This window comes from Ananas comosus, linkage group 7 (genome assembly GCF_001540865.1).
Source record: "Ananas comosus cultivar F153 linkage group 7, ASM154086v1, whole genome shotgun sequence".
Taxonomy (NCBI): domain Eukaryota; kingdom Viridiplantae; phylum Streptophyta; class Magnoliopsida; order Poales; family Bromeliaceae; genus Ananas; species Ananas comosus.
The window spans coordinates 4,762,739-4,834,827 of NC_033627.1; the positions used below are offsets into that span (position 1 = coordinate 4,762,739).

General features: G+C 34.6%; 4 protein-coding genes across 12 annotated transcripts in view; all 4 read right to left on the reverse strand.

Annotated features, from left to right (window-relative positions):
• LOC109712674 (major facilitator superfamily domain-containing protein 12-like) overlaps positions 1-6,418 on the reverse strand; it is an 8,495-nt gene extending 2,077 nt beyond the window's left edge. For 2 of the 7 annotated variants that reach the window (XM_020236387.1, XM_020236390.1), the window contains exons 1-12: positions 6,024-6,418; positions 4,920-4,962; positions 4,565-4,780; positions 3,628-3,697; positions 2,962-3,158; positions 2,803-2,878; positions 2,629-2,712; positions 2,470-2,549; positions 2,246-2,372; positions 1,015-1,074; positions 433-483; positions 189-347 (exon numbers count right to left, since the gene is read on the reverse strand). In XM_020236387.1, coding sequence (XP_020091976.1) covers positions 189-347; positions 433-483; positions 1,015-1,074; positions 2,246-2,372; positions 2,470-2,549; positions 2,629-2,712; positions 2,803-2,878; positions 2,962-3,158; positions 3,628-3,697; positions 4,565-4,780; positions 4,920-4,948 — 1,149 coding nt within the window. In that variant the 5' untranslated portion in view covers positions 4,949-4,962; positions 6,024-6,418. Of the gene's footprint in view, positions 1-188; positions 348-432; positions 484-1,014; positions 1,075-2,245; positions 2,373-2,469; positions 2,550-2,628; positions 2,713-2,802; positions 2,879-2,961; positions 3,159-3,627; positions 4,781-4,919; positions 4,963-6,023 lie in introns of those variants that run through there. The other 5 variants (XM_020236388.1, XM_020236393.1, XM_020236389.1 and 2 more) reach the window with 5 other exon arrangements.
• On the reverse strand, positions 25,748-34,177 carry LOC109713312 (succinate--CoA ligase [ADP-forming] subunit alpha, mitochondrial-like). Of its 2 annotated transcripts, XR_002217075.1 has the most exons (8): positions 33,828-34,177; positions 32,765-32,974; positions 31,274-31,444; positions 31,066-31,189; positions 28,656-28,717; positions 27,607-27,688; positions 26,354-26,580; positions 25,748-26,080 (listed from the first exon to the last, which is right to left on the reverse strand). XR_002217075.1 is itself a non-coding variant. In XM_020237317.1 (7 exons), exons 1-7 carry the CDS (start codon positions 34,074-34,076, stop codon positions 26,441-26,443), a joined length of 1,038 nt encoding a protein of 345 aa, XP_020092906.1. In that variant the 5' UTR covers positions 34,077-34,177; the 3' UTR covers positions 26,144-26,440. The 2 variants fall into 2 exon arrangements, 1 of the variants encoding a protein (XP_020092906.1); XM_020237317.1 differs by lacking the exon at positions 25,748-26,080 and having other exon boundaries at positions 26,144-26,580.
• On the reverse strand, positions 36,051-36,813 carry LOC109712792 (zinc transporter 10-like). The gene is made up of 2 exons (XM_020236548.1): positions 36,459-36,813; positions 36,051-36,400 (listed from the first exon to the last, which is right to left on the reverse strand). Exons 1-2 carry the CDS (start codon positions 36,811-36,813, stop codon positions 36,051-36,053), a joined length of 705 nt encoding a protein of 234 aa, XP_020092137.1.
• Positions 53,805-57,316, reverse strand: LOC109713472 (lipid phosphate phosphatase delta). 2 transcript variants are annotated; one of them, XM_020237573.1, is made up of 9 exons: positions 57,147-57,316; positions 56,557-56,972; positions 56,367-56,462; positions 56,193-56,267; positions 55,972-56,102; positions 55,771-55,874; positions 55,447-55,575; positions 55,175-55,290; positions 53,805-54,404 (listed from the first exon to the last, which is right to left on the reverse strand). In XM_020237573.1, exons 2-9 carry the CDS (start codon positions 56,719-56,721, stop codon positions 53,994-53,996), a joined length of 1,227 nt encoding a protein of 408 aa, XP_020093162.1. In that variant the 5' UTR covers positions 56,722-56,972; positions 57,147-57,316; the 3' UTR covers positions 53,805-53,993. The 2 variants fall into 2 exon arrangements, with proteins under 2 accessions (XP_020093162.1, XP_020093161.1); XM_020237572.1 differs by having other exon boundaries at positions 56,557-57,316.

The window sequence follows — 72,089 nt, forward strand, 5'->3', positions numbered from 1 at the left end:
TTTTTACATCTAGCCAACAAAAGGTAAACACAGCAAAAACTATGAAGAAAATAATAGGAGGTTTTCAGCTCAATATCATATGTGATGTAAAATTTAGCAGGTTAGACTACTCTTATTGAAATAACAATCATGAAAGACGATATTTTTTTGAAATTCCAGTAAAAAAGACCATGATAGATTGAACATACCGTCATTAGTGCATTAGCAACACCGATAATAATAGACAAAACATACATAATATCGTGCAACTTGCTCGGAAGAACAAAAATTCCAGCGCCAGAGACTACCCACAGAATCGCCCCAGCTGTAAAGAAGGTTTTAAGGCGCAAGCTTGTCCATCGTGTCTCCTGCACAGATTATTATCATTTATTTTTAAAGAAAACCGAACCATACAAGAAAAGCAGGTTAAAATCTAAGATCAGTAAAACTTACCTGCAGAATGATAGATACTATAAAGCTTGAAATATAGATAATGGCAGGCACCTGAAAAAGAAATTTATGAATGGATAATGACAGATCCATGCAGGACTTGAAAATTCTATCAGCTAGAATAGTAATTCTATTATAGCAATATCCGTTTTAATAACATCAACTTTAAATAAGGTATACCATTCAATGTGATCTAAGCACTAAGGTACCCAAGAACCAAAGAAGATATCTATTGGATGTCTCTCGCTTCATCAATGTGGAAAAAAGTAGATGAACAAAGTACATTATGTGGCATGATGTTTGGATTCTCAGACTACTGATATTGATTTATTTATTGAAACTCAACAAAACAAAATGCAGCAACACTTTCCGATAAGTATAACTTACTAGCTGTATATTACAGTAAAAATTTGTCCTACTTCCAAACTGCATTTTCTCTCTCTCGCGCGCATCCGTGCATCAAATTCTCCCAATAATTAACATAGTTAACTCAAAACTGTTTATCATGCTTTTCACTTTGATAATTTATGAAGCAAGCAATCGTGGACAATTAAATGTAATTAGCAGCAGAGTTCACATGCTCACCACAGCCTTCGAAGAACGGTTCATTTCCAAATCATTAATGACATAGAAGGCAAGAAGCGCCTGGCCAAGATTAAAAACATTGTGAGAACCAGCTTTATAGTTGGGTATAAGTTTCACTATGTAATTTCTGTCAGGCATATTTGTCTAAAACTTTATAAAAATTTCCAATGCTTAAGAATGATAGAAAGAAGTATCATGGTAATAAAGAAGATAAAACATTAGACCCAGGAGAACAAATAATAAGTGACAAACAATAAAATACTAACAGAAAGCAATGTAACATGAGAACAAGACCTTAAATTCGCACAGAAGTGCACAATTGGCTACTGAAGGTCAGTATCATACACAGAGATGTTGGAGACCAAAGGTTAATAGTGCATCTAATTGAGGAACATTCCATTTTGGATCAGTGCAACAAAGTGACTAAAAGTTGTGAACCAATAGAGAGTATGACAATCTATCTTTGAGCTCGGTTGGCCTTATCAGTTGCAAATTATTAAAAATGAATTTACCAGAAACCACCAACTTTTCTGACAATTTCAGAAATTCCAAAGTATTATCTAACTATCGGATCAACCCTTCATAGTTTGGTAAGTTTCAAGACATTAGGAATTGTTACAAAAGGGTAATTAAGGAACAAAATAATGGCTAATCATAGTGAATCTTCCTTGGTTCTCTATATATGAACTTCAAGCTAGATCAAAGAGTTCTACACAATCCTGACTGTCTTGATGTTTCTTATGCCACATTCAACTAACTTCAGTCACTACTCACTAGACGGATGTACGACAACATATCATGATCTTCACCTCTCATGATATTATAGACCCTCGGTGCTAAAATTTCATGATACTTCACATTCTCCTAGCTGACATATTGAGTGTCCAAAAATTTCCCAAAGGAGCCAAATTATGAGCTTAGTTTAGCTTAGTCTAATGTGCTGAGTATTACGTATTGAGAATCTACAGCTAACTAGCTAGCAAATAAGTGCAAAAATCCTTACTAGTGTGGAAGCATGATAGACTGAAAATTCAGTTTGGATTCCTCTACACTTAAAAACAGTGTAAACTTTTCTGTGATATTTCTGATAAATTGTCCAAGTTTGAGAAGCCGAACTAGCTATCTCCAGTGAAACAATAAAAAAGAAATTAAAATTTGCACATTTTACTTTTAGGAACACTATTACTGATCACCAGTAATGTGCGTTTGGAAGTAGAGACAAAGAGAATACCTGTGAAACATTAGTCACCAACCTTGTAAGCATGTAGACCACAGCTACTTGATAATACAGAACTTTCTTGAACCAATGGGCCCAAGATATTCTCGAAAGATTCTTACACTGAATTTGTTTCTTTAGCCTGTAGGACGTAGAAGGAAAAAAGTAGATTACAACAAATTTATGATGAAACAAAACGCAAAGCTATATTGACAAGAAACATAGAAATATCAGCTTACTCTGGTTCTTTTGTTCCAAGCAGGAAGACGCAGACGAAACAGCAACCAATGAAAATTGACAAGTAAGCAATCCAACGGTACTGATAAAGTTTTAACAAGATGTAAGTTGAAAAGGCAACTAACAGTACAAATTATGAGATACTATATTTATGAAGATACCTGGATTACTATGCTGATGGATTGCATGGTATTATATGCACTGAACACGGCTAAAGCAATTGCATACAAACTCAGATTGGCGATCTACAATAACCATCAGACTGAAAAATGAGATACCATTTATTGGATATGCAAATTACATAAAGACAAATGAGCACAACGAGAAATTCTGACCATTGTAAAGGCATTGCGACAGCTGGCAAGTGCAACTCTGCTAGTTGGATTCAATGTGATGCAATTTACCATTGACCTTCAAAAGAAAATCACCAAGCAGATCAGCAATGAAACTAACAGAAGAAAAAAAAAAAGAAGCTTCACAGAGAGGAGGATTACATATGCGAAACTTGGGTAACTGCCCAACCCACATTGAAAATGGCAGCAAATGTGCTGTAACCAACGGTTTCCAGAACAGAAGAATCAGTCCTCAAAACTTTACAGGGTACGCATCCACCAAAAACAGACGAAAAGGAAATCGCAACCAAAATAGACCCCCCAGCATGCCATAGTTTGAAATGCCCAAAACGGTCTATCTGATAAGAAAGCAAATATCAGCAAAACAAACCCTATTAATTCACAACAAACATGAAGAACAAGAAGAAGAAAGGAACAAAAGCAGAAAACATGGTATTTTGAGTAACCGTAATTACCGCTCGCTCCATAAGGATATTCAAAATAGCACAATAGCCTCATAGCATATGCAGTTGCAGCCTCTCAAAATATCCAGACTAATGTAGCTCATATGCAACCCATCCACATATATTGACTTTGAAATTTGCATCATCAAATAAAAGTAGAACTTCAAATTCAAGTTCTACTTCTGAACTGTTCTGAAAGTACATTTAACAGTACTCAGATTTTTCGCTATGGTACTTCTTAAGCTATGATATTTCAAGACAATCAACGCACAATGCTATTTTCTGCTCCCTCAAGAATCAGCAGTTTTGTTGCTTAAAATGTACTCTCAATTCAGAATAGAAAAACCAAAATTTTGAATCGTACCAGCTCTCCAGCAAAAATTGTTGTAAATGCATCTGCAGTTTGACCAGAAAGCATAACAACAGCTGCATCCCTGCAAAGAATCCATAACCCACGTAACAAATCTATGGCAGTCAATAAACACAAACCACCAATTAAAGATGCAGCAGCAGTGAAAGGACCTCACAATATTATATAGTCGGAGTGAATCCAACAACAGTCACACAATCACATTTCCCTCACACTAGAGAAGGCTAATGAGACATAAATATGATGACTTTATGAACACAAAATGGCGAAATAATAGTCAACCAAGTACATAGGAAATCTAGTAAATATCACAATGCAAAAGACAACAGGTGAGCTTTCCTAGCAAGGAGATAGCAGAAAATGGGATTTTTATTTAAAAGCTTATTGAGACGAAAAGGTTTAGAAGCAAAAAGTACCTCTTAAACACAGAAGCATTTGACCAAGCTTCTAAAAAAACTCTCAGGCACAGAAGAAGAAGATCCAGTCTAAAGCTTCTGCTTCTACTGCGAATAGGACTTACTAACGGATTTGATGAAAACACTGTTAGTGGCTGCTCAAACAACACTGTACTTCTACAGAAATCGCTCAACTCACAAACCACTTCCACATTAGCTCCAACAAGCCCAAACAAGCGATAAATATACAGGGATGCTTTTGTTGTTTCAAGCAAGTTAGAGAGCCTCAATTTTCATTCGCTGAAGTTGATTACAATGAAAAACTCAAATGTTTCCTTTTTGTTCTTCGACAGTTTATAATCGCTCTACAGTTATTGTTGGGCAAAGGGATGTCTCTAGTCATTTTAGTTAACTAGCCTGAATAATTCTCATGCAACCGTTATGCTCTAAGTATTACATTATTGTGAATAGAAAAGAAAAACAGGAGAAATACATGTAACAGCAATCAATACCAAGCAACTGTGAATGAAATATACCTTGGACTAAGCCCTATGTCAGTCAAGAACAGTAATAAATAAGTAAACCAACAAGCCGATGTTATGTCATTTAGCATGTGACCGGAGCCATAAGAAAGAATTGATAGCCTTCCCAACGGCTTAGCATGTTCTGCTTCAGATGATGACTCGTCGCCAGTAGTATTAACCATAATGGAAACAAAATTTGTCGAAATACGTCCGCTATTCCTTCGTTGCCTGCATAACCACAAAAATTAATAACAAAAAAATGTCAAATGCTCAACAAAGTAAACATGAAAAGCATCTTTCTAGTCGTACAGTAATTTTTTTTAACACTAATTGATGAATACTCATTATACGATTTGTCGTTCCTCACCGATCAATGAATTTCCTCACATCAAACATTGTAATCTTGACACCTAGAATGTTTGAAGCAGAAGGCCAATATTGAGAAAATTGAGACATGTTATCTGTGTAGGAAAGTAAACATCCAATTTTCATGAAACAACACACCAGTATGAAGTTCCTGACAATCTAAAATCTTCTTTAGGGGACAGGTTCTATAAATAGAATGGTTAAATAGCAAGCATTCCATATATGCTGAAAACCAAAAAAGGACAGTAATCTCAACATTTATTGAAGATAATCTGCAAAATATTTGCTACAAATATCAAATTTAAGTAATATTAATGCAACATCAGGATGAAGCAAGAACTAAAGATTCTTCCTTTGTGTCCTCACTGTTATTCCTATTATAGGCCACTTTGATATTGTACCCTCAAATTTCATTTTTTTCCCCCTTTATTGTCACCTTCTTAATTTTTATTTTTTTAAATTAAAAGATTTGGTCAAATAAATTACACAGTTTATTAAATTTATCAACTTAGTAAGCTAACATAAAAAGAAAAGTAAGGTTGAGGGGAGCTAATTTCGAAATGGGCTATAGTGGAGGGGGTGTCCATACATTTTTTTTTGCCTTCCTAAAGTACTCCGAAAGCGTAAAAAACACTTCTTTTCTCAACAATTTTGTACTTTCCTTTTCTCTTATTTCCTCTTTTATTCTCTCAACACAAACAACGCATCAAGGATTACAAGGAAAGCATCACAAGGAATTATATTAAATTTTATAATAATATTACACTCAAAACAATCACACTAATCGAGCAATAAACGTACATAACCCTAGAAAAAAAAGGCCCCAAAATTTACCATAAACTAGACGCAAAGAAAAATCCTCAAAAATCACTAAAAATAGGAATAAAAACAAGTGCAAATAAAACTATTTACCACCCAGCAAAAAATCCAAAACCAGGAAACAAGGGCGCATTAACAACTAAATGATAAATTTTAACCCAAACACAAAACAAAACCCAATTCACAAAACCTAGAAACGAAATCTAGCATAACTCACATAAATGAGTACCAAAAATCTCTAAATTTAACAGACCTAGCAAATCGCAAATTTTCAGGAAATTTTTACCTTGGAATGTCCCAAATTCAACGAGGAATCAACAAAAAGATGACCCCGACTACACCAATCGATCGCGTACGCTCCCAAAAAGAGAATGGATCAAAAATGTTAGGAAGAAGAAGAAGATGCGTAACAACGCACGCGATCGATATCGAGTGTAGCGGTGGTGAGGGGAGCTCCTCGCATGTAGCAGACCCAAAAAGGAGCGACTTTTCACTCAATTCCTTTTTTATACACTCTTAGTGGGGGCGAAATGTAACGTTAGCCCCTCTGCTATCCTCTTATTACAATATGGTTGCTCAACTTTTTTAAAGCAATTCTACATGTAATAAGTAGGAATAATTTCATAGATGCCCTTCTAGAAACTATTAATTTCATCAATACCCTTCTAAAATTGATAATATTAATAACCTCACTTACTTTATCAATTTTTTTATATTACTAAAAATTATAAAAAAAAAATTCAACTATTATAAAGCATGCGTATAGTATATTTTTCAACTTTTTTCTCTTTTCGATACATAATTTTTCTTTTTTGTAATTCAGATTAAAAATAGTTTAAACAAAAAGGACAGGGACCAAATCGTGATAATGTATTTGGATAGGCACTATGCATACATTTTACTCTTGTAAGGATTTCGATTGGGCGAGCAAAAGCGGCATGAGGTTAGGGAGGCATGGGAGACAGCGGCGGTGGGTCCCATCTTGCCAATGTCCATTTCGGAATTTGTAGATATTATCGTCTGCACTGGATGTACAAGTATATTTTATACATTACACCGTTAAAAAAAAAAAAATATTATATAGGAATCTTAAAATTAAAATCTAATACTGGCCGTCTCTGGCGCAAATGACAAAAAATTTGATTGCTGAAATCTAAGTTTTGGAATTCGAAGCCTAATCACTTTTGTAAGCTGGGAATGCTCTTGAGAAACTTTTCGTCCGGTAGATTCGTACGCGGAGGTTCAACTTTTTGTTCGGTGGATCCGTATGCGGAGGTTCTCAATCAGTTATCTCAACGATTCGAATATTTCACGGAGTAACTAAACCAATTACATAAGTAGCTCAGATCTTTCAGAAAGTAACTAGAATGCATGTTCTTAGAAAAGCTTTTGTCCTGGAGGATCTATAAGCGGAGGTTCTCAGCTAGCTTTCTAAGCATTTTGAATTTTCTTTAGCCCGATTGGTTATATTTTTCTCTCTTTATTTTTTTTTTGTTGCTACGACAAGAGAAGGGCATATTTTAGAACTCTTTAGAGTTTTGGTGAGAGAATCTATTTTTTGTAGATTATTTCTTTAATGTTTTTTGGTTGAAATAAGAAAAAGGTGTATTCTGTTATTTTTTTGGTTATTTTTTGAGAGCTTTTTTATTACAAGAGAGAGGGTTTCACCATAATATATGTTTATCCAATATTTTCATAGAATTGTAGAATTTATGTAGCAATATAACCTTTACAATTTATAAATATAATACCGACCGTCCCTAGAGCAAGTGACAAAGAGCTTGGCGGTTGGTACCCGAAACTCAAATTCGAATCCTAGTTGATTCATATTTCTAACTAAGTTTATTTCTAAATGAAATAAACGAAATGGGTAGCGTGCTACCTATCCCTTAAAAAAAAATTTACTGTACTATTAGAAGTACAACAGCTCTCGTACGCTATAAGTTTTTAACCATTTCATCAAAATTGAGAAAAAAAATCAAAAGAAAGAAAAAAAAATGAGACATCCATTTTTTTTTTTCAAATTTTTTTATCTCTTATCCTAATCATCTATTAAAATTGATGTATGTTAGAAACTTAAGAGTTCGTGCATGCAGGCTGCTGTACGCCTAATAGCACAATAAGTCGGCTCATAATAGTCTTTCCAGTATTTATTTATTAATAAAAATTAAGTGTCGTGCGTCAAATTTAATGAATATATACACACGATGCAGGCAAAGATTTCTACGGAATGTTGGAACTCATCGATCTTCTTCGCCGTATCAAGCCCGTAATAATAATAATAATAATAATAATAAGAGTAAAAGATTCAACTGAATCCGGAAGTGTGAATGAAATCGGGCGGTGGTTGTACGGCTCGGATTCCAAGACTGTGATGCCATTTGCTGACTGACATTATTATGCTCACACGCGTCCCCCAGTACTGTTGTCGTTAGTTCTGGTGTACCTGTGGTATATAAAATTTTTAAAATAATTATTTATATATTTCTCGCATGTTTTTCTATTATTCCAAATTTTTTATTTATTATTCGCTTAAGTTATTTCAGATTAAACGTGAATTAAATATCTGTGAGGATTTAAAAAATTAAAATATTTTTTTTTTGCGTGTAACTTAAGGATAAATAAGAAAAGTTGGTCATGGCAGAATGGTATCTTTAGAAGGACAAAATAGTAATTTTACGGAGATAACAGCTATTGCTAATAGTTAATTTAACTTCAGAAGTATATTTAAAATAATTCGGAACGTAAAAAAGATATTTTTAATATTATTTTTCTACGAGGAATAAATTAAAAAGTTAAAAACTTTTCAGATGTATATAAGCAATTACTTCTAAATTTTTTATATTTATTCTCATATTTTCTGGTATGATATTATTTAAATATTATATATTTTTTCGTTTTAGATTTCGATGTAAAATCTACCTCGCACTTCTGAATGCTAAACCGCCTCTGATATCAAATTATAATCATCCAGTACTAAAACTAATAACTTGTTGAGTTCAAATCACCAATGAATAATATTCAAGGCCAATTATTGATTCTGATTGATTGCGTATCTATTTCAAATTATGTTATTTAGAAAAGATAAGTTTGGCTGACAAGTTGTGTTGGGACAGATAAGTTAAATTGGTTGGCAGATTGGCATAAATTTGTATTTCTATAATCATCCTCTCGGATGGGAGGTGATGTGACTTTTGCTAAATAATTATTATGGTAATAATAAAGTTGGCATTATATAATTATGAAAAAACTTCAAAAAAATTCCCTATATGCTTTCGTAGTTTCTCACTTTGCTCTCCCGTGGTTTAAAATGTCTCAATATGCCCCCTTGTGGTTTCTTTTTTCTCTTTTTCATATCAATTTCATTATTTTTTTTTTTCTTAAATCAGTGATAAAGTTAAAATTAAAGAGTACTAAAGTAAATATTTGATAAATTTAGATGGGTATCTGAAGTTTTTTGTATATAATTTAGTGAAATATTAACGAAAAAGCTATCGAAAAGATAAAAACAAAACAACAGGGGGGCAATTTGATACATGTTAAACCACAGGGGATGAAGTGAGAAACTATGAAATTATAGGGAGGGTTTTTGAAGTTTTCCCTATAATTATTGCACACTTTTGATCATTTAGTATATTATTATACATATGATAAGAGTATCCGAAGAAGAAGTCTATGCATTCATAGGATTATAGGATTAGATAATAACAAAAGCTCAAATCTCTCCTCTCCAAGCATATATGAATACATTCACATAAATAATTTAATAAATAAGTGAACACACCGACTAATATGTCATATATAGAGTGTGGTTATGGGGCTTACAGAATGATTTGGAGGGATTTTTTTAAGTATAAAAATATATAAATATAGTTCTCTAACGACTCAAGCTTTTAAAATACAACGATTATTTCACATGATATCAGAACAGGAGTTTCTGAATTTGAGCCACCTCAAACTCTTAACATTATTAATTTTCTTCTTATTAATTTTCTTTTTTTTAATTTAAGTCTACTCATGAATCTTGTAAAATTAAAGTCTTGAAAACGATTGTTTCACATTTTTCTCTTTTGGAGCAATGCTTGTTTTTCAATCCAAAATGGATTGTAATTCTAAAACTCAAGTCAAATTTTTTTCTACGAGTCATATCTCTTTTTTTGTATTTATGAAAAAATAAAAAAGAAATTGAAACATTCTTCGTTGGGTGGGTGGATTAAATATCTGAGTAAATATTTTTTATTTTTATGTGTTGAATATAAATATTAAATACACTGTACCTTAATGGTGTGTTTTGTTTCTTAGAAAAGCATTAAAAAATATTTTTTGAAATTTTGATTTCATGAAAAACATTTTTTTTATAGTTTTTTACTTTATGAATAAAAAAGTTCAAAAAACCAAAAAGGCTATTTTTCTTAAAATATGAAAAAAAAATAAGAAAAAATATTTTCTCTAGAAACCAAACGGACAAAAATACTTTTCTAGAAAAAAAAAAAAAAAAAAAAAAAACTGTTCTCTACAATATTTTTTGAAAAATCAAACACCCTCTAAAAAGGTACATGTTTGGTTCTGTAGAAAATATTCAGAAAACATTTTTTCTGCCTAAAAGATATTTCCATCCATTTAGTTCCTAGAAAAAATAGTTTTTTCTTAAAAAAATTATTTAGAATTTATGAAAGAATAGTATTTTTGCTTTTCAAATTTTCTATATGGAAAACGAAAACTGTAGAAAAGGATCTTTGTCATTGAAAACTTTTTCTGAAAAATATTTTTTCACACTTTTCTTAAAAGCCAAACACTCTCTAAGCTAGCTATTGGAGAATAATGATTATTTCACATATTTCAACTCCTCCATTTCAACTTTAAAAAATTGTAGGCACCCGGTTTATTAAAATATAACATCCACTAAACATATTTTAATTATTAAAATTTTAAACCTAAAATCTAATTTAATTGATGTAATCTGCACTATGAAAAAAGCCAATATACAAATTATTATAGACTTCAGATTTCAATAAAAGAGAATTATCATGTCTTATATATATATATATATATATATAGAGAGAGAGAGAGAGAGCAGGGCTGCTGTGCTCTTAGGAGAATAGAGGCCTCCGCGCTCCTGAGCCGTTTTCGATGATGGAGTTTTCGAATCGACGATCGGCTCCGTTAGATTTGATCTAGCGCATTTGAAGTTTCTAGAAAATAATTTTTGTGATTTTTTTATATCATTTACTTAGTGATCGAAAGGATTCAAAATTCATAATTTTTAATGGTTGATATCTGCCGTTTTCAAGTTTAACAGTGTAGAAGTATTCAAATCAGATGAAATTTTGATACAAAACTCTTTATAATATTCACAACAAGATCAATATTTCTGATCGAAAATTTTAGTGCTATATCACCACTTTTTATAGGAATTTTATTTTCAGCCGTTAAAAATTATTGATTTTGAATCCTTTCGATTGTTAGATAAATGATATCGAAAAATCGCAAAAATTATTTTCTAGAAACTTCAAATACGCTAGATCAAGTTTAACGGAGTCGATCATCGATTCGGAAACTCCATCATCGAAAACGGCTCAGGAGCACAGAGGCCTCTATGCTCCTGAGAGCACAGCAGCCCTGCTCTAAATGATATCGAAAAATCGCAAAAATTATTTTCTAGAAACTTCAAATACGCTAGATCATGTTTAACGGAGTCGATCATCGATTCGGAAACTTCATCATCGAAAACGGCTCAGGAGCACGGAGGCCTCTGTGCTCCTGAGAGCACAGCAGCCCTACTCTATATATATATATAGTATATTATATATATATATATATTATATATATATTATTATATATATATATATATATATGAGTCCGCGTACTATGCTATTAATAGACGAAGCACTTGGTGCTACCAAGTTTTCCGCCGTTAAATCTATCCTTTTGATCATTTTCACCCGTTAGATCAACTATTCAACCAACCACTCACTCAACCCTTAGGGGGCCCACATCATCCTAACCACACATCTCTTAATTCAATGGCCAAAAACTTGTAGCACCAATGACTTTGTGCTATTAATAGCATAGTAGCCTAATTCTATATATATATATATATATATATATATTATATATATATAATTGAGCCTATACTTTTAAAAGTATAAAGTTGTTGGTGCTTGTAGATTTTTAGCCATTGGATTAAGAGATATGCGGTTAGGATGTATAATCGAATAGTTGAAAATGATCCGAGGAGTAGATTCTAACGATAAAAAACTTACAACCACTAAGTGCTTGATGCTTTTACAAGCACCACAGCTGGACTATATATATATATATATATATATAGTGAGGGCTACTATACTATCGGAAGCACAGAGCCTTCCGTGCTTCCAGTTCGTTTTTCGATGTTGCGACTTTCGAATCATCGATCAGCCCATTAAACTTGATGTAGAGTATTTGAAGTATCTAGAAAATAAATTTATGATTTTACGATATCATTTTGCCTAGTGAATGAAGAGGCTCAAAATCAACGCTGAAAATAAAAATCTTACCAAAAATATAATAATATGACATTTAAATTTTAAATCAAAAATATGATTTGTTTTATATAGTATAAAAAATTTTCTATTAAAATTTCACGTGATTTGAATATTTCTGCACCGTTAAACTTGCAAACGGCTCACTACGGCCATTGAAATTTGTTGATTTTTGAGCTCATTCGATCACTAGGCAAAATGATATCGAAAAATAATAAAATTTATTTTCTAGGTACTCCAAATACTCTAGATTAAGTTTAACGGAGCCGATTGACGATTCGAAAGTCGCAACATTGAAAACGAGCTGGAAGCACGGGAAGCTCCGTGCTTTCGATAGCATAGTAGCCTCACTCTATATTATATATATATATAGAGTTGAGCTATGATACTTTTACAAGTATCACATCATGGTGCTATTAGGTTTTAACCATTGGATTACTTTTTTGATTATTAATATCCCTGGATTAACACTATTCCACCTACCACCACCTACCACCACCTACCACCATCATCTCAACCTCACATCTCTCCATCCAAGGGCTAAAAACACACAAGTATCACCCCCATGATACTTTTACAAGTATTCTAGCCCTACTATATATATATATATATATATATATATATATAAGATTGAGATAATTTTTCCTCCCAAACCACTCCTCACCAATAAAAACATGCACCAAGTCTATAAATATTACATACAACTACCAAAATTTTTAACAATTAATATAATAAAATTACAATCTAATTAACTAGATGTGATCTACATTATATAGAAAACATATGTATAAAAAATATTAGGATTTAAATATTTATATTGCGGGTTTTAAAAATGAAGTGGACAAGACTTTCTTGTACACTGATGTGGTAAAAATATATTGATACCCTTAAATATAATTTTTTTGGCTTCAGACCCACTCAAATTTTAATTTCTTTTTTATTTCAATTTTAATGACCAAAGATAATTAAAATTATAAAATTTGGTGAAATAATTAATGAATTTGATAAAATTTATAAAGTTTTTGAGTAAAATAACTGAAGTCCAAAAACCAAAATTTAGGATATCTCCATACATTTTTACCTGAAATCATTTTGGTAAAAAATGTGTGAAGACCCCCTCAAACTAGCTTTTAACTAATATTTACAATTATTTTTTATGATTAATTTTAGTAATCAAATCAAAATGTATATTAAATTTTATAAAAAAAATGACCAAATTGAACAATTATAATTTTTTAGGAAAAAATTAAATTACTAATAACTAACAGTTAATACACTTATTAAATCTACTAAATTTTTAATTTACATATTTTTTAACTATTTTAATATTTATTCCTAATTTTTTCACATATGCCCTTATAAAATAATTTAATTACTAATAAGCTCTTACAAAATTTTATGTTGTGAATATACCAATTTAATTTATTTTTATTTAAATTAATTAAATTATAAAATTATTTATGTTTAAATTTATTTAATTAATAATTAGGATAATAAATTAATATAAGAACATAGAAATATTAATTAAAATGTATTAATAAATAGCTTCTTCCAACAGCTGAGATGATTAGAGTGGCTTTAGGGGTTCTACAATAAGTATTTTTATTAACTTGTATTTAATACATCTATTAAATTTACTATATTTTTCATTTATATATAATATTTAATAATTTTTTTTCACAGATGCTTTTATAAAATAATTTAGTTGCTAATAAGTTCTTAGAAAAGTTACGTGGCAAATAAATCAATTTACACTATTTTTATTTAAATTACTTTTTAAATTTATTTAATTAATAATTAAGAGAATAAAATAATATAAATATTCTAATTAAATATTATTATTAAAATATCTTATATCCACAGCATCGCGCGGCTAATTCACTAATTTAACATAATGTGATAGTGAGCTAATAAGTATCCAAAGTTGAGAAATCATTTTAGCCATTTTAATATCTAACAAAGCAAGGCAATTCAGTCCACAAATTTTTTTTTTAAAGCAAACTAGTATATACCCACACAGCAAATGATTAGTTGAGGGCCATTTGGTTCGATAATTACATACAACTTATTTGGTTCGATGTAATAAAAAGTATTAACTTATTTGGTTCGATGTAATAAAAAGTATTGTAGTTATAAATATTTTATTGTTTTATATAGTTGAGAGTTTATAAGTATTTTATTGTTTTATATAGTTGAGAGTTACATTTATTATTTTATATTATCTACAGTAGTGCTTGGTGTTATTAGATTTTCGGCTCTTGAATAAAAAGATGTTCGGTTAGGAAGATAGCAATCTCCGGTTAGAATGATAATAGCTTCCTAGAGTTGAGTGGGTGGTTAGTTGAATAGTATGATCTAACGGGTGAAAATGGTCAAAGTGGTAGATCTAATGGCGGAAACTCTATAGTATCAAGCGCTTGATACTATCGATAGTATAGTAGCTGTACTATATATATATTAATTCGAGCTTTTCAAGCCTAATTCNTTAAACCATAACATATTATTTAAAACCGGTAGCCTAGAGAAGGCTACCTATTATTATTATTAAATTTATAGATAGTATAATCCCTGCTTTATATATATATATATATATATATATATATATATATATATATCTTGATCCGATTATATGATAATTATCGTAGTTCAGTAACCACGATGGTTCAAAAACCGGTAACCTAATTCTCTACACGCCAATCCTACTACACCCGGGGGTTTCCAACTCTCTCTCTCTCTCTCTCGTCCCGACGACACGAGGACTCGGCAAAAGCTACTACCTTAAAGGCTTAGCTGCTAGTCGAGGTGATCTGAACTAGATTGCATAAACTTCAAAGATCTTTTATTAAAAACGCTAAAAAGCTATAGTAAATGGAACGTTAGCTTTCCTAAGTTTTGGTTATTAAAAATTGCCGACTTTTATTTTTAAGATATTTTTCACCACTATATCGTGATTTTAAAAGCTAGTCTTTATAACTAGAACAACATCTATCATATTTCTTAAAACATAGTTTTAAAGTAGACTAAACTTATGAAGATGTGGGAATTTAAACTTTTGCCGTCTATAGTTGGTAATTTTTAATACTTAAAACTTAGGAAAGCTAGTGATTCATTTACTATAGTTTTTTAAAGTTTTTAATAAAAGATTTTTGAAGATTACGCGATCTAGTTCAAATTGCCTCGGCTAGCAGCTAAGCTTTTAAGGTAGTAACTTTTGCCGAGTCCTCGTATCTCTGCAGGCACGAGGACTCTCGTGTCGTCGGGACGAGATATATATATATATATATATATATATATCTCCTGTTTACTTTCTCCCGAAATTCTAGATAAAATTTGGTTTGTGTTCTTTTTATTATTATTATGGGTCTTATTGACTACAAATGTTTTCGTAAAATGAAAGGATGAAACGTAAACAATTGTGGTTTAGGTCTTTGGTCGAAAGTCAACTCAACTGCTTTGGGTACTTAAAACGTGTAAAACCACGGGGAGTAAAGTAATTTAATAATCTTTAATGCAATGTATAAAGCCATTTATCAATCTAGTTTAGTAGAGATTTTCAAACTACAGTGGTGAGCTTAAACGCCGCTCATTCCACCTTCTGACCGGCGCGGTCGTTTGCGTCCTGTGTTTTACGTACCGTAGCAGCTGAAGCGCCGGTATCTATCCTAGAAGTGACAACTTAAACATGCTATTCTGGCCGTAACCCTTGCGAAATACCATGTGTTTTTGGATTATCTTTTACATACTCTTCGTCTTGATTCAATAAAAACATAATGGGTCTACTTCAATTGAACCATTAAAAAACTGTTCAAACAACTTATCTGCTATTTTCTTTTTAACCATAGATTGTCGAATTCGAATCTAATCCTCCTGGTCTAAAGCTTAAGGTGGTTCACTAGATACTTGTGTGATAAATATTACGTTTCGAGAACGGTAATTTAGTTTGAGAGCTCAAATATTCTCCTTTCACAACTTCTAACTTTGTATATTCTGTTACATTTGATTGCCGAATTCAACGTATGGAGTAAACAAAGACTCGGACAACGTTACATAGGTAAGCTTTAGCTGTTCGGTTGTTTTAAGACATTGGTTTTCCCGTTTTTTTTACTCTTTACCCGTTTTTTTCTTTTAAAAGAATAAACAAAGAAATGTCAGTTTTTTCATGGATTATTCCATGGTAATATATTCACGTCTTGATACTTTTCTTACCCTTTTGTAGTATCTAAGCAAGCGACTACTAGCTTGTCGACATTACAAATTGTTGATGTGTTTTTAGTTAGTTATACTAAACGTATTCTTCCTCGTTAGGTTAATTACTTGTTTGACTTTTTTCTTTTGTTGACGTAGTTTGTTAACTCAAGACAACCAATCCAAACAAAACTCTGACAAATACACCTTTGTCGTATTGCTTGTTTTGGTTGTGTTGGTTCTGTGTGGTTCTCTCTCTACTGATCTACTCGAGAATATTCGTTGTAAATGGAAGTTTAAACATACCGGACACTTTCAGACGTTACTCAACAGCTAGTGGGAGCTTCATGTGCATCTGTTCAGGGTGTCAAAATTCCTCGATAGTTATCTTCGTCTATTTTCACACCTACTTAGGTGTTTGAATTGTATCGAATGACAGAAACTCACCGGTTATTTACATGTACTTCCATGGGAATACAAGGCTGCTAGTATTGTTATGTGGGATACTAGTCGACTTGGTTAGCGTTCCTTTACTCTTCTCAGTCCACTCTTGACTTGACTCGTGTGTAAGCGTAAACAAAACTAACATGTTGACGAGGGAGGGACGGTAATTACTTAGCTCAAACACTCCTACTGTAGCCAATCACGTTTTATATTTCTCTGTCTGCTTTAAATATCGATAATATCTAGTGGCGGATATGAAAACTAAGAGAAAAAATTTATTATATGTACCTGATTATGGGAGTTAAATAGTGGATGGGACAAAAGGGTTTATAACTGTCTTTAACCCCATCCTCCAACTAGTTATTCCAGCCTAACAAGTAAATCAATTTAAATTTTTCTTTGTCTTCCGGATCCACCCGTAGAAATTGATCGATCTTCAAATCCCCGTTGGTAAACTAAATATATAATTTTTAAAATAAAATTATCTGACGGTTATAAAATTTATGTTAACAATCAATGATTCGATATTGGTATAAAATGATAGTTATTAATTAGATAATAGTGGCAATGTTGGAAAAAATTATAAAAATAAAACTTTCTCTTTTAATAATAGTATGGATACATATAGATAAAAATATATGAATATAGATTCGGCTCAAGTATACAAAATAAAAAAAAGACGATCTTTATTTACAAAATCGGAAATCAATGAATGTTTTATACAAAAAAAAAAAAAAAATTAATTTAAAATTTCAGACCATAATATTTCTCTCTTTATTTGAGGTGGGTGAAGGGGGTCGTTAAGAGATACTAAATTTTTTTAAAAAAATTAATCAAATCTACATGATCTTCATGTGACAAGTATATAATTTTTTAGTTGGCATTTGGCTAATTCACGTGGTATCTTCATGATGTTCATGTGACAAGTATATAATTTTTTATTTTTTATTTGGTTCACTCACATGTATCTCGCGGCAAGCAAAATTTTTTTTTTTTTTTTTTTTTGAGAGATAGATATCACGCTACCCGTTTCGTTTATTTCATTTAAAAATAAACTTAGCTAGAAATGTGAATCAATTAGGATTCGAACTTGAGTCTCGAATACCAACCACCAAATAACTTGCATTGGAGAAGTCGATTGGCGGTGGGTCCCGCTTTGTACATCCCAAATTTGGGGAATTTGCAGTAATTATTATTAGCATGGAATATACGTACGTACTATATATACCATAAAAAATCTCACAATAGTGATCTAGAAATCAGAATCTGGCTCATTAGCCTTATCTAATTATATTAAGATCTTCCAACTTGATTCAGCGCTGAGAATTGAATCTAGCGCTATTGCGCCAAAAAGAGTTACGGCAAAATTATATATAAATAAATATATTTATCTTTAAGTAGAACTATAGAAATTATATTATAATAAAATCTAACATGCATGATTTAAACTACCACCGTGGCAACCTTGCATTTCCATACTATTTAAATTAGAAATTTCGAATTTGAACCTTCGAAGCTGTAAGGCTTTAAGAAAATAAAAGCCTATATCTAATCTAGAAGGTAGAATGTCCGGCTATACATGCACAACAACAATATAAATGACTGCAATATGGAAGACTATAATTAAATGCAAGCTATTTGTAATTTTGTTATTTTACTTGTAGTTCGCTGTGTCGGATCGTTGGCGCTAATCATTAATCCCAAAAGCTCAAGCTGTTAAAATTACGCAACCAATTCACTTAAAGCGTACAGATACAGAGCCAACAGGTCTCGATTGTGACTCGGCCCAACCAGCCTCACGCCACTTCGAACATGACTCGGCCCACACATGACCTTCTGTCATAGGGCAGGATGCTGGCCCATTTAAGTCCACACGCTATGGTTATACTTGTTGGATTGAATGGACTAGGTTGGGGCGAGTTATAGTCGAAGCCTGCAAGCGTTTTGTATCTATACTCTCTAAGTGTGATAACTGTGTTTTTTCCTTCAGTTCAAGCATTTAGAATTATTGGTTAGCGCCTTTTGATCCACAAAATGTATTAGAGCTAATAGCGTAAGTTTGATTCCTGCACAAGAAATGTGTTGGCACAAGAGGATCGAGGGGAAGTTGTTGATTAAATAGGCCAGCATTTTGCCCATGGAGGAGGCCAAGTTGGAGTGAGTCATAGTCGAAGCCTGCGAACGCTATGTGTCTATACATTTTAAGTATGATAGATGTGCCCTTTCTTTCAGTTAGAGATTTTGAAATTAACGGTTAATGCTTACGATCTACAGCTCTATTCAGTCCTATTTACAAAATAGTAGGAACTAAGTCCTAAGTAAGGATACAATATATATAAAGAGGCTAACAACCAACAATGTGTGTATAATAAATCAACTTGTACTAATTAAGATGGTTAGGACTACTGCTCTATGCTCAATACTTAATACCTCAACACTCCATGTGCCCGAGAAATAAACCATTTGACTCAACCAATCAACTCGACTGCATGTCCAATGCAAAGTCTCCTCATTCATACCACCCAGCACCAAGCATCAAGCACGTCACTTCATAATAGATCGTCATAACGCATCCAATATGATTCATCATGCATGTGCATGCACACTATTTATACTCACCGATACTATTAGATCATACCTCTCTCGTCGCGCATATACTCTAGTATGTTTGTCAAGTGCGCACTGCACTGGGGTGACTCACACATTACCAAACACACACACTCTATATATATGAACACCAGCTCGGCACACAGCGCATGCGCACGCACATAATGCTAGACCCAATCCAACTTGTGCCACAAAAATAAGAAACGACTCGACACAATCAATGCGATAATGATAGACTATCGTAAAATATATTATTTTGCATGCATGGCTAATAGTATGTACGTAGAACTATTATCTTTGAATGCAATAGAGTCCACATAGCAAACATGATCATAACAGGATAAATAGTGCAATCAGAAAATTTACAAATTTACAAACCCAATAAAATAATATACTACTCATAGTTTGTAACTTCATAAAGGGTCGCGCGGTAGAAATAAAAAAAGATAATTTCTATAGCTTTTGCCTATCACTCGATCGACCTCGGGTTCAAACTTTGTCAACTGCACTTTAGGGTTGACTATGCCAGAATTGGTTGACTATCGGAACTTGAAACCAGTCCATAGTAGCTAAATTGATTAATCGGACGGGTGCGGTTGCTACACCTTAACCTACTTAATGCATTATGTAGTGCATTAATTCTCTCCGTAATTTTAAATAAAGTTTTAAAATGGCAGATACATGAAAAATGATAAACTTTGGAGTTTTACCGTTGACTACATAAACTCTTTATATGACACAAATTAAGTGTCGAGTGCATTATATTTATGAATACACTGGGTGCAGGCAAGAATTTGGACGAAATTTTGGGACTATACACTTTTCCGTATCTAGCCAGTAATCAGAGTAAGATTCAATCGAATCGGCAAGTGGAAAGTTGGGCGGTGGTCGGACGGCGTGGATTCCACGATTGCGATGCCATAGCTGGCTGATATTTAGATCCGGTAAACGAGCTGGTCATTGTATCTGCAGGTTACTTTTAAATATGAATAAAATTTATTTGTAAATTTTTGAATAGCCAACATTTTTATCTATACCTATCTGCGGGTGGACAGGTGGGTATGCGGGTTGCCCTCAATTTTTTTTTTTTCCTGTTTTGCTCTTATATTTTTTAAATATAAAATACATATAGAAAAATTTTAAAAGCGTAACGTAACTCATTATTTGAAATATCATAACATACATAAAAATATTTAAAGTCCTAAAACAAAAAAATTCCATAATATAAAAAATGCGATAAAAAAATTAGAGTTAGAATTTTTAGAATAGATAAATAAAAAAAGTATTTTTTAATTAAGAAAATATATTTTATAATTAAAAAATATATGTGTGGATATCTGCGAGTTACCCAAAATACCCACAGCTTAATAGGTACCCATCCATTTTATTGGTAATTCTTTGGGTTGAAAATGTTAGTACCCATACCCGTAAATTTGCAAATAACCTACGGCCACCCACGGGTATGGATCAAGATTGCGAGGTCTACTGATATTATGTTAATTCTTGTCAGATTGTAGTGGTTTGGTTCCACTTTTTTTATTTTTTAAATTTAATTTTAAAATTTTAAAGATTAATTGTACTATTTTCTTGTAACCGCTTTATTTGCATGGACATCCATCACATCAAACTCAATATCATTGCCGTAAATATCTATACTATATATAAAAGCAACCGTATTTAAATTATTGGTCTGTCGAGAACCATTTTTAGGGAAAATATTGATTCCTCTTTCCGTAGTAAAATAAATAACGTAATGAAACAAATTTTTAATTTCTGTTTATCTTATAAATAGAAAAAAAATATATTATACTTATCCAAATTTTTACCAACCGAAAGATATCTTACTGGGAATCTATATTTTAATTAAAAATTATTATTTTTTATCTCTAAAATAGAAAAAAATTTATCTATCAAATATTTGCCAGAATATCTCTGTAAATTTATATTTCAATTCAAAATTTAAAATTAATTTAAAATTTAAAATTTTGGGATCTCAATATATTACAATGAAAATAATTAAAAGATAAATTGGTTGATAAATTTGCAAATCATATTTTTGAATTAATATGATGTACAAAATTTATGATCAATTTGTAAAAAAATTATCTAAATAAAAAAGAACGTTATGACTAATTTGTTAAAACAAACATTTATACTTATCTATAACTTCAATTCTACGAAAGAGTATGATCAATTGTTAAAATATTAAAAATAAAATGAACGGTTATGAACATTTTGTCCTTAGATTAAAAAAATCACTTCTATCCATATATTTTATATTAAAATTTAAATTTGATATTGTAGATATTTTCTAATAAAATATAACATATAAATTTATAAAATATTTTATTTTAAATTTTTGAATAAATATGATTTGCAAATTTTTATTGATTTAAAATAAATTAAATAATTATTACGTGCATTTGTACGTATACTCAACTAGTTTTTTTTTATACGTACATGGCCACCTCGACATTTACTGCGATGCATCCTATCTCTTTTGAAGCATCTTGCATTCTTGATGACAGATTGAGAGTATTATCGGACTCTTTCTTAAAAAAATATTGCTGGTATTGATCGGATGTTGTCGAACTATGATCATAATTAATCTATATTAGTTAGCAGGATTTTCATTAGAGTTGATATGGTCTATTTTATCAAAATTAATATAAATTTCGATGGCTGAGACCTAATTGAAACAAAATATAAATTTAGAGGCCTAATAGCCAAAAAAAAATTAATAAAAAATGCAAGTAACTTAAAAAATAAAATAATAAGAATAGTACTATAGATAAACTCCAAATCGAATATAAATCTTACATCTTCTCAGTCCAATGACCGATACTTGACTATTGTCTTATCAACTTTTTATTTTTAATAAATACTAAAAATATTTTAAAATTTATTTTTAAATTCTTAAATATCTCTGAAATATGCACCTTTTTTTTTAGAGGGTTTACAAGAATTACTTTAGAACTAACAAATAATCACAACATACTAATTACACCAAAACTCGACACGAGTACGTAAATATATTGGATAAGATTGGATTGATGAATCAGGTTGAGAGATTGATTGATAAGTTAAATTGATTGACAGGTTGATACAAATAAATATCTTTTTATGCTTTCACTAGAAAAATTGCATTATTATTGCTTAATAGTGGCCGCAATAATAAAGTTGGCATTATTATATAATTATTGCACACTTTTGATCATCCGCTGTACATGTATTCAGTATAGAATTACTGGGCTATCGAAAGTATAAAAAAGTTGATGTTTTTGATTTTTTAATTGTCGAAAGCATAAGAAATATACAGTAAGAAGTATCAAAAAGGACGCTACAAACAACTCTACAATCAAAACAAATATATTCCACCTGTCTCAAACAGGGTATATACCGCAAAATCCTCATATTCCTTCTAGCTACAGAACCGTATATTTTTTAGAAGTTTCGTAGTAAGCCATATATTTTCCAAAAGAAAAATACTATTAGTAAATGAGTTGAATTATAATACTATCAATAGAAAACAAGTTCTATTGCTATCAATTTATCTACAATGATGGGGCTTTTGAATTGACGATCAATACTGTTGAATATGATCTAGATCAATTAAAGTATTTAGAAATCATATTTTATGCATCAAGTGGACACAAAAATAAACGGCTAAAAATAAATTTTCTTAAAAAAGATATAATAGGAGTCTTATAATCAAAATCAAGAGTATAAATCTTATTTTTAATAGTTTAAAATTCAATTGATTTAAATTTTTTATACAGTTAAACGAGAAAACGGCTAATATCAGAAATTAAAATTACAAATTTTGCAACCTTGATCATTAGATCAATAATATAAAAAAGATATAAAATTTAATTTCTAGATATTTTAAGTGATATAATCATGTTTAATGATGTCAACCGTCGATTTGAAACCTCTATCATCGAAATCGGAAGCAACAAAGCCCGTTTGCTAGCAACAAAATTTTAGCCTAACTCACCAGTATATTTATATATGGGTGTAAATCTTGTATTCAACTAATTCTAGAATTCACGAAACCATTTCCAATTTTTGTCATTAAAAAAAATGTTGATAAGACTAGCGAGGAAATAGTAGCTAAATGAGATTACGATTTGTATCTATATGACTATATATGCACAGATGTACATATAACATTATTCTTTCACAAAATGTCACGTCTTAATCTAGCAATAATGGAAGATAGAGTTGAGGAAGCAAGTGACAAGAATAATACCCACCTATCTATCTAATAATTGACATGATTGTGTGTGACCTGGCTCCCCAATATTTGTTGTTTTATTTTATTTTATTTTTTTAATTTTTTTTTTGTGGACTTCCTTATTATGCCTGTGGCTCTGTACTGCCAACAAAATTAATGAAAAGTTTTTTAGGAGGTTGCTGGTTGGTAAAGGTTGGTTTCATGCTAGAATCTTTAGGTTTATTTGTCGGTTCATCCGTAACTGATTTTTAGATTCGGCCATAACTAAATTTTAGAATAAAAAAAAAATAGTTGAACAAAAGTTTTAAAAGTTATAAATTTCAATTGCCATTTTTGTTTGATATAAAATCAATAGCTTTGGAACTGAGTTTTTCCACGTTATGTGTCTGTGTTTCATAAAAAAATTTTACACAAGCATACGATCAATAAGGTGAGAAAGAAATTCATTATTTTTTTAAGTAAAATTCTCCCACTTTTTATATCCTTTTTCACTGAAATTTTTCACATTAATGCACACAAAAAGACTCCAACAATGAAAAATTTTCTCACGTTTTTCTCTCTCTTTTCCTTCTATGATTGACTTGGTGAGTAGCGACTAGTGGAGACGAATTCAATAATGACGTTACGGGTCAATTGAGTTATTGCCGGCCTTAGTTAACCATGAGTCGAACAACAACAGTGAATATTTATGGTCGAAAATGACTTCACATCTTTATACTTCCAGTGAAAGTGACACTAGATAAAAAATTATTTATAATCCTTTGAATAAGTTTAGGATATGTTTAGATGCCGCAATAGGTTGTTCATTTATTATTTGCTCGCTACGAAGATTTGTTTCATGGTGAGTTAGAAGTTTACATTTAGTAAAGTGATTAATTTATGTTGAAGGCCATACAAACTATGGTAATTATGCCAGCCATCTTATCGCATGAACTTTGAGTCAACGAGTAAAATATGCCGAGCACAATGTTCATACAACCAAACAAGCTCTAATGGAAGCTTTTGTTATATATTTGCTGCTCAACTAGTTTTTTATTATTATTATTATTATAGCACATGGGGGGATTTTCGAGTTATTTGAGAAAGAACCATAACCTTTCAAAGTAAGACACTCAACTGCTTGTTGCTGAAGCAAAAGCCGAGACTTCACATTAAATCTTATGTCTCTACATTTTATTTTTCCTGTTTTAGTAAATTTCAAATGCTTAGTTTCTAATGAATTCCGAAATATAAAATGTCTTAAAAGCGAGCGTAACCAGGTGCTTGGCATGTGCCATGAAGTTAATCTGGACCGGAGCTACTGCTAACGGTGATAAACTCTCTAATTTTTTTTTTTTAACAAAAAAATTGCTCAGACAGTTAAATTAACAATTTTATTGTTGAATTCAACAAAAAAAAGATCTCAAATCAAGCGATGGAAATAATGTAAATAAAGAAAATAAAACGTGGTTGGCTTTTGCGGGTCTATTTAAAAGTGGCCCATTATTTTGGGAGCCCTTGTGCTTTTCTATCATAATAAATTAGTTGAGCAACATGATCACAAGTGTTGATTAAATTTTGAATCTTAACCACCACCGTTTAATGAAATTGGAGGGTATCCGGATCACCGCCGCCCAATACGGGCCATGCCATGCCATACAGCTAGCTGAGGCCCAGCACATGGGCCACCATGCGAACCATCCCCCAACTGGGCCCAGAACCCTTTTTCTGTTTTATTTATTTACTTAAAGTTTTCATATTTTATAATAATATAAAATACACTTTCTTTTCTATAAGGAGCGCGCCACTTTCAAATTTTAATTCGTTACAATTTCTAGCTTAACTTTTCTAAGTTGTTGCAATCAAATGACTAAATATTACCATGATGTAAAAACCATATGACAGTATTAAAACTAATGATGAAATAATAATAATAAAACATTATAGCACTTCAAATTTTGCCAATTATTAGCATTTAGCCAACTAAATTAAGTTATGAGACTTACTCGCAACAACTTAAAAATTTGAGCCAAAAAATTACAACAAAAAAAAATTTAATGACAAAAATATCACGAGCCGTCGAGCCACATAGTTTGAGGACCAAAGGTGTCATTTACCCTTTTTATATATACATAAGTATTCAAATTTTGTAATCTTTTTTAAAAATATCTAAAAACAATTTAGCGAATAAATTATTATACATATACTTTATAGAATTACTATTTAAAAAATAAAGTGATTTTAAATAATAATAATAATAATAATAATAATAATAATAATAAAAACATGGAATCTGCCAGGTGACTTCGACCTGCATTAAGCCCTTGTTTGCTCACCAAAGGGTCAAGAAGTTGACTCTAATGCTTATATCTGCAAAAGCATATGCAGCAAGTACCGGAAGCTGTAAGCGAACAACCAAGTTTGCTCATCATATTCTCTATGCCAAAAAACCAACTATTTGTATTAAAAAAAGAAAGGAACATTCCTCCGAATGGGCTCGAATAGCCGGATAGTTGTGCTGAGCAGGTTCTCATATACGAAAGAGAGATTTTATTAGGCAACTAAGAATATTAGATGCCTACTCTTCGAGCTCACCAAATGACGTTGAACATGATTATCAAAAAAATAAAAACAGAAACATACCATAAATTTCAGCGACTGCCATCTCAAAGCAGCACTAAATCGAAAGATCACTTGGATGTCTGCCGTAAAAATGCTTGGAATGCTTTTTTACTCTACCATCCCGCGCTCCTTAAAAATGTCGTACATGGCAGCACCAATCTTGGCTGGGGACTCGGCAACAGTGACGCCTGCTTCTCTGAGCGTCTTGATTTTGTCTTGGGCAGTGCCCTTTCCTCCGGACACGATTGCTGCAATGAAACCATAATTACAACAGTTAAACCGGTTCTCCGAGAGTATATAAACAAAGCGAGCGAAACTTATTCAGTTCTTAATAACTCATAAGCAATAGGGTTTATGCTTGTAGAGAAGGATAAGGACATTTTTTAAAGAACTCGCAAGAACAGAAGTAACCAAACAGGATGTGCTCATATAAAGTAACCATTAGCATTATAACAACTAGTTAGGGCTTTTTTATAATTTCAACTCTACTAAAACGATAAATTTGAAAAATGGCTCTCCCAAAATATTATCTAGCAAACTAATTCTATACTCTGCCACCACCTCAACACCACATAGGCAAGGCAGGGGCGGGCATTTTCCTTTTCTTTTTGTTTTTGTGATTTGGAAGGGGGGAAAACAGCAAAACATTCACTTCTTAAGAAGATGGTGATTCATTTGACGTCTTCCTCCGGTCCAAGGCACACCATAAAGTTAGAGGAAAATGAATAGAACGGTCAATAAAACGTTAACTGGTTCATGGAAATTGGTTTTATCCTTCATGGAGAGTGGATGCGGCGAAACATTTTAACTAAATACGCAGAGAACCTAACAATCTCTTTCCTCAGTCTTTTCCTACTTCCTTCCTGCATCATTTTGTCTATTTGCTGCCATCGTTGATTGCTGGCATACTCTTTATGCAATCCGCTGCTAAAGTAACCTCTATCCCCTCTAATTAATATCTCCACCGCCGCCGTCCCCTCCAAGCTCCACCTTCTCATACATACACAGAACACCTAAGACAATTGCCACATGCTTTACTTCTTGAAAAACTCGCTCCCGCACTTACTTATGCAGAACCCCTGCTCTGTAAGACAATTGTCGCATGCTTTACTTCGTCAATAACTCTCTCTCACACATACATACACAGAACCCCTCCGCTCTAAGACAATAGGCATATGCTTTACTTCCTGAATAGCATAAATAGATAGCTTGAAAAGCACATATAAAGCAGAAAAGGTGCTGCACAAATATCACGTAAAGGATAACGAACATACCTCCAGCATGACCCATACGACGACCAGGTGGTGCAGTAAGTCCGGCTATGAATGCAACAACGGGCTTCTCAGTTCCACTTTCCTGCATTTGACAATGGTAAAATGTAGTACACTTGAAGATGTAATTTAAGATGTTTCCTATGGAGTTAGTCAACAGACAACAGGCACACTGAAAAGGTTCAAACAATGTCTTTAACTTAGACAACCTTTAAAAAATTATCAGTATTCACATTCACTTATGTACATCAACCAAATTCTCCCTTGAAAAGATGATATAAAGGAACTAAAAAATAAATACTACGATAATAGCACATAATCTTCAAAAACTTCATTTCAGCACTTAATCATCCTATAATACTGTCCTTCTGATCTATACCATTATACTTCCACGGACATTTGAGATTTTACATGTTTCTAAAATCAAAATCCATAGATCAATATATAACAACTCTTCCCGTCACAATGAGTGAAAACAATCTAGACAAAATTAGGTATTTGTTGTGGATAACCTAGTAAATCCACAAGATACAAAAGAATCACAACAATTACTATTTGCCCAGAGTTGAGCTAAATATTAGGGTAAACAAAGTAGGCAGGATGGACAAACAGAATATCAGATATACTTCACCATATATGGTATTTGATGTAAATGCTCTATACATTGCTCAAAACAGAGTCAACCGACTTACATATCATGGCACAGAAAATAAAAACACTGGCAACACTGAGTATGCATCAGCAAGAGAGTTTTTGGAGGAGAGTACAAAGGTAAACATTCATCTACAGGCTAGTGAAGTTCCAAAAGTATTCACATGCACTGCCACAAGTAGTTCCACTCCACAAAAATATATTGTGCAGAAAAACTGGAGAAGCAATTTTACTCCCAAAAACTTGGAGACAAACAATTTCTCATAACAACAAGGTCTCTTCTTTAAACATATCAAACTACAGATTTAAATGATGAACCCAGAAAGATAGGTTAATCCATATCTACATATAGACAAAATGTAGGAAAATATCTTCCTGTGCTATTATGCCATTATTTTTACCTTTATTAAAGCAGCTGCATCCTCTTCGGCAGTGCCTCCAATCTCCCCAATTAGTACAATACCTAAAATGCATACAAGTTAAAATCAATCATATATAATATGCTCAGACAATTAATATGTTATCCAATGCTGCAAGGTAAACCATTCACGGCATGCATGGAGAAAGGGTTTTCGAACAATAATTGTCACAGCCAAGCTTCTGAACATAATAAATGAGAGACCGACATTTGTACCTAGGAATCTATCTCTCACGTCTGGATATTTTCTACACCTAGAGGATATTTTCAGGAGTGTTCCTAGGTCGCATGAGAGTGAAATGAAGCAATAAAGCAACAGGGTAGATCAGCATGACAAGCTCCTCTGTTGTTTGGTTTGCAGCCTTGGAATTCAGACTAAAATCAATATGGTACCATTTCTGAGAGTTGGTTGCAATATCTCCATTAACAAGAGTACCCAGGAAGATGTCAAAAGAAAATCGTATGATTGGGACATCATGTAAGGCTGGGGTTAACTACAGTCGACCTTCAGCTTAGTCTGATTGTAGTCATTAGTTACGAGGGGTTGGTTGGATCCACTAATTCATCATGAAGCGACATATGCTAACCAGCCTAGTTACAGATATGCCCTACTTAGTGCAAAATTCTCATAACAGATGAAGTTACGCCAACTTAGGAATAATACACAGGATAAAAGACAATAGAACATGACCATAGTATAAGATGGTTTAAATTTCTTGGGACATGCAAGTTTTTGTTGTTAATATTTCATCTTCAAAGCTCAAGTGTTGGATTTTTGTGAAAACATATATTTGAGAAAAGATCAACAAAGGTTCCCCAAATTTTATTTTAGATTTAGTTTCCCTGGCAAAACTTGCAGGGTCAGGTGCTAGTACCATCGCCAATGTGACAAGTGTCCTTTTCTTAATGGCGCATTTGCTCAAATCAGGGCCAGCTTTGCAAACTTCCAACAACCCACTAGCAACCCTACCCCCTCCCCAACCCCTAATAAAAAAAAAGTCTCATGCAATCCTCCTCTACGACCATGTTGTCGTCACCATCAACGCTCGGCAGTGAGCCTCTAATAATCCCATATTGGCTATTGGACAACCGAGTTTAGTTGGTTCTTCAACAACCGAACTAACTTGTCATTAAAAAAGGGCCCTCAATGGCAAGAGTGTTGCAACCAGAGTATCAGACCCTTGGCAGAATGGCATGGGAAGCCCATTCCCCAAATAAAGTTAAAGGGTAACCCCCTCATTTGAAAATTTTCAATTTTTTTTCTCTCAAATATCCTTTAATGACCTTCCGCAAAACTATCTAGTTCTTTCATAGTTTACACATCGAAGTGAAATCTACTGCTTCTAGTGAATAGTCACAACTCACAAATACAATGGTCCAAGAATCTGGCAATTTGCTCAAATTTGCTTGGTATAGACTAATAAATAAACTTCAAAAAAAATGTTGACATCTCATCTTTTGGTCAGATGTACACAATCTACATCCATCAATAAACCAAAAAAGAATATCTGGATACAAATATAAAAATATGTACACTTTTATATAGGGCATATTGTAAACATCCAGGCTTTTGGTTAGCATCCAACCTAAATTGATAAATCTTCAATAACAAACTACGGATTCAAAAAAGATCGGAGATCTAACTAAATCGAATTTTCTGGAACACTACCAGCAAATGCAGGTCTGGTTAAATAGGGTAGCAGGACATGAAATTCCATTGGTGCCAGAATATTTGATTAGATGTCTTATTTCCTCCATACCTTTCAGGCCACACTACTAGACAAATAAAATTTATTGTTAAATGAAAGCGCGAAAGGACGATCACTGGAACATGACAGAGTAAAGATACCACTCATAAGCCATTTTTTCTTTTACAAATAGTCATGGCGAGATTTGTATAGGATACACAAAACAAACTATTGTCATGACTTATTAACAACCAAAAATGTAATCGATACAAACAAGGAAAGATAATTGTTCCTTAGTGTTTGCTTCTGTAAAATTGCTTCTTTTCTACAGAAGATGAATTTGCAAGACAACTAGTAATAACAAGAAGAATATAGAAGTCTATTGATCAGCGCATCCCAAGCGTTAATTTAACAATCACAAAAGGAGGGAAATCTAAATAACAATGCCTAAAGGAATTAGTTTAGTTGAAACAGACCTTGTTCAGATGCATATTCAACATGAGTTCTTTCGATACTGACAACACAACTATGGTGTGTTATCTTTCTTGATTTCAAATATTCGTGTAATGAAGATATTATGCTAAAGCAGCATATACTATGGCTAAGAAGTTAACTATGAGAAATAGCTTCAGAAATCAACATTGGCAAGGCGCCAGCTCTTTCCAAATAAAAATTACAGCTAGAATTTGAGTGTAAACAAATTACCTTCGGTCTGAGGATCATCAAGAAACTTGGTGATGCAATCAACAAAGTTTGTTCCATTAAAAGGATCCCCACCAATACCTACACAAGTTGATTGCCCTAAGCCTACTGCAGTTGTTTGAAAAACCTGCCAATTGAAGACATAAAAATACAATCTTCACATTATCCTCTTGGTATTAAAGGCATTATTAACATGAAGTTAACCTCTTACCGCTTCATATGTTAGGGTACCAGATCGAGATACAATCCCTATACGCCCTGGCTTGTGAATGTAGCCAGGCATAATGCCAATTTTACATTCTCCAGGCTTGATGATGCCAGGGCAGTTTGGCCCAATGAGACGGGTTTTTGATTGCCTGTTAAGAGCAGCCTTCACTCGAACCTGATATTACACAGTTTGTAGTTATAAGAAAATAAAATAAATTAATTTTAATGAAGCATACAGATAGCAAAACCTGATGCTTGAATCTTCTAAATATGAAGCAGGTGATGTTTATGATATATTGATATTGGTGCATTTACTCTAACTAATGCATTATAATGGAAACTGTTTATAATAATTGCAGGTGCAGATCATAATCTATTCTAAAATTTAGCTAATATGCTAATATAGTACGGACACTGGAAACATGTGTATGTTGAGCAGGTAAAAAAGTAAATTTCATGAACTATCAAAACACTTTCTTCTCTCCTCCCTATTCTCACTTTTTAGACACCCATTTCTATAGACTTTAAACATTTGACCATTCTTTTACTTTACAATCTGCTTTAATAACTTCTTCACCACCCCCCACCCCCAAAATAAATAAATAAATAAATAAACCTCTACCTCTTCTACAAAAACAAAAACTAATCAACATATACAACCGCAAGTTCATTTCAATTTGCACAAATTGATAACACCATTTATTGAACATATTCCTCTAACTTATATTGAGGTTACTCCTGTGTTTAGTAACAACAATTTTCATAGAGATAAAATTCTCTACTTGGTAGTTCTACAAATACTTTGAACAGTAGTTTTCTTGGATAATCAAAATTAGAAAGCTTAGCAATTTAATAATAATATCTGAGATTTTTAAATATAAAGATCTATAAAAACTCCCAAGGGTCCTCTTTAGACAATATAGACAATCCTCTCTAAAGGTTCTATTCATAAAGAAAATATTTTTGTAAAGTACTTGAAAAAAAAAATGATTGTCCTAATCATGTTAACAGAAAAAACCTGTACTTTAATGCATTACAGGGACCTGCATTTGGGCCTTTAACTTATAATGAAGGGATGTTAATAGGATAAAGATTTAAGAACTCCTAAAGAAAGTATCCGAAATTTCATGTCTCGGGAATAGGTTTAAAGGTTTTAAGAACTCCTAAACCTAGTGTCTGGGATTTCATGTCTCGAAAATGTTGCATGCCACCAACAGAAACTTCTGTGTGCCTTCCCCTTTTTTTTACCTTCACTTGTTATCAGTGTTACTATTTTCTTCTACTTTTTAGTGAATTTCTCCAACGACCTCATAAACAAATGGATTATAAGAAAAGAGAATGGCTGCGTAATACATGGCCAATGAAAAACTAGCATATAACGCTGTAATAATATAGTAGATAAATATGCAACAGGGAAAAAAGAAGACCCACAAGCAACATGTAAGCTAGTTGTTCAAATGATTAACGAATGAAGCATTTTGTCCAAGTCACTTACCATATCATGCTGAGGAATTCCTTCAGTAATACACACAACAAGATCTAACTCTGCATCCATAGCCTCCAAAATCGCAGCAGCAGCAAATGGTGGTGGAACATAAATAACTGATGCATTAGCTTTTGTCTCAGCCTTTGCCTCTGCTACTGTGTTGAACACAGGAAGACCCAAGTGTTCAGTACCACCTTTCTTAGGCGTCACCCCACCTACCTGCCATACGCAAGAAATCAAGAAATCTCAGATGCAATCAATCATTATTCGAGAAAGCAGGCTACACTCAGCTAAATTCTTTGCAACTCTACATAGGTGAAAGCCTAACACTGCAAATTTGATTTCAGAGGTGAGGTAGCACTTTTATCAAGCTCCTACAATTAATAAGCACAATTTTCAAAATTCTGTTAGCAAAGAAGCGAATCAACATAAATCCATCTGTCTTCCCATGCTCCGAGAGCATGATGAACAGGCAACAAAAAAGATGGCAAGAGATGAACAGGTAATGAACAAACACCAAAATCTTGGTCGGATCATCGACAACTACATCAAAGTATCAAAAGTGAGGAATGCCCCATGCAATAGCATATCTTCCTCTAGCATGATATTTCATGTTATTCATAAAATCCAAATCACCTAAACCAAACCAAAATTCCTTAAATCTCTTTTTACTACCAAGTGAACTGCGGTATATTTGCTTTCATTTACGCAAGCAATCATGAATGCATCATCATGCAAAGAAGGAATGGTTTGCACTCAATCAATACCTCTTTTTTTTTCTAAAAGAAGAACAATGGACACAAGCTACGACAAACAGAAACACAAAACATAATCCCCTCAAAACCTAGAAACCCTATATATCTTCAGATCCGTTGCGCCTAATTTACAACCCCAAATCACCACACTATTCTAAAACCCTAAAGAAATCATCTACTTCGCATATCAACGAAAACATCAATTGTAGCTTCATCCCCATAAGATCCACCACGATCAAAACACAATCCCACACCAAAAACAACAACAACAACAACAACAACAACAACTAGAAGAGATCGAGTGATCCGAATCTGACCATCTTGGTGCCGTACTCGATGGCCTGCTCGGTGTGGAAGGTGCCGTTCTTGCCGGTGATGCCCTGGCAGATGACCCGGGTGTTCTTGTCCACGAACACCGCCGGAGGCGGCGGCGGCGCTGCCGCAAATCGCCGGAATTGGGTGGCGGCGGCGGAGGAGGAGGAGGGAGACGAAGAGGGGGAGGGGGAGCGGAGAGAGAAGAGGCGAGAGGCGGCGGACCCGAGCAGCTTCGACGCTTGGCGAGACATGGCGAAGTTCCCCCCTCAAGCAAGAGAAGAGAGAGAGAGAGAGAGAGAGAGAGTCCGATCCCCCAAAATGGACACTTTTGTTTCTTTTTACTATTCTCTTCTATTCCGGTTTCCTCTGTCCTAGTTTTCTTTTTGGGAAAACTTCAAAAACCCCCCTGTGGTTTCGCGCATTCTCACTTTGCTACCCTGTGGTTTAAAACGTATCAATTTGCCCCCCTGTGGTTTCGTTTTTATCTTTTTGTTATCAATTTTATTATTATTTTTTTTAAAAATCAGTGACAAAGTTAAAATTAAAGGATACTAAAGTGACTATTCGATAAATATAGATGGTTATCTGAAGTTTTTTGTATATAATTTAACGAAATATTAACGAAAAAGCTTCCGAAAAGATAAAAATGAAACCACAGGGGGGTAAATTGATACGTTTTAAACCACAGGATAGCAAAGTGAGAATGCACGAAACCACAGGGGGGGTTTTTAAAGTTTTCCCTTTCTTTTTTTTCCTTTTTTTTCTTTTTTTCCTCCTTTCCTTTTGGGCTGGGGGATCTAGGGTTTGGAGTTGTGATCCGAACCCGCAGTTAACGGATGTAACTTGGGTTTATGGGTCGGGTTTGGGTGTTAATGGTTCCATTATTAGGTTCTCTTCAGCCCCTCCTCCATGGCCTAGTCTCCCTCCATCCCTTCAAAAGGTCTAAATTTGGTATTGTGGTGGCAGCTAAAATCATCTATTTTATAATTTATAAGCCTCAAAATTTTAAAAGTGCTTTTAATTTTTCATCTTTTTATTCTGTGAAATTTCAGTGGGAACTTCCATCTAGGACTGTCAGTTGTTACCGTAATTTTATAACATTAAAAAAAAATATTATAAGTACCTTTTTTTGTTTTAAAAATATAAAATATATGCCTTTAATTATCGTATTATCAAACTAAGCCTGAAACCGTTTATCATAAAGGAAGTGCATCGAACTTAAATTTCTTGTGTAAGTGGCTATTTGGTAATTGAAAAGCATAATTTTCTCGAATGCTCTAGTTTGTCAAGATACAATATTAAATTTTAGGGGCAATTGTTTATATACCCCTGAAAAGTTTCCGATTTTCTTATTTACCTCTCTCAGAAGTCTAATATTAAAAATATCCTTCTTATGTTCCAAATCTTTCTAATATACTTCTGGAGTAAAGTTCCGTTAGTGAGCTGTCGTTATCTTTGGCAAATTACTATTTTGCCCATTTTAATATACCATTGTGCCGTAATTAATTTTTCTTATATACCCTTCATATAGCAAATACTTTTTTTATTTGCCCTTCAAATATCAATTAATTAATTAAGCACGTCGGGAGCGAGCAGATGAATGGATGAGATCGATCGCAGCTAAACCAACCTTGGCGGCTGGAGGCATAGTTAGTTAATTCAGATTCAGATTCGGCAAAAATTCAGTACGGATATAATTCGGATAAAATTCGTCTTTTAATTTTTAAATTCGTTGAAAAATACGGCTAAAAAATGGATTCGGCAATTATTCGGATACGTGATTTATATGGGTATTATACGTTCACCAATTAAAAATTCGGGATCAAATATAATTTTTATATATAATTTTTAAAAATTCGATATTATACTATATATGTTATTATTATAATATTTATATATAGATTAAATATATTTAAAATTATAATAAACATATATTAATAATATATAAGAGTTATATATTTAAAAATATTAATAAATAATTACAAATTTTTAAATAAAATATTATATAATAATATTTCTATATAAAAATAAAATACTNTATAAATAAAATATTATATAATAATATTTCTATATAAAAATAAAATACTATATGAATAAATCTATTAGTTATTATTATTATTATTATCACCAAAAAATACCACAGTTGATTTACAGGAACATAGTTATTAAATAATTAAGCGCTAATTACTTAATAATTGCCATTAGCGAGCGGATGATATGCACGGCTAATAGGGTGGTTTAGACTTTAGATCGAGCACCTGGGAGACGATGACGTGGTGCACGTGCGAGGAGACCTGGCCCTCGTCCCCGTCCCCGTCCCCGTGCGCGTGCGCGTGCGCGTGCGCGTGGCCGTGGGCGCGGGCATGGTGGTGGTGGCTGTGGCCGTGCGCCACTACGTGCGCGCGCAATCCGACGATGTGCACCGCGTCGCCCTCCTTGGCGGAGCCCTCGTCCTCGTCCCCGTCCACGGGTGGCTTCGGCGCCGCCGTGATGATAGAGCGCTCCTCATCATCCTCCGCCGCGACGTCGGTCTCGGCGGCGGCGGCGGCGGGGCGCGGTGCTTGCACTTGTAGAACTGGGTGGCGAGGAAGTCGAGGACGAGGGTGGTAAGGGCGGCGACCATGGCGATGAACCGGAGAAAGGGAAGCAGCGCCAGGGGAAGCGGGGGAGGCAGGGGTCGGTGAGCCCGGCCTCGGCGTCGTCGAGCATGTGGACGAAGCCCGTGTCGAGGATGACTCCCGCGGCGAAGGCCTTGGCGAGGGCGAAGGCCTTGGCGAGGGCGAAGAAGCCGCTCTCCGTGCTCAGGAGGCACCGCCGTTTCCGTCCCGCGCCAGCGGGATCGCCACGCCCACCATCGCAGCCACCATTATCGCCACCATCGTTGCCAGCTTCAGCCGCAACGCCGCCACGTCGTCGCGGCACCCCTCCTCTTCCTCCGCCGTGCCGCCGCAGCTCCCCGCCCGTGGTCTGGGAGGCGGCGTGCGTCATCCTCGCCCGTGGTCTGGGAGGAGATGAGGCGAGGTGGAGGCGGAGGAGCTGACGAGATGGAGGCGGAGGAGCCGGCAATCAAGTTAGGAGAGAAAGAGGATAACTTAAGGGATTAGTATAATAAGGTAGGGGTAAAATAGGTATTTTATATAGGTTTTAACTCTAGTATACATTTAACCCATGTTTAACCCGAGTTAAGCTAACAGGGGATAACTGCGGGGGTATTTTGGAATAACGGTGGAACATATGAGTGGCATTTTAGAAAGAAAAAAAAGTAAGGATAGATCGGATATTTTCAGACGCATGAGGGGTATATAGGCAATTATCCCTAAATTTTATGCTTAGTTTTAAGAAGATTGGCCAATTGGCTGTTATTGGAGAGAAAAGTTGTTTTGAATCTGCATTAAATAATCAAATTTGAACATTACAGTTGAGAGAACAATGTATGAAACAACTATTTGACTCTAAAGCTTGATCTGCTAGAGCATAGTACTTTTTATTCAATATTTTTTTTTCACGTCTGTACTAAAAGACTTTTTGATTGGGGTCAAGACAGAGGCCTTGTTTTGCCGAGCAATGCAGCCCACGAGTAGGCCGCACTATGTAGCTCTCTGAGAAGCTACCTTCTCAAAAACGGCGTTTGTGTAGTCATGCACTGCGAGTGCGCAAACAACTGCATGGACAAACGCTCGTATAGACTTGAATTTGTATGCTTGGTTGCTTGTAAGTCACTGTAATGAAAAAAATCATTTTTAAAAATGGGGTTATTTGCATACAAGTCCCTGCAAACATAGTGAATTGCAGAAATATCCCTGCAAATTGGAAACTCCATAAGTTGTCCCTGCAAAAGTGCAATGTTATGCAGATATGTCCCTGCTGTTAGAGTCTGTTAGAGAAATTTATTTAATCACAGTTAAACTACTTAACCATGATTAGTTAATAGTGTGAATTGACTAATTTGTCCCTCTTATGTTATATCCTATTAACTTACCTAACTACTATGGTGGGCCCTTAACCCTAGTTGAGTGGAACCAAACCGTAAGGAGAGCCCTCAGGTGTTCCGCCCGAGAGAGCGAGGAGAGCGACCGCGATGCAAGGAGAGCGCCCGCGATTGAGGAGGTTTAGTGCTCGTCTACCTCGCGCAACAACGAGGTTCAGATCAACGAGGTTTATTGCTCGTCTTCGTCTTCGTCTTCCTATTCCTCTTCCTCTGGCTTCAGATCTACCATTACTAGGGTTTTTTTCCATCATATTCATCAACGAGGTGTATTGCTCCCCTGAGTGTTAGTTTTTTCCATTACTAGAGCAAGGTTAGTGCACTACATACTATAAATCAAAAACTTGATTTATCTGATTGTTAGTTTTGGAAAAAAAAAAACCCTAGTATTTTAGGTTAATTTTTTAAAATAATTTTGGTCTTAAGAAGTAGGCTTGAATCATCCAAGTTAGATCTATATAATTATTGTCATATTTTCATAGAGCATACGAGTATAGAATCTAGTCATTTTTTTTTTTTTTTTTGTTTCTACAGTGGCAGTTTGATAATAGATAGGAAGGAGCATGGTTTTTTCCAAGTGAAGTTCAATTATGCTGGGTATTTTAAAACAGTAAAAACTGCATGTGGACTGAGATATTGTGATGGTAAGAAGCATTCGTTGATGATAGACCTTGATAGTTACAATCTTACTGAATTATGTCGAGATGTGCGATCACTATGGGATTGGGGTGTTACGGAGAACATTGGTATATGGTATATAGCAAGAGATGTTAAGCCAAAGAAATTCATTCAAGTAATCTCTGAGCAGGAGTTGATGGCTATATTTTCTATATACAATGACATGAAAGAAGCAGAAATTTTTATAACTATTCAGTCGCAAGGCATTCCATTAAACTATAATGGTGAAAAAACTCTAACACAAGAAGGCAATATTGATATGATTGATGATAACATTGAAGGTGTTGGTGAAGGTGTTGGTGAAGGTGCTGGTGAAGGTGTTGGTGAAGATATTGGTGGAGCAATTGGTGAAAATGTTGGTCAAGTCGCCGAAGAAGCAGTTGATGAAGATATTGGTGAAAATATTGGTGAAGCATTTGGTGAAGATGTTGGTCAAGTTGCTAAAGAACCAGTTGATGAATCAGATGCAATGTTAAGTGAAGATAGCTTTCGTTCTCTTAAAACTGATGATTCTGATTTAGAGGATAATATGGATCATGTGGGAACATTTTCATATGATGTGAATAACCCTATTATGGAAGTAGGAGCAAAATATCCAAATGTAGGTTCATTTAGAGATGTATTGACTCATTTTGCCCTACTAAATGAGTTTGAGTATAATCTACAAAAAAGTGATCTTTTGAGGGTAACTGCAACGTGCGCAAAATCTAATTGCAAGTGGCGAATCCATGCATCTCGACTTCAAGATTCCTTAGTTTTTCAGGTAATACCAACATTATCCTATTTTCACTTTTCATTCTTGAATGTACTTTTAGTATCATTCATTTATAAATGAAAGTTGCTGATATTTCTAACTAACATTTACGTGATAGATAAAGACTTTACAAGGAGAGCACACATGCACGTCGGCCAATAGGTGTCGGAACAAAGTGGCAACACAATCGTGGGTGTACAATAGGGTTATTGAGTGGCTACGGTTGGAAGGAGATTTATCTACAACTGAATTGCGGAAAAGACTGCAACAAAAATATCATATGGATTTGACCTATTCCAAGATATTTAGGGGAAAAGAAATGGCATTGTCTAAGATTCATGGGCATTGGGAGTATTCGTATCAAAGAATTTATGATTTTAAGGAGGAAATTGTTAGAAGAAATTCCGGAAGCCACGTGGAGGTAAAGCTGGAAGTGATTAACGGAGAGTATCATTTTCAGCGAGTTTTTCTTGCATTTGGTCCATGCATACAAGGATTCCTCAATGGATGTAGACCTTACATTGCATTAGATGGATGCCATCTCAAAGGAAAGCATAGAGGAGTTTTGATATCGGCCACAAGTATTGACGGAAACAAATCAATTTTTTCCGTTGCTTTTGGTGTTGTGGAGTCGGAGAACTCGAATAGTTGGGAATGGTTTCTTCATGGGTTGAAGACAGCTATAGGAGAATTCGAAGGCCTAGTATTCTCCTCAGATAGACAAAAAGGCTTAGATGAGGCCGTTCAAGTTGTATATCCAAGAGTTGAACATAGAGAATGCATGCGCCATCTTTATGCCAATTTCAAAAAAAAATTTCATGGAGACTGCTATAGAGACAATCTGTGGGCTGCAGCAAGAGCATATACACCTAATGTTTACGAAACTAGCATCGCTAAGGTGTATGAAGCAAATCCAATGGCTATTGAATACTTGCGGCAAAACCATAGTTATTTGTGGAGCCGAAGTAAATTTGGAACGATGGCTAAGTGTGATTACTTGACTAACAATATTTTTGAATCATTCAATGCATGGATATCCAATGATAGGCATAAACCATTGATTGATTTGCTCGATACTCTCCGGCAAAAAATAATGGTTAAGATGGAGGATAGAAGAAATAGAGCAAGAAAATGGGATCATGAAATTGTACCAACGGTTCTCAAATATGTAAACAATATAAGCAAGGTAGTACACTAATTTATACTATCTAATGCAGTATACTGAGTTTTTCTTTACCTTTAAGCTATAGTCTAATTACTTTGGCCTCTTCATACACTGATTTATGCTATCTAATGCAGTACATAGATTTTTTTCTTTACCTTTAAGCTATAGGAAGTTGCAGTACACTAATTTATGCATCCATCTTCACAATTTTAGGGTTTGGGTCAATATGAGGTGCTATGGAGTGATGAATTCTCAGCAGAAGTGATTGGACCTCAATCAAGGTTTGAAGTTAGACTACATGATATGCAGTGTAGCTGCAGGTTATGGCAAGTGAAAGGTGTGCCATGCATTCATGCAATGGCAGTAATAGGTAAATTAAAAAATGAAAAGTGGGAAAAATATGTGCACCCATATTTTACAGTGGCCAAATATAAGGAGGCCTATGCTAGTTCCATTGCACCATTACCCAGTTGTGATCAATGGGTAAAGATTGATATCGGTCATCGTGTATTACCTCCTATTTTAAATAGGCCAGCTGGAAGACCTCAAAACAAGCGAATTAGAGCACAAGATGAGATGGCAATTAGGAAAAGGCATCGATGCAAAAGATGCAATAAGTTAGGCCATCGTGCAAAAACATGCAAGAACCCTGTCGATGCGAATCAACAGCCTGCTGCAGGACCATCTCAAGCAGCGAATCAACAACCTGCTGCAGGATCATCTCAAGCAGCGAATCAACAACCTGCTGCAGGATCATCTCAAGCAGCGAATCGACAGCCTACAGGACCACCACAAGTAGGTAATGAGCACTCTAAAGCACCAATTCCAACAGGGAATCAGCAAGCAGGGAATACACACTCTGAACCACCATCTCAAGCAAGTATTAGCAATGGCACAAGGTACTATGCTGACCAACAATGTTCACTTTTAATTTTTTTGTCTTTGCTATCATAGTAACTATATAAAAACTGCAGGCGTAGAGGGAAGAGGGTAGCATCGAGATCAAGACACTTGCAGTCGCAAGAAGAAAGTGCTATTTCAGAAATTGATGCACTTGGTTGTCTAGAAAATTAAATTAAGATTTGGTTTAGACAAACAGTTGATATAGTGAAAGCCTTATTTTGGTCGGTTTGAATGGATGTAGTGAAAGCCTTATTTTGGTATGTTTGAATGGATGTAGTGAAAGCCATATTTTGATATGTACTTACTTAAAATGGATAGCAGTTGGTTTGAAACTTGCTGCAATGTGTTGTTGATGCATTGAACCTTTGTCTTTGTATTGGTTTGAAACTTGAATAACAGTTGTTTTGGTTTGAATAGATATGTGTTGTGGATACTATGTGTTGTGGATGTGATACCTTTGTCTTTGTTTTGGTTTGAAACTTGAATAACTGTGGATACTATGATTTGATTCGATAGCTGTGGATACAATGTTTTCAATAGATATGTGTTGTATTTGGTTTAATAGCAGTTGTTTTTTTTTTTGTTTGTATTGGTTTGAAACTTGATGCAATAGCTGTGGATACTATGTTTCCCAAATCTTTCATTACTCTGCAAAATGTAAGTAGAAATGAGCTGCAAGTGTTTTATCACTCACTATCTAATGCATTACAACAAGTACAAAAATTACTCTGCAAAATGTAAGTAGAAATAAAGCTGTTTTATCACATTACAACAAGTACAAGGATTACTGTTTTATCACTCACATTTTATTACATTGTCAAACTAAACAAGAAATTTACCAAAACTAAACATACAAGCAGCTTTAAGTAGAAATAAAGTTTTATTTTCTAACTTCTGAATACGATGCTCCATTGCTTCTTGAAATGCTTGTACTTGGTATTTCAAGTCAACAGTATTGTGGTGTGCATCATCAATCCAACCAAAGTAATTACAGTGCTCATTACTCTGCAAAATATAAAACTAATTAGTAAATGATTAAAATTTAAAGTTAGGGTTAAATACTGCAGATAATGCAAAAAAATTGTCTTACCCCCCAATTTGGACACCCATAGAACCGACGACCTCTAGTGTGCGGTTGCTTTGAAACCCAAATTCTATAAGTTTTAAAACAATCGCACTTCGGGATTTGGTTGCTCGAAGAAGAATCCGCTGATCTTTCACTCATCATAAATATATTAGAAGAGAAAAAAGATTGAAAAATAAAATTGTTGGGATTTAACAGATAAAAATGAGCGAAGAAGCAAAATAGTGTATCAATAAAGGAGAAAATAGCAAAAAAAGAGATGTATGAAATGTTGCAATGGAGTGATAAATTTATAGAGGAAGAATATGACCGTTAGGGTCATTTTTAGGGACATTTTTGTACAACTTTATTAATTTGGATTTTTGGAGGGATATAATTGTAAGGGCAAAATGGACATTTCACTTATAAAGAACAAAGATGACCGTTGGCATTTTTGCAAGGACATTTTTGCAAATGTTTATCAGTTAGGGCTTTTGGAGGGATATATTTGTGAGGGAAAAACTGTCATTTCACCCATTCACTGTTAAAAAATAAACAGTTCACTAACGGATGTTAACTGCAGGAACATATCTGCATAACATTGCACTTTTGTAGGGACAACTTATGGAGTTTTCAATTTGCAGGGATATTTCTGCAATTCACTATGTTTGCAGGGACCTGTATGCAAATAACCCTTTAAAAATGTCACTTCTAAAAGTGACTTTCAATATCAGTTGTTTGGACCGACCGTCCCTAGAGCAAGTGGCAAAGGGCTTGGTGGTTCGTACCCGAGATCCAAGTTCGAATCCTAGTTGATTCATATTTCCAGCTAAGTTTATTTCAAAATGAAATAAACGAAGCGGGTAGCGTGCTACCTATCTCTCTCTCTCTCTCTCCAAAAAAAAAAAAAAAAATCAGTTGTTTGGTTAACTGTACAGTAGAAAGGAAAACTGTGATCTTGAGATTACTACAGTTTGGTTATACATAAGTCATAGTTTTAAATTCAATTTTATCACAATTTGAATTTAAAATGTTGATTTGGCTTTGAAATTATACTTAACTTTCAAATTTGTAACTTAAATTCAAACTGTACAATTGAATTATAAATTTGAATTTAAAGTTGAAATAAAAAGTTTTAACTAAAATCAAACGTCAATTTGAATTTAGATTTTAAATTTACATTTAAATTTAAATTAAAAATTAATTAGCTTAGATTTTAACATAAATTTGAACTTTAATTCAAATTTGGCCTTCAATTTAAATTTGAATTTTCAATTAGATCTTAAAAGTACAAATTCAAACTTGAATTCATAATATGAATGGTTTGAATTTGAAGTTAGATTCAAAATTTATAATTTAAAATTCATAAAGTATAATTGAACTCATAGTTTGAAATGAAAGTTCAGGTTGAAACTCACACCTAAATTAAATTTTTTAATTTAAATTTAAATTCAAAATCGAAAGTTAAAAATTGAATTCAAATTCAAATCAACTAAGGTAACTAAATAAAATTTATAAATTAAATTCAAATTCATATTCAAACTTGAAAGTTAAAACTTGAATTCAAATTCAAAGCAACAAACAATTTGAAGTTAAAAAGTTAGTTAAATGTGAATTTCTTAAATTTTAAATTTAAATTTAATTGTCACGCCCCGGATGTCTCATTCCCCGGGCACGCCGACAAATCCGCCGTATACAAGGAATTTTTTCTGTATACAAAGTGACAGCTGTACCTGTAAATCAAACACTACTACGAATAATAGTAGAGAGCTGCTAGAGAAAACAGAAACTAAACAAACTGAGTTTCATATACATAGTCCAAATCCAAAATACAGAGCTACTCGCACTGGCGAGTTAAGTCCACTATGTACATAAACTCAAAACAAAATATCTACCTGCAGTAGGGGCACCTCTAGCTCAGCACGTCGGGTAGGGCTCTAACTCGCGACGTCCTTGCCTTGATCCTGATCCGCGGAAGGCGCAGCAGCCGAAACCTGTGGCTCTGCAAAACAGGGGTAACAACTGGGCGTGAGAACTACTGTAAAAACAAGTAGTCCTCAGTGGGTACCGCCCAAAACAACATCGGTCCACCCACTAAGTCTACAGAAGGGAGCAAGAATGGCCGAAAAAGCAGAAAGTAAACTCAACCGCTACAAATCACTACACTATCATGCTCTACACTAACCAACTGTAGGAAATGTCAAATCTGACCCAATCCAATCGGGACTGTAAACATACCCGTCCCTGGGACTGTGAATACACCCGTCCCTGCCCAGTTGCGACTATCCAGCTACCTCCACACTAACAGGTCCGTGGAGAGCAAGTCCAACCGGCATGAGCGACATCAACGCGAAAGCACAAAGCCGTCTCCGGAGTGGCACTCGTGGGCGCTACCCAACCGAGTATGCAGCGTATCTCTGTCGAGCTCAATCAGGCTCTCGAAAGCCAAAGTCCAGTAACTAACTCAACCTGGTCTAAGAACCAACAAGTAAAGTGTCCTCGGCACAATCTGACGTCAAAAAGGAGATACGGGCCCACCGTCAACTCCAACGGCACCCAACAGTCTGAAACTGCTCAAACGATCCTGTAAAAATTCACTCGGCATACCAGCACGAGTATAAATGTATTCTAAACTATCTGGAGTACTCGTCTCGAGGATACTGCGACAGTATAATTTTATAACAGCTCCTAGAGCTAAATCAAGCAGTTTAAACAAGTGACAGGTCCAAATCGCAGGTTTTCTCCTAAATCAAAATTTCAAGTCCAACATGTATAAACTACTCAAGTTAATACCACATGCTCCAAATTCAGATTTACAATCTACAAAATAATCCATGAATTCGAGCTAGAATAGATTATCCAAAACCGAAATCTATACATGTCGACGATTAGAACTTAGGAGTCAAAACCGATGTAACCCACCTCAAAATGCTAGCTCCTGGCAGCAAACGAAGCCTCAAACAAAAAATGATCCTTGCTGGATCAACCGGAATCCTCCAAGTCCAGTGCTCGAGCTAACTCCAAGCTCTACGATCGACAATTCTCAATTCAGTCCAAAATTCACAGCAGCAGAGAAGAACAGGGTTTCGACCAAGCTAACCTTCACCAAAACCAGCAAGTAAGGACTTCGTGGATTCCTCTCGAAGTCTCGAATCCAACGAACCAAGTCCCATCGAAATCCGATGCTCCTACGCCGAGTACGAGCTGAAATACTAACTGTCGACGATGGGAATCAGCAAACAGCACCTAGCTCGAAATGTCAATACTTGAAGCAATGCAACGGAACACTCACCTCAAAGGCTAATCGGACAGCGACACGGCGTCGAGAACGGCGAAACGCACCCTCGCCAAGCTTCCTCGCAGCGCTACGATCCCAACTGTATCCCCGAACGGCTTCGCGGCGCCATGTCGGTGTCGAATCCGAGCTCCAACCGAACTCCTCCACGGTCGAACCAAGCTAGAGAGGGAGAGGGGAAGAAGGAGCAGCAAGAGCACTCCTCTCAAGCTCTCTACGCCTGTATATATATAGAAGTAGGTGGAATGGGGTGATACAAACGAGGCTTGGAATTACCAAAAAGCCCCTCTACCTACCCCTTTGTACCGGTACACGGGCTCCTGTACCGGTACAAGAGCCAACCCGAGAGCAGCTAAACCAGTGCGCGCTGGTTGTACCGGTACAACCACGTTGGTTGTACCGGTACAACAAACAGAAAATTCTGCTGTTTTGCAGAATTCCTCGCGGTAAGCTGCCCTCACGTCGCACGGAATCCGTTTTGCGTCTATTTGACGCCAACGCGACTCAGACTTATCCCGGCACTCTCCAGAGCTGCCGACAAGCCTCCACCACAGAACCGTAGGGATCTCACATTAATTATGAACATAAAGTTGAATTTACAATTCAAATTGAAAATTACAACTAGAGTTTTTAGTTCAATTTCAAAATTAAATGAAAAAGGCAAATTTGCATTAAAAATTCATTAGTTTTCAGCTTTTGCAAAAATAGACCGTATTTTTGGATTTTGTAGATTCGGGACGAATTTTCAGAAAACTGATCAAAATGTTATTATTCCCTTTTCTCTCTCCTCTTTTTTTCTCTCGTACTTTTTTTTCTTTCTCTCCGAAATGGGCGGTGGAGGCGGAGGCGGCCCGCCTTGTCTCTGTTCTGCGCACCTTTGCCCTCGCCCTTGCCCGCGCACCCTCCCTCCGCCTTCCTCGCATTCAATCCTACCACGGTCGCGCCTCGACCCTCTTTTTTTTTTTTCTCTCCAACCCTCCCCTACTGCCTCCTCTGCTCTTTACAATAGTAAAGAGGGCAGCGTCACGTCTTCTTTCTTTCCTTTTTTTCTCTCATTTTTTTTTCTCTTCAAACCCCCTCTACCGCCTCCGCGACCCTCCACGATGGTAACGAGGACGGCGCAGGCGCTGACGCCAGTGCTGGAGAAGGAAGACTTAGAGCAAGTGCAGGTGAGAGCGAAGTCGAGAAAAAAATATACAGAAAATAAATAAAAAAAAAAGAATAAAGAATAAAATATAAAGAAAATATTTTTTCTACAAGAAAAATAAAGAATTAGAGAGAAAAGAAGAAGATGGTGAATTTGCACTATTTCAAAAGAATGCTGTACTATTTTAGAAGAACGTTGCTTTATTTTTTAGAAAATTTATCCAGAGATAAAATATATATTTTTGGATGAAAATTGTACTATTTGAATGAAAGTTGTATTCTTTGAATGAAAATTGTAGTATTTGGCCGAAAATTGCACTATTTGGCCAGAAAGAGGATGAGAATGAAAAAAAATAGTATATTTTTTGTTCAAATAGTACAATTTTCGTTCAAAAAGTACAACTTTCGTTCAAAGAGTGCAACTTACATCTAAAAGAATATATTTTTTCTCTCAAAAAGTGTAAATTTTTTCTCAAACAGCGCATTGTTCTCCTAAAATCGTGTAACATTCTCCGGAAACAATGCAACATTTTCCTAAAACAGCCAAAATTCATCAATTTCTTCTTTTCTCTCTGGCTTTTCATTTTTCTTGTTAAAAAAAAAAAAAAACTAATTTTCTTCATATTTTATTCTTTATTCTTTTTATTTTTTTATTTTCTGCATATCTTTTCTCGGCTCCGCTCTCACTCGCACTTGTTCCAAGTCCTCTTTCTCCTGCTCTAGCGTCGGTGCCTGCATCGGCGAAGGTGGAAGAAAAGAATACGGTGCTGTTTTCGTTACCGTCATGGAGGGTTACGAAGGCGGTAGAGAGGGGTTGAAGAAAAAAAAACGAGAGAAAAAAAGAAGAGGAAAAGGACGTAATGCTGTCCTCTTTACTGTTGTAAAGAGCCGGGGAGGTGGTGGAGAAGGGTCGGAGAGAAAAAAAAGAAGAAGAAGAAGGGTCGAGGTGCAGTCTCGGCGAGGTCAAAGGTGAGGAAGGTGAAAAGAGGGTGCTAGGGCGATGGTGAGGGCGAGGGCGCGCAGGACAAAGGCGAGGTGGACAACCTCCGCCTCTGCCTCCGCTTCCACCGCCCCTCTTCGAAGAGAAAAAAAAAAGAATGATAGAAAAAAAGAGGAGAGAGAAAAAAATAATAAGAGTATTTTGGTTAGTTTTTTGAAAATTTGGCGTGAATATGCAAAATCCAAAAAAAGGCCTATTTTTGCAAAAGCTCAAAACTAATAGATTTTTTATGCAAATTAGCCAATTGAAAATCATGTAATTTACCCATTAAATATATTTAAATATAACTAGTATTATATCTATTATCTTATTTTATTTTTTTTTCTTTACCTCTCTTTACTGTAATTGATTTTGCCCTAGGATTAGCCGAAGTCAATTACGCTATTTTCGATAACTCGAGTTTCGTCCGTATCTTTATTACGACGAACCAAACAATAAAAATGGTCATTTACGGCTAAAAATGTGTGGTATCCCTGGAGTACAGCATCTGATGCTTGTCGACACGTCGGAAGAGTGTCGGGACAAGTCCAAGTCGCGTTGGCGCGAAATAGACGCAAAACGGACTCAGGGTGACGCGAGAGCAGGAAGTTAGCACTGGAACCTGTAAATCTCAGATTTCCAGCCTGTTATACCAGTACAACACAGGGGTGTACCGGTACTCTATATATATTTCTGCTACAGACTACTCTCGGGTTTGCTATTTCTGCTGCATGTACCGGTACAACATTGATGTTGTACCGGTACACCAGGGTAGGTGAGAGGGCATTTTGGTCTTTACTTGTCTCGTTTGTGTCATCCTTTTCCCCCACAGCCTATATACGTGTAGGGAGGGTGTGAAGCAGGGTTTTTGGCTGGTCTTTCTCCTCCTCCTTCACAGTGAAGCTGGGTTTTATCTTGATCCCTTAAACTCTCCAATTTTATACTATTTCAACCTTTAGTTGCAGATTTTCAGCAGCGACCTTCGGAGTTTCAGTTCGTGTGCGACGTAAAAAGGTCGGATTGTGGTGAAACTTGGTTTGCTGGACTCTAGACTTCAAGAGGAATCCACGAAGTCCAATTTTGCAGATTTTGGTCGAGGTTAGCTTGGTCGATTCCATATTTTTCTTAGCTGCTAACAGCCTTGAGCTGAAAATGAAAATTTTGATTGGTTCTCGATGCTATCTTTGAAAGTCATGGGATTTTGGACCTGAGACACATACTCCATCATTATTCACTGGATTTGGAACTTGCCTCACCTGAATTGGAGATCTTTAAGTGAGTTTTGATGTTGTAATTGAGATAATTTAGCTTAAGTACTGAAATTGTAACAATTTGATGGAGTTTACTGAATTTTGATGTTTAGATCTCAATTGTGGATCATTGCTGGCTAAGGGTGAGGTCGACTGAGATTTCCTGCTTGTTCGTGACCTCCTTGCTGCCAGGGATTAGCATTAAAGGTCGGTTAATCATCGGGTTCTACTCCTAAGGGTTGTTTCGTCGACATGTATGAATTTAGCAATTGTATATCTAGTTTGAGCTCGAATTCATTGAGTATCATGTTTAGTGAAATCTGAATTTGGAGCATGTGGTAGTAGTTAAATAAATTATACATGTTGGACATGAAAACTGAATTAGGAGAAAACCAGCGATTTGAACCTATCATATGCTTAACTATCTGATTTAGTTCTAGGAGCCGTGATTTGATTGTATCACCGCAGTTTCAGAGCGGTGGATACCCATGGTAGTTTAGAATGCATTTATACTCGTGCTGAGATGCCGAGTGTATTTTTACTATAGTGTTCATACTGTTTCGGACTGTCGGGTGCCGTTGGGGGTTGACGGTGGACCCAGATTACTGATGTTGTATCAGATTGTGCCGAGGGCACTTGCGTTTTGGTCGTTAGACCAGTTCGACCTTATTTACTTGACTATAGCTTGTGATAGCCTGATTGAGCTCAACAGAGATACGCTTCCATACTCGGTTGGGTAGCGCCCACGAGTGCCACTCCGGAGTCAGGCTTTGTGCGTCTGCGTTGGTGTCGATATGTCCTGATTGGACTTGCTATCCACGGACTGATTAGTGTGGAGGTAGCTTTAGCTTCGACAGGCGGGACGGGTGTGCTCACAGTCCCTAGGACGGGTATGGTTACAGTCCCTAGTGAACTTGGGTCAGGATTGACATGTACTACAGATGACTCGTGTTAGAGCATGATAGTGTAGTGACATTTAGCTGTAGATTTATTCCAGCTTTTCCTACTATTTCTGCTTACTTCTGTAGACTTAGTGGGTGAACCGATGATTTTGAGGGCGGTACCCACTGAGGACTATTTCTTTTTGTAGTAGTTCTCACGTTCAGTTGTTACCCCTGTTTTGCAGAGCCGTCGCCTTCGACTACTGCTGCTGCTGATTTGGATCATGGCAAGGGCATCGCGAGTTAGAGCCCTCCCAGACGAGCCAGAGCTAGAGGAGCACCTACTGCAGGTAGTTGTATTTTGGTTTGATTTCATGTACATACAGATGCTTAACTTGCCAGTGCGAGTAGTTTTGTACCTTGGATGTAATGTATGTATATGAAACTCGGTTATTAGTTATTTTAGTTTTTTCTAGCAGCTCTATACTATTGGCGATAGTGTGTATGTTACTGGTACTGTTCAGCTTCGCTTCGTATATAGAAAAAATTTCTTTGTATACGGCGGATTTGTCGACGTGCCTGGAAAAAAAAGTAATCCAGGGCGTGACAAAATGACTTCACCTCTCTCCACTTTTACCCAAACCAACAGGCTTTAAAAGCTGTAGAACGTTTAACTGAGTTTAGAAAGAAAGTGATTTTTCTGAAGTAATTTGGTAAAGCTTTTTAACAAAAAAAAAATTAATATTTGCAAATAATAATTTTTTTACTAAATTTTATTTTGAAATAATTTAAATTTAAATTTTAAAATTGAATTTAAAATTAAAATTTTAAATTTTAAATTTTATTTTGCTCACAAATTTAAAATTTGCTATTTTAAGTTAAAATATATATTTGAAATTTGAAAATTTAAAATTTAAAATTTAAAATTAGAATTTTTAAATCTAAATTTAAAATTTCAATTTAAAATTTAAAATTTAGAGTTTGAAATTTAAAAATTTAAAATTTAAAATTTGAAGCGACCAACTATGCTGCTTCATGAGTGGTGCTTCCAATATTTTAATTTTTGGATCAACTCCTTTTATCATTTTTAGACCTTGAATTATTACTATTATTCTAGGGGGACTACTAAACCTTGGCGCTATTTTCGGTATTTGAGAATAGTAGTTCTTCTATCTCTGAAATAAGCTGGTATAATCAGGTATAATCTTGGAACAAAGGCTCCACCCTACCCCCGGAACAAGCATGTTCCTAAGTGGGAACAAAGTTAATTAAAGTCTAATTTAACTTTAATTATGATATTAAATTATTAATTAATCTAATTAATATATTTAAGTCGTTATATATTACTTAATAGTAAAATAATTAATTTATTATTTATAATTAATTAACTAATTAAAAATTAATGTTTTAATCAATTTATTCAATAACCCATATTTGTATTGATCAACCATTATTATTTTGACTAATCTATTTAATTTTTGACTAATTATCTAACTAAAATAATTTCTAACTAATTAAAAAGTTAAATAATTAACTAATAATTATTTTTATTCATTTATCAATTTATTATAATATTCATAGCTAATAATTTATTAATTTAGTGAATTATTTTTAATTAATATTTGATGTTAATTAATAAATAAAATATTTTTAATTTAAAATTATAACTCTTATTCTCTTGTTCCAATCTAACCATCCAAACATCATTTATTTTATTCCCAGGAATAACTCAATTTTCAACCAAACACAAAATTGGTCTAATTCCTACTTATACCTCAAATAAAATAAAATATTTGTAATTTAAAATTATAGCTCTTATTCCTCCTGTTCCAATCTAACCATCCAAATCTATTTATCTTATTCTTAGAAACAATCCAATTTTCATTGAAACGCAAAATTGGTCTAGCTCCTGTCTATACCTCAACTTGTACCTATCCATGAATAAACAGTTCTTACTTATATTCAAACCAAACGTAGTCCTAAGGATCACTATTATTCCAACCCTACAATTCTTAATTCAAGGACGAGAAAGCCGGAAGCACCAACTCTTTTATGTTTCTTAAATATAGCAGCTCTACACAAATTAGAGTATTTAATATTTAAAATTTAACATTAAAAATTTAAATTAAAAAACTAAAATTTTAAATATTAAATTTGAATATTAAAAATCTAAAACTTAAAATTCAAAATTCAAAATTAAAATTAAAAATTTGAAATTTGTAATTTAAAATTCAAAATTAAAATTAAAAATTTGAAATTTGTAATTTAAAAATTAAAACTTATAATTTAAAATTTTAAATTTTAAATTCTAAAATATTAAAATTTAGATCAATTTTTAAATTTTTAAAATTTAAAATTTGATATTTGAATTTTAAATTTGAATTTTAAATTTTAAATTTAAAAATTGAAATTTAATATCTAAATTTTAAAATTTGAAATTTAGAAGTTAAAATTTTAAAATTTAAAATTCAAATATAAAATTTTAAAATTTAAAATTAAAAATTGAATATAAATTTAAAATCTGAATCTAAATTCAAAATAAAAATTTAAATTTGAGTGCAAAATCAAAATCAGATTCCAAGAAGTAGATATTAGCTGTTTCTAATTTTAAGCCTTGAAAATCAGAAAATTGATTTTAAAAATCAGAATCAGATTTTAGAAACGAAGTTGTAAAACACTATATTGAGCCAAAAATTATTTTTGAGCTCAAAATCACATTTCTTTTTTTTCTTTTTTTTTTTGTTTGAGAGATAGGTAGCACGTTACCCGCTTCGTTTATTTCATTTAGAAATAAACTTAGCTGGAAATGTAAATCAACTAGGATTCGAATTTGGGTCTCGGGTACCAACCACCAAGTCCTTTGCCACTTGCTCTAGAGATGGTTGGCAGCTCAAAATCACATTTCAAAAGCTAGACCAAACACCCACATATTCTATGAACTAGATTCTGATCTTAGAGCTTCTATGATAAGATTCTAGAATTGCGGTGCGCGGTGCACCAAATGCACGCAATAATTAGCCAATGTCTTTTCTTTTCCCATGGACAAAGTGGACTGGGTTCATGCCCTAATTTTCTCAATCCAGGGTTCTGGAACTGTGGATGGACCACCACGCAGGGATTTTCTGTTGAGGAGGACATTTTCTCCCTGTGGTCCCATGCTCCAGCTGCACAATTTTGAATACCCATTCAACTAATTGCTTGTCCAATGTTTTCTCTGAACACCTGCAACTATCTTAAATTGCATATTAAACCGCGTAGGACGTTCTGAATCACGCACCATGTGTGTTTGCTCCCGCAGTCTCTCGTTCCTATTAAGCGCATTAAAGTGCATATATATAATTTCCTTTTTCTTTCTCCTCCTCTTTTTCTTCGTCAATATTTGAACCAAGGTTTGTACCTACAAAATTATTTTAAATGATTTTAGGGTAAACTTTTGTACACGCTATTCCCAAGTCATGGTTTCTAGAAATAACCACCTTAGATATGAACCCGAAAAAAGTTTGAAGACCATACGGTTTTTGCGCAATTTTACACATCCTTGCAGATTCATACATCACAAGTAGCATATTCTGGCATCTAAGCAACCCCAACCTGGATACATGCCAGTTAAGATGTGATCTGGATGTGGTCCAGGAAATCTCTATTTAGTATCTCTTGTTTCTCATGGCCCATTTTTCCGCTGGTCGATGAGCGCCGTAAACGAATATCCACAACTGCAATGCGAATAGGAAACTCTCATCCAACACAAGCGATTACCGCATGTACATTGTTCGAACAACCAAAAAAGCCCCAAAACAAAGATTCTCAGAGACTTTTTAACCGTCGACTTCGTCGAAATCTGTTAGTCTTATAAGAACAAGACCAGAAAGATCACAATGGATGCTTACACAGTGATTGCTGCAAGGCTTTTAATTTCAAGAGACGATTTTTACATTGAAGAGAAACAATATGATACAAAATCGATATCATCCACAACCTCATGAGACCAATCGATCGACCACAAAATTGTGAAGTAAAAGATAGGCAATAGAAGAGTATAGTGCGGATTGATCGTTCACGCACGTACTCGCTACAAGTTTAAATGAGAGAAGAGGGAAGGAACCAAGTCGACCACCGACCACGCGAGGCCCGCATACTGTAGGAACCGTATACCGGTATCGACGTCATACGCCTTTTGAGGTAAGAAGGACACGACTTTTTGGAGATAGCCCGCCTGCTTGAACTCGGACTTGTTCTTGCCGTTATCGGAGACTTTAAGTGCGGGAATGTAGCACGAAGATACTATGGGGATGCCCAAAGTATTGCACATCACTGGGAGCAACCATTTTGCTATTGCCTTGCTGCAGAACTTGACGATTAGTATTGTCGGGATGCCGACAAGAACCCTTGCGATAAAAACTGGAAACGTTAGTTCGGGTGTGAAGATGTGGGGGACACCCTCGTGGTGGAAATGGAGGTAAGTTTGTTGAATCCCACTGACCTGGAAGGAGAAGACAACAGTTGTTAGAGTCTCTCTCTGGCCTAAACTATTTCCAGTCAGTGCGTAAGATAATGTTTGAAGTAAGAAAAATCACTCATCAGACATAAAGAAGGAAAAAAAAAAAAAAAAAATCTACCCCAAATAACTGACGATACTCATCAGAGGAAATGGGCTGTACGTAGAATTTGATTAAAGAATTTCAGATTATATCAGAACCAGTGATGTGACTGCAAGTGCTTTCAATAGAATTTTGCACTGCAAACTTGTTTAACATGCCAAGTTTGTTAATAAATTTGCATGGACTCTGCGAAGTCAAATGCAAATACATGCATTCACTGATAGTTACCCAGTTAATCTATTCTTAAGTGGCCGAAAATTAGAAAAAAGAAAAAGATGCAAACTTTGCTAGTAATTACATCATATCATGCCACAGGTTATGTCAACAAAGGCCTAGTTTTGAAGTGCTTCCTCCTAAGGTGGTGTAGTAATGCTGTAAAGTTACTTTAACAAAAAAAAAAAAAATTCTGAAAACGCACTAGATTTCTAGCATAAAACAGTGTGGCACTTCGCCTATAATTGTACTTCAAATTCATCACACGTCTTATTAACCAACAATCCTAAGCATTATAATTTGTCGATACGTTGTGATAGATGTTTGGAACAAGAAGCAACGGAAAGCAAATGGCTTCCCGGTAAAGTGATAATATCATCCTTTTCCTCGAAGTGAAAATATTTCTAAAATGAAAAGATGGAGGAGGGACTGAGCTTACTATTCCAAATGCAACACCATTAAATGCAGTGTGGTACTCGAAGCTCGGAGTCCGGAATTCTGGAGTAGGATATGCGAAGCACAACAGGAAAGATAGACTTGCCCAGAAGGAAGTAACTGTGAAATAGGGAGGGGAAAAAAAACCTGAGAATGATGCCATGCTAAGAGGAAAAGATAGTCTTCAAATTCATCAACAAGACGCAAGACATGAACTAACGCATACATAAAACACAGTGAGGAGATCATGATGGAAGTTTCGATGTACAAACATACCATTTTGCCCGGATATGATGAAGTTATCTACATAATCATGGACAGCAAGCCAAAAGGCGAGGATGACAAGCCCAAAAACAATTCCCGCCGCAACATCGATCAAGCTATGCATGCCCAAATATATCCTTCCTATAGAAAAGAAGGCAACGGTTTCGTTAATACAGAAAAGCACGATAAACCAATCGTATTTCTAAAATTCGCTTGTCCACTTATCGTTCAATTCCTCGCTCTTTTCTATGGTGATCACAAATACGATCGCCATACAGATATATCGAGAAATCGTCACAAACAGACTTAACAAATGAAAGAAACTTTAAAGCTCACCGATGCCAATGAGGATAACGAGCAAGAAAACTAGAGAGAACCCGGCAACAACAGCGACGGTATCGTTTTGAGGGCTATTTGTTAGAATATAATGCAAGAGATATCTGCATGAAATAGCACCAATAAAATTAACATTAAACAAGAAAACTCCACATTAAAGTTGCAGGGAAAGAAACGAATCAAAGAAGGAAGAATAAATACCCCGAGAGGCAAACGGTGTTGAGAGCATGCGAAGAAGGCAACCCGTATTCCGTAGCATTCTCTTTCTCGTCTTTTGTAGCGGTCACCCTTCTCACCGGAGGACAACTCGGCCGGGGCGCCGATATGACATCCTTTATCGATAACAAGAACCATTCATTTCATTTTCATTGGATTGAATAAATGGAAAGTAAAGTGGCCTCCGAGAAGCAAACATGATCTACCTTGACGGAGTTCCCGGTGTAATCACAAAAGGCCATCAACAAGGTCATCTGTCTAGCCAATTTGCTATGCCCACTCTACAAAATTTTCGACAAATAGCGGAACCCATTAAAGTTCTTTATTATTATCCCATAAATAACACGAAAAAGGAGAGATCAAATTGGAACAAGATGTACCCAAAACAGAAGAGGGAGGAACCCTGTGTAGAAGGGCACTGAGACAACACAAGACAACACAGAGAACATGTTGTCCAAGTACCTATGGTGACATCTCTGCAACAAATTCTCAAATTTCACCCTAAAATCGTCGAAAAAATGGAAATTTGTAACTGCTACACCAATTAAAATGTAAAATTTTCATTCTCACCTGGAGTCGGAGGATCGAAGGGGTGTCGGCGACGACGCGGCGGGTGACCCACGGCTGCGTGAGGGCTCTGAACCGCCGCGTGAGATCGAAAGAAGCGGAAGCGCCCACCCATCCAACGATCGCCGAGAGGCTCAGCGCTTGCCAAAACGAGATCCCACCCTCCATTCCCTCAACACCCACTCCCCCCAACCCCCTTGAACAAATCTACACAAAACACACAAAAAGCTCCCACCTTTTCAACCGGGGAGAGGAGAAACAAACAATTCTGGGTTGTGGCTCTGCTTTGGTTTGATTCCACAATCTCCTAATGTTTGATCAAATACCCACTTCCCCACTTCAACAAATCAACACAAAACACACAAAAAGCTCCCACCTTTTTCTTCTGATCAAATACCCACCTCTCCCTCCGAAGAGATCTACACCAAAAAAATAAAAAAATAAAAAAACACAAAAAGCTCCTACCTTTATCGATCGATTGATCAAAATGGGCAACCTGGACTTCTTTGAATCAATAAGAGAGAGCCTTTTGAGGCCTCTTATTCAATCCGTGTTTCTAGAAATCCCTAAACAAAATAAAAGTCATCTTTTACCTGGTTTTTTTTTTTTTTTCCTTTGAGAGTGATGGGGACATTGGCGTTTGGGTTCGTATGAGTTTCTTATGAGGCTATTAAACGGAGTCAAAAGTTTAAGCCTTTTAAAAACAAGAAATAGTTAAAAAAGGGGGGAGAGAATTGAAGAGGGGAATTGAATCGGCTGTGAGGGCGAAGAGGAGGGGAAGAATCCAAGGTGGGGACGGAGAAAGAGGTAGAGGGGGGGGGGTTAATTGCATTCGTGAACCCCAAATTTGGTTTAATTACATCCAACTACATTGTTATTTGGTATTAATTTTATTTACGATATTATATATATATATATATATATATTTTTTTTCAAACGCAACATTATATTATTATTTTGTTATGTAGTCTAGAAACTATATTTTTAAATTTATATTTTTTTCTATTTTTATTTTTTTTATAATTATTATTAAACTGTTTTTGCTCATAACTTTTTATAATACTATTAATAAATCTATTATTTAAGACAAAATCAACCAATATTATTGTCAATTTGCATAAAAATATCTACAAATTTTGAGCTTTTGTAAAATTGGGTGCATTTTCCGATTGTGTTGATTCAGACCGAATTTTCAACAAATTGACCAAAATACTCTTATTTCTTTCTCTCTTTCTTTTTCCTTCATTTTTTTTCCTCTCCGACCTCATCGCCTCATCCACCTCCTCCGCGGCCTCAGCAACGGTAATGAGGGCTGCACCATCTCCTCTTCCTCCATCTTCTGCGCCGGTAGCACTCGGCAACAATAACGAGAGCGATACCGCCTCCTCTTCCTCCGCCTTCGCTATAGCCTCCACCCGCGCCGGAGAAGGAGAAAGAGAACTCGAAACGGCCCGCGCCGGAGAAGGAGAAAGAGAGCTCGAAACGGCCCCGGGTGAGGGTGGAGCGGACGGAGGCAATGATGTCGTTACTGAGGAGGTGCTCACCACCTGTGAGGGTGAGAAGAAAAGATGCGTCCATCTCCAAGGAACAAATAAAGATGCAAAGTATTGAAAAAAAACATAAGAATAAAAAGTAAAAAAAATAAAGAAAATTTTTTTTCTCTTCAAAAGATTATTATATATCATTGCTTATACCGAAAAGTCTAAGAATCAGAGAAGGAAGAAGAAAATAAAGATTGCATTGTGAAAATAAAATTACACAGTTTTACACAAAAAATTACACTGTTTAATATGAACGTTGCACTTTTTGAAATAAAAATTACACTCTTTGAAATAAAGATTTCACTCTTTCGATAAAAATTACACTATTTCAGAGAAAATTGCACTATTATATATCCGACCCTCATAGTCTCATCATCATCTTCTTCTTCCTCTTCTCTTTACCCCTTCCTCCCTCTTCCCTTCCGACCCCCATCCTCACCAACGCGAGCCTCTCTACCCCGCATGCTGCATCGAAGCCTTGAAACACGGAAACGACTTCATCGTCTCTGTCCGCTCCACTCAAAATTCGGGCCCCTCCGAGTTCTCCTCCGGTGATGGTAGAGGCGGAGGAAGAGGATGCGGAAGTGCCACCCTCTTTATTATCGCCGAGGGCCGGCGGGGCCGGCGGGGGAGGAGATGGAGGAAGAGAAGGTGGCACCGCTCTTGTTACCGTCGCCGAGGGCCGCGGAGATGGTGGAGGAGGCGATGAGGGTCGGAGAGAAAAAAAAAAATGAAAGAAAAAAAAGAAGAAGAGAGAAATAGGTCTTTTCCGTGTTTCGACAGTTCGATGCAGCACGCAGGGTAGAGAAGCTCGCATTGGTGAGGATGGGGGTTAGAGGAGGAAGGGAAGAAGGGGGTCAAAGGAAGAGAAAGAAGAAGACGATGATAAGGCGATGATGGTCGAAGAATAATACAATTTTCTATGAAACAGTATAATTTTTTTCAAAAGAGTACAACTTAATTTTATCTCAAAGAGTGCAACGTTCATATTAAACAATGCAAGTTTCTTGTAAAATAGTGCAATTTTATTTTAACAGTGCAACCTTCATCTTTTTCTTTCTTTTTCTCTGATTCTTAAACTTTTCAGTAACAACAATGATATAAATGGCCTTTCGAAGAGAAAATTTTTTTATTTTTTATTTTTGCTTTTTCTACTCTCTACATTTTTGTTCGCTCCTTGGAGATGGGCGCGTCTTTTTTTCTCACCCTTATGGGCTGCCAATGCCGACAGAGGAGGAGATGGAGGAAGAGAATGTGGTGCCGCCCTCATTACCGTCGCCGAGGCCGTGGAGGCAGTATAAAAGGCAATGAGGGTCGGAGAGAAAAAAAAAGAACGAAGAAAAAAAAAAAAAAGAGAGAGAAAGAAATAAGAGTATTTTAATCAGTTTGTTGAAAGTCTAATCCGAATTTGCAAAATCAAAAAAAGTGATCCAATTTTGCAAAAACTCAAAACTTGTGAATTTTTTATGCAAATTGGCCCAACATTATTAAAAGACACTAGTCAAATAGTAAAACAATATAAAATAAATTTTCGTAATAAAGTTATTTTAAAAATTTATCAAGTTATTTTTAACTTTTTTTAATATTTTATATATTTTATTTTTTGAATTTATGATTTGCCACATTTAGTTAGCATTTTTTTAAACAATTTTCATCTAAATTTTAATTTATTTCTTATAGGGTAGGAAATGAAAAAAAAAATTAAGTACTATCTTTCATAAAATAAATATTGTAATATAGAAAGTGGGAAAAAAAAATGTATAATAGAGTATAGTATGAGTTAGGCTGGTATACTATCGGTAGCACGAGGGCCACCGTGCTATCAAGTTGTTTTCAATGATGTGGCTTCCAAATCGACGATCAGTTCCGTTAGACTTGATCTACACTATTGAAAGTATTTAGAAACTAAATTTCATAATTTCTCGACATCATTGACCTATCAAGCGAGTAGTGTAGTATCCTTGATTTTGTTTCCTTTTTTTTTTTTGAGTTGGTAAGCTAGCTGTGGATAAGGATGCCACGTGCACCTTACCCCCCATGCATGCTTATCAACTTAAATATTTGAGGGGGGGGAGGGGGGGTTGCATTGCTTTAATTTTTTTTCTATATAGTTCTTGAGCCGTACGTGGAGAAGACTTCGGGTGGTGGGGATCGTCGTCGACGTCGCGCCACGGTACTGTTCGAGGGTACGTTTGTTGTCGTAGTATTGCGAGGAGGCCGGGCGAGGGTGTGATTCCGCCATTCTCGATGTCGCGTCGGATTGGGATTAGCGATCGAGGTGGGTTTATCGTCGGTTTGTCTTCTAAGTATGCATATATAGTCGACATGTGTTTGTTGTAGCATTCGGTATATCGTCTTTGGCTCAATTCATGGATTCGATGTATTCTTTTACAAATCCGAATTGGAGCTTAGTATTGCATTGTATTTACTCTTACACATGTTGGACTTGAATATGACTTAGGAGAAAACTGCGATTTGAATCTGTCATATGTTTAAACTACCTGATTTAGCTCTAGGAGCCGTTGTTGTTTTTGTATCGCCACAGTATCGGCATGGTGGATACCCCAGGTAGTTTAGATTGCTGTTACGCTCGTGCTGGGATGCCGAGCCTAATTTTACAGTAGCTTTCAGACAGTTCCGGACTGTTGGATGCCGTCGGGGTTGACGGTGGACCTGGATCGCCATTTTGGCGTTAGATTGTGCCGAGAGCACGTGAATTATGATTTTTAGACCAGTTAGACCGGTTACTTGACTTTAGCCTGTGAGAGCCGAATGAGCTCGGCAGAGACACTTGTAAACTCGTAGGTCACGCCCGCGAATGCCATTCCGGAATAAGATTTCAGTGCGATGTGTGTCGCGGTTTCTGTTGTAGAGTTCTCGAGCCGGCCACCTAGAGGTGGTGTACGGCGTAGCTGGATACAGGCAAGGTGGGTCCGTTTCGGCAACCCGGGTGAAATAGTGAGATTGAGTCAGTTTTGACATTTACTGCAGTTGGTTAGAGTAGAGCAGGATAGTGTAGTGACTTTTAGCTGTAGTTTCTTTTCAGCTTTTCTTACTATCTTTGCTTCCTCCTGTAGACTTAGTGGGTGGACCGACGGTGTTGAGAGCGGCACCCACTGAGGACTACTTATTTTTACAGTAGTTCTCACGCCCTGTTGTTACTATTCTTTTTGCAGAGCCATCGGTTCCGGCTGCTGCAGCTTTTAAGGCAGATCGTGGCAAGGGCGTCGCGAGCTAGAGCCCTATCCGACGAGTCACTGTAATAGAGGATCACCCGCTGCAGATAGTAGTATTTTGTTTCCTTTCCAGTTTATGTACATGCAGCTATTGTAACTCGCCAGAGCGAGTCCTTTTGTACCGGATTTTGTGTATGTCTATAGAACTGGCTTTTATCTACCTGTTTATTCTCAGTACAGCTCTATACTACTGGTTGTAGTATTGTTTGTGTTCGGATACAGCTACGCTTCATATACAGGGAAAATTCTTTGTATACGGCGGATTTGTCGACGTGCCCGGGAAACGAGTAATCCGGGGCGTGACAAGTAGTCTCAAAATGAACGGTTGAAATTAAAAATCTCATAAAAAATAATGATAACAAACTTGAATCTAAGATCAGAGGTACTGATCTTACTCTAAATAGTAAAAATAATTTTCTATAAGGGGCTGTTTGGTACGCATTTGCAACTGCACTATAGTTACAAATGTATGCAACCTCAATTCTTGTGTTTGGTTTAATGCAGTTGAGTTCAACTGCTGCAGTTGCAACTGCACGAGAAGCTCCAAATACTGCAGTTGGAACTACATCCAAATTGGCTGCAGTTCCAACTGCAGCAGTTGGTGAGAAATGCGATCACCCACAAATTAACAATAATAAATAAATTATATATATATATATATAGATAAATAAAAATACTTGTAAATAAACTCATACTAATAAAATTTTTTAGGCAATACAAGTTTTGTGCAAAAAAATAAAATTTTTTAAATTTATTTTATTCAAAATATAAAAAATAAATTTTTTTTTCTAAATTTTTATAGAATATGGTTGTGTATGTCAACTTAATAAGTTTTAATTAATTATAATTATTAAATTTGGTAAAAAAAATGAGAGAATCGTTTAGATTTTTAAAGTTTGATTTATGTATTAAAATTAAATAAATTAAAAATTTTAAATATGTCAATTGATAAGTTGAAGAATTATTGAAAAATATAAAAATATTATATATATCCACTTATTTATTTATAGATAGTAATATATATCAACTTATTTATTTATATATAGTAAATTTAAATGATTAATAAAATTATATAACTATTTTATGTATAGTGAAGGTAATCTTACCACTCTATCTAAAGAGGTGATAAGATTCACAAATACAACTATCAGCTTCAAATTACCAAATAGAATAAATGCAATTGCATCAGTTGCATCTGCACAAAACCAAACAAACTATATATAATTACAACGGCTACATTTTCAACTGTATGTATTTTTAACTACACTGTATTTACAACTACATCGAACCAAACGGTCCCTAAAAATTTCATCAGATTTGGATTGTTATATACCATTAAATTCACAAACATATTACATCTACCATTAAAATTGTCAATTTTGAGACCTTTTGATCACTAGCCAAATCATGTCGAAAAATTATGAAATTTAGTTTTCAAATACTTTTAATAGTATATATCAAGTCTAATGGAGTTGATCATCGATTTGGAAGCCGCATTATTGAAAACAACTTAATAGCACGAAGGGCTCCGTGCTATCGATAGTATACCAGCCTAGCTCGTATAGTATAGTAATAGTGGAATTAAGCCTCCAAATATTTATCAAAGTTTCCACTTCCCAAAAATTTATTCCTCCTTAAGTTTCGATAAAAATACCAAATTAATTTGTTTTATTATACGATGTTAATTTTTTTAATAAAAAATAATAATACGAGTGCTGAATAAGTTATTTTTAAATCGCATGTATATAGTAAACACACGAATTAGAGCGTCGCATTTAACAGAATTGATGGTTCTAATTTTTAGAATAAAACTAATTTTAACACAAGTATTCCTTTCAGATTAGAAAAAGAATTAATATTAAATTATTTATCAAAAATAATAACTTAGTTTCTACCGGTTATTTTTTTGTTAATAAATTATAACGCAACAGACCAATTTAATATAGAGTTAAATGTATTTATATCTCTGAAAATATAGTGAATTGCAATATATCCCTATAAAGTTCAACTTTTATATATTGTCCTTACAAATGTTTTAATATTTTCAAATATGTTTCTCTGGCTTATTACCGTTATACAACTGTTTATATTTTAAGTGAAATTTTAATTTTGCCATTACAAATATATCCCTCCAAAAGTTAGAAGGGTAAAAATGTCAAGTTATCTCATAAATTAATCAGAATTAAGTATTTAATCTATGATTTATTAAAGTTTTCTAGCGGATTCTAACGGTAGAGACATATTCGAAAATATTATAATTGTTATAAAAACAATATATAAAACTTGAATTTTATAGAAATTTATTTATAATTTACTATGTTTACAGAAACCTGTATGAGATTAACCCTTTAATGTCTTAGTACAAATTCAAAAAAATATTTCTAAAAGATAGAAGCCTCTTCGGCAAAAGTTGAGGGGCTAATAGTGCAATTAACACCAGAGATGGAGGTCCCTGAGCTTGTTGGTTTTTTACTTTTACAATCTAGTGTTTAATTTCAATTAAAAAAAAATGCATGGAGAGACCCTCAACTAATGCCTTTTTCTAGTGTCCCATTCAACTTTATTATTATTTTTTAATATCTTTTGGAAAATTCTCTTAGAAATATATATAAGGTATTCTCCGGGTAATTCAAATCGAAGTAATTTGATGTCTGACTCAGGCCTATATGACCGATCGATAGAGATACTCTAACACTCCACCTTCGTCATATATTCCATATATCACATTAGATAGATATTATATTCATGAAATACGATTCACTTTCAAAATGCCTTGATGGTAGATGATGATGCTAGAACTTAGAATCTACTTTCAGTACAATATTATCTTAAAAATCGATCTAATAAACAATAGACAAAAAATATATTTAACATAAATAATTTTAGCTAATTATATTAGCAAGATAAAGCCTTTTGCTCTATCAAATTTACTCGTTTGAGTTATAAACTTAGTAAAATTTTTTAGTTTAACTAACTAGAATAACTTAGATTAAAAAGATAAAAACTAGAAGAGTCTCAATAAAGAAGAGGGTAAAGAGCTGAGGGGCGTTTTCAAAATCGACTAATGTTGAGGGGTTCTCCATTTATTTTTAACAATTAAGATTGACCTTATTAACAGAGTATTTTGATTAATAATTAAGAAGTTCAAATTTGCAATATGAAATATATCAATTTAATGAAATATGAATTTTTTCTCAAACTCGATGAAGTTGAAAACTTTGTTAAATTTAACCACTCCTACAGAGATTAATTATTTTATTATTTTAACTTATTTTGCTAAGAAATAATTGGCGTGACTAAGTTGGATAGAATTATGAATAAATTTGATAAGAATCCTAATTTATATGACTAAAATTAATTAATTTTAACATAATAAAAGAATTTTAAAAAAGTGTTAGTAAACAAATTTATAAATCCAGGGTTGTTTCAAAATTTTCTATAGTTGAGGGGTGCTTCAAGTGTTTTTGCCAATTTAAATATTTAATTTGACCTCTTTAGCCGCGTACTCTGATTGACTTGAAAAACCAAGAGCCGGCGAAGAACGCGAGTTTTCCGCTGGACCGGGGCCACGAATTGGGGAAATCGTTCCATGGACCGCATCCATGGACCGCCGTCTATGGACAACTACTTCACGGGGACCCATCATCATCAGGATTCAGGAGAAATGGTTACAAGTCTCTGATAATAAAATGCTGCGTTAGTGTTGACACCTAATTTTTAGATCGAGACGTGAACGAACGAATTCGGAGAAAACACGTGGGGATCGCCGAAAAAAGGATTTGGTAAAGGGGTTTTGCTTTGGTTAAGATTTTGAAAAAAAAAAAAAAGATTTTGAAATGAGACATACCGAAGATCATTGCAGTAAAAGCTTCAGCAACGCTTAACAATTCGAGTTAGGATCGCCTGAGAAGTTTTTTTTTTTAAAAATAAATAGAAAATGCCCGAAAAGTCTACAAAAAGATGCACAATTAGGAAATACTTAAGAACGTATTTGGTTTTATCTTACCAGGATTACTATATTTGATTCATACACTCTGTGATCTGGTCATTAATGTAACATTTCAGAGATGAGGATTACTTTAATAACATTACCGAACAGAAATGATTTTTTTGTTTTACTGATTACTGGTTATCTTGTATGTTACTTAAAATTACAAGTTTCTCCCTCAAATTTCTCAAATAATTTGATTCAAAAATCTCAGATTTTGATTTAGAAATCTTAGAAATTTAATTATATCAAAAAAATCTATAATATTATATAATGCGAATCAAATGGGTCCGCCCCTATAAATAAAGCGAGTTATCTCGCGAAAATCATTCTGACTACAGCTAATTCCTCATTACAACTCATTAAGGCTACTCCGCATGCGAGACGAAGTGTACAAATCGTAGAGCGACATGTGTCCAACCAGCAGTTAACCCTCGAATACTTAACGTACCGTTTGGTTCGGGTATAAACAAGAACTAGCTATTACAGGGATAGGTACAAGTATGGGAATAGGAAAAATAGCGTTTGGATGAAAATTGGGTTGTTCCCGAGGATAAGAAAAATATTAGGAAGTGTTATATAGAAAATGGAGGTGTTGGTGGGGATAACCGAGAACTACTATTCTCGAGTAAAAAATTAGCGTTTGGGTATAAAGGGGGGGATAAGGGCCTATTCCTATCCCTATTCCCTAAATATATATATTTAATTAATAAAGAATAATATTTTGAATATTTTTTATATTCATTAGTTTCTTATGTTTGAGTCGAAGGCTTTTCATAAACTCTAAAATTCCGATGAGATTCGAACACAAAACTTTCTTACTCTTCTGTATCAAGTAAAACAAGTATGTAGAAATTGAGAGATGAGGAGCACTGCAATCAACATATTTAGAATAGATATTATATTTGGTCTTCAATTTTTCGAAATGAGATAAATTGTCTCGTAAGTGAAATATATTATCTTACAAAATCACATAATATCAAAGCATATTAGGAAGCCAAAAAAAAAATCCTTTCAATCATACAAAAATATTGCTATATCAAATAAACTATCACTGAATAACTTATTCTGACACTTAAACAAGATCTGAAAATTTAAGCGATTAGAAAAATATAATTTTTAACATTTTATAGTCAATATTATATAAGATAAAGATTTATTTTGATTGGTTTATATAAGCAATCTTCTTAAATAGATAAAACTATCATAACAATGTAAAAAAGAAATCCTAAAAAATTTTATTGAGCGATTTTGGAGCTCAAAATCTTATTTTAACTTTTTGTCGGCAACTGAAGCAGCAGTGGTGAAGAACCTAATACTGCACCAAAAAGTAGAAACGGAAACAATGAATGAGGCTAGTGTAATTGTATATTATTAGTTATAATATAATAATTTAGCTTATTAGCACTAATAATTCGTTGCACTCTAAAACATCAGCTTATAATATTTAAGCTTAATTATTAATATTAAAGCCTCTATTTCTTATATATTCAATTATAAACGGTCAAAAGTGATAATCGTTAACTCAACTGCAGCTTCTTGACTTCTCCTCAGCAGTAGATCAAATTAAACAATTTATTCAAAAGCGAATGTCGAATGTCGTCTCCACCACGGCAATTGGAAATAGACTCAATGCAAACCACGTGCGTCACAAATCTAGTTTGCAAAGTTGGTATATATGAGTAACATGCGGCACCGATAACTTTATCTATCAGATAAGACCAGTGTGCAATTATAGAGCCAATTGAAAGAGCTGTGTAACAAGCTCTAATATGATAGATCGACACACACCTTAAGAAGAGTTTCGATTAGTTTTCATACGTAATTTACCGATTGTTCCTAGAACAAGTGGCAAAGGACTTGATGGTTAGTACCCGATGTCCTAAGTTCGAATCCTAGCTAGTTGATTCACATTCCAGCTAAGTTTATTTCTAAATGAAATAAATTGAAGTGGATAACATGCTACCTATCTCTCAAAAAAAAAAAAAATTTTTTTTCATACATAATTTGAAGGTATTGTATAAATTTATCAGTATATCAACAGCTCATAACTATTTCTTCTCGCACATTCGAAGCATTCAAGAGCATTAGTTATTTCGGACTACTATATATCCAAGACATGTGATGACATTCATTTTAAGAGCAGGATTAGTGTACTGTGAGCTTTTATTTTGTCTGGGAGTTAAGGGCGTGGTCATTAAATACCAGAACAAGTGGGTACGAAGAGAACAAGTCTAATTAAGTAATGCAGCAGTAGTACATGCATTAATTCAACAACTTACCAGGCGAATTTATTTATGCCATTATTATAGAGATATATACAAGCATACTGCTCATTTATCAATTGCCCCATGCTCTTTGAAGTAAACAATATATATAGAGAGAGAGAGAGTGAGATTACTATACTTCTGGAAGCACGGAGCCTTTCCTGCTTTCAGGTTGTTTTCGATGTTGCGACTTTCGAATCGTCGATTCGCTCCATTAAACTTGATCTAGATTATTTGAAGTACCTAGAAAATAAATTTTACAATTTTTCGATATCATTTGCCTAGTGAACGAAGGGGCTCAAAATCAACGACTGAAAATAAAAATCATACAAAACATGATAAAATGACATTAAAATTTTAGATCAAGATATTGATCTTGTTTTATATAGTATAAAAAACTTTCTATCAAAATTTCATGCGATTTGGATATTTCTACACCGTTAAACTGGCAAACAGCTTACTACGACTATTAAAATCATTGATTTTGAGCCCATTCGATCACTAGGCAAATGATATCGAAAAACCATAAAATTTAATTTCTAGGTATTTCAAATACTCTAGATCAAGTTTAACGGAGCCGATCGACGATTCGAAAGTCACACCATCGAAAACGACCTAAAAGCATGAAAGGTTCCATACTTCCAAAAGTATTGTAGCCTCACACACACTATATATATAGAACTAGGCTACTATGCTATTAATAGCACCAAGTCATTGGTGCAACCAAGTTTTTGGCCATTAGATTAAGAGATGTGCTGTTAGGATGATGTGGGCCCCCTAGGGTTGAGTAAGTGGTTGGTTGAATAGTATGATCTACCGGGTGAAAATGATTAAAAAGGTAGATCTAACGGCGAAAAACTTGGTAGCACCAAGTGCTTCGTGCTATTAGTAGCCGGACTAGAATACTATCGATAGCAAACGGGCTCCGTTGCCACCCATTTATTTTCGCTGATGGAGCCTTCAAATCGATGATCGGCACCGTTGAACATGATTTATACCACTTGAAGTGTTTAGAAATCAAATTTCATACATTTTCGTCATTGTTCTCTTATCCATCGAGTGAACACAAAAATAAACGGCTGAAAATGAATATTCTTTAAAAAATGATGATAGGAGTCTTGTAATCAAGATCAAGAGTATAGATCTTGTTTTAAATAGTTTACAAAATTTTCTAACAAAAATTCAATTGATTTGGATATCTTTACGCCGTTAAACGAGAAAATGCCTTATATCGACTATTAAAATTACAAATTTTGAAACCCTTTGATCATTAGGCAAATGATATAAAAAAGATTTGAAATTTGATTTCTAAACACTTCAAGTGGTATAGATCATGTTCAACGGTGCCGATCGTTGATTTGAAGGTTCCATCATCGAAAACAAATGGGTGGCAACGGAGCCTGTTTGCTATCGATAGTATTCTAACTTCACTTTCTCTCTCTCTCTCTCTCTATATATATAGAGAGAGAGAGAGAGAGAGAGTTAAGGTAGAATACTATTAGTAGCAAACGAGCTCCGTTGCCACTTATTTATTTTTAATGATGGAGATTCTAAATCGAATATCGGTATTATTGAACATGATCTATACCACTTGAAATATTTAGAAACAAATTTTCATATTTTTTCAATATTGTTCTTTTGTCCATCAAGTGGACACAAAAATGAACGGCTGAAAATAAAAATTCTTTAAAAAGTGATGATAGAAATTTTGTAATCAAGATCGAGTGTATAGATCTTATCCTAAATAGTTTAAAAAATTTTCTAACCAAAATTCAACTAATTTAAATATCTTTACACCATTAAGCATGAAAACGCCCTATATCTACTATTAAAATTTCAAATTTTGGAACTTTTTGATCATTAGGTCAATAATGTTGAAAAAATTTAAAATTTGATTTTTACATACTTCAAGTGGTATAGATCATTCTCAACTGTGCCGATCATCGATTTGGAGGCTCCATCATAAAAAATAAATGGTTGGCAACGGAGCCTGTTTGTTACCGATAATATTCCAGCTCGACCTCTATATATATAGATAGAGAGAGAGAGAGAGAGAGTTGGGCTAGAATACTATTGATAGTAAAAAGTTCTTTTTGCCATCAAGTTTTTAGCCTTTGAATTAACTCATTTCATCATTTCTAATCATTGGATTAAATATTATAACCCAGTAGGGACCACTCAACCCTAATGGACTAATATCATCCTAACCCTATAATTTCTCATCCAAGGGTTAAAGCTTGATAGTAAAAAGGGTCTTTTGCTATGAATAGTATTCCAGCTCAACTCTCTCTCTCTCTCTCTCTCTCTCTCTATATATATATATATATATACTAAATAAAATATTTATGCATCGAAAAATTATTATCAATAACAATTTATTACTATTATTATCTATTATTTATTACTATATACTAAAGTGCATTGGACAGTCTTCTTTTATTGACATGTGTCCGGCTCCACTATTCGGTAGACCCGGTGCATCGTAGACTATTGATTGTAGACGTATAAATGGTCTATGGAAAAATCTTGGGTGCATCTGATTTATTCTTTTTCTACATTAAAGGAGGGTTTGGGGATGACACGTGTTCCCCAAAACCCTCCTCTCTACTCTTTCCCTACCTATATATAGGTTTTAAAATTTTATATTATAAAATTTTATATCACGCCCCGGATTACTCGTTTTTTCAGGCACGCCGACAAATTCGCTGTATACAAAGAAATTTTTTCTGTATACGAAACGATAGCTGTACTTGTACCTGTAATCATACAAAACTACAACTAGTAGTATAGAGCTGTTGATGAAACTGTAAACATAGGAAAATAAAAATTGGGTTCACTATACATACATAGTGACAAGATACAACATCACTCGCTCGAGCGAGTATCTAACATCAGTATGTACATGAACAAAAAACCAAAGTTACCTGTAGTTGGTACTCCTCTAAAACAGCAGCATAATTGGAAGGGATCTAGCTCGTGACTCTCTTTCCATGATCAGGGTCAGTAACAGCAGCAGCCGCAGAATATGGCTTTGCAAAAAGGGGTCAACAACTGGGTGTGAGAACTACTGTAAAAAGAAGTAGTTCTCAGTGGGTACCGCTGCCGACCTTAACGGCTCACCCACTAAGTTTACATAAAGTATGCTCAAGAATAGTAAAGAAAGTTGGAAAAACTCTACAGCTATATACCACTATACTGTCACTAACCAACACTAACTATTTGTAGATTTAATAATGCAATCTCTGACCCAATCTCACTAGGGACCTGTCGAAACCCTAGAGAGAGAGAGAGAAAACAACAAATAAAATCTCCCTCTCTGTCTCTTCATACATATATACATGGTGGGGATAAGGGTGAAGTCCACGATGCATCAATTGACCAAAAGGCCCCTCACCTACCGTAGACTACCTATACCAGCTCGACGCCATACCAGTACCCAGCAGCAACAATCGCAACCCGAGAGCAGCATTTGGAAAATTCCTCTGGGGTATCGGTACTTCCCTGCGTGGTACCGGTACTCAATACTGACAACCTGTACTTTGCAGATTTCAGTATCAAAACCCTCCTCTTGCGTTTCACTGAATCCGTTTTGCGTCTATTTCACATCAAAACAACTCGGACTTGTTTCGACACTCTCCAGATGTGTCGGCAAGCCTTAGATGCTGAAATCTCACGGCTGCAGAACCCAAGGATAATACATTTTAAATTTTGACATAGTGTCCGGCTCCACTACTCGGTAGACCCGGTGCATCGTAGACCATTGATTGTAGACATATAAATGGTCTATGAAAAAAACTTGGGTACATCCGGTTTATTCTTTTTCTATATTAAAGGATGGTTTGGGGATGACACATGTTTCCCAAAACCCTCCTCTCCTCTCTTTCCCTACCTTTTATATAGGTTTTAAAATTTTATACTATAAAATTTTAAATTTTGGATACTGAAATTCTAATTTATTCTTTAATTTTGGATATAAAATTTTAATTTTAAATTTTGGATATTCCCGAGCCAAACGCTACCTTAGAGTACTCCATTTTTTTTTGTCATTTATCTATTTTAAATCTAAATTTTAGAACAAATCACATCTAATTTCTTCACTTTGATGCTTAATTGTGCTAAATTTAGAAATTTTTTACAAAATTAAATATATGTTTATACATTCTAAAAAAAATTATGAAGTCACTCAGTTAAAAACCTACGAATCAAGTAACTACTTTTTATTTTATTATAATATTTTTAATTCTCCATATTATTTGTATGGGTTGACAAAAATGATGTGAATAAAATTAGAAGAATAAGAATTTAAAAAAAATACAAAAAAAGAACATGTATTTTTGAGCAAACTGGCCTAAGAGTAAGCATATTACAAATTTTTTCCTTTTGCTTTAGAAAATTTTGAAAATTTACGGAACCCTGAGAATTTAGATAGAAACTATCAAATTCCTAGAGATAAAATCTGTAATAAAATTTTATATTTTGTAATCAGATGTTGATACAAATATGT

Excerpts from the sequence above, each read along its gene's own strand:
- LOC109713312 (XM_020237317.1), bottom strand. The coding sequence starts at position 34,076 with ATGTCTCGCCAAGCGTCGAAGCTGCTCGGGTCCGCCGCCTCTCGCCTC. Across the intron at positions 31,445-32,764 it reads GAATTCCTCAGCATGATATG|GTTCGAGTGAAGGCTGCTCT; the intron begins GTAAGTGACTTG and ends GTGTAATATCAG. Across the intron at positions 31,190-31,273 it reads GTACCCTAACATATGAAGCG|GTTTTTCAAACAACTGCAGT; the intron begins GTAAGAGGTTAA and ends TTCAATTGGCAG.
- LOC109712792 (XM_020236548.1), bottom strand. The coding sequence starts at position 36,813 with ATGACGCACGCCGCCTCCCAGACCACGGGCGGGGAGCTGCGGCGGCAC. Across the intron at positions 36,401-36,458 it reads GCGCTGCTTCCCTTTCTCCG|TTCTACAAGTGCAAGCACCG; the intron begins GTTCATCGCCAT and ends CTCGCCACCCAG.
- LOC109713472 (XM_020237573.1), bottom strand. The coding sequence starts at position 56,721 with ATGGAGGGTGGGATCTCGTTTTGGCAAGCGCTGAGCCTCTCGGCGATC. Across the intron at positions 56,463-56,556 it reads CTTCGATCCTCCGACTCCAG|AGATGTCACCATAGGTACTT; the intron begins GTGAGAATGAAA and ends AATTTGTTGCAG. Across the intron at positions 55,291-55,446 it reads CATCATATCCGGGCAAAATG|TTACTTCCTTCTGGGCAAGT; the intron begins GTATGTTTGTAC and ends CCTATTTCACAG.